The sequence below is a fragment of the Ranitomeya variabilis genome, chromosome 4, assembly GCF_051348905.1.
Source record: "Ranitomeya variabilis isolate aRanVar5 chromosome 4, aRanVar5.hap1, whole genome shotgun sequence".
Lineage (NCBI taxonomy): Eukaryota > Metazoa > Chordata > Amphibia > Anura > Dendrobatidae > Ranitomeya > Ranitomeya variabilis.
The window spans coordinates 707793696-707856190 of NC_135235.1; the positions used below are offsets into that span (position 1 = coordinate 707793696).

The window sequence follows — 62495 nt, forward strand, 5'->3', positions numbered from 1 at the left end:
GTACTGCACAGGCCCATATAAATTCAAGACCATACTTATAAATAGATATCCAAGGCATGGGCAGTGCAGTACTGCAAACCAATCACCATATTGAAATGTACATACCTAGGCTGCAAGACCGGTGCACGAGCAGGACAGCTGGGCCGAACCCAGCTGTCCTGCTCGTGCACCGGTCTTGCAGCCTAGGTATGTACATTTCAATATGGTGATTGGTTTGCAGTACTGCACTGCCCATGCCTTGGATATCTATTTATAAGTATGGTCTTGAATTTATATGGGCCTGTGCAGTACATAATTTGGCATAATGTTGTACCTTTGCTGTTGACCTGGTTCATGAGTGGACACCTGGTCCTGTGTTTTGGCCTAGCCATGGTTTTATGGGTGCCCCCCTCCCCTATGCTTTTCCACCTGTTCATTTTTGGTATTTATAATGTTGTTTAAATAAAATCATTTCATATAGGATCCTTATGGCTGTTGTTTCTTGGTTGTTTTGCGACATACCCATCCACGCTGTTTAGGAGGGAGATTTTAACCCCGAAACATCCCATACATTTCCCTACACGTTTCGTTGTACATAACTCATCAGGGGAAAATATAGTATAGTCCCTCCACAACAGTGGGGGATCCGCAAAATGGGGGGATATAGGATTGCCTATATCCCCCCATTTTGCGGGTCCCCCACTGTTGTGGAGGGACTATATTTTCCCCTGATGAGTTATGTACAACGAAACGCGTTGGTTATACCAACTTTTTAACTAAAAATTCATTAAAGGTTATTTTTTAGTCTTATTAGTCACACCCTGCTTTGATACGTATCTTTGACTGGTGTTATTCACTTTTGATTTATGCACAGCCTGTCGTAGCTGAATCCCCAGCAAAAGACACTGCAAGAATCCTGCTTTACACAGATATTCCCTGTCTAAAGCCCAGGCACTCCCCCTGTGGTGACATTACTTAGGGGCTGAAACCTCCCCTTTTCTTACAATATGAAAACTATTTTTTAAGCATAATTTGCTGTGTGCTATTTTTTAAGCCTAATTTGCTGTGTGAACCTCACATAAGTACGACACGATGCTCATGATGTTCCCCACATCAGGGGCATTCTGTTAAGTGTAAAAACGGAGCCATTACATGAACTGCTTAAGGAGAAATCCGGAATTTGCACTCGTTGCATCTAGTTGCTCGTTCTTTCTTGTGGCCTATATATTCCGGTCGTCCATTGGTAGACATGTTATTCGTAGTGTTCCAGCCCAAATCGGTGCCTTGATATGTAACTTTAATAGCACAAAGAAACTTATGTCTTACACCAGTTCCAACTAGTACTAGATAGGAGGAGTGAGCAGCCTTCGCAGAAACTGCTATTTGCCGGGGGCAATAAAAATTCTTCACACACACACAGGCAACTAGCAGAGAAAAGAGGGGGGGGGTTGGAATAATCCGCAGCCTGTGTCTTATAAAGCTGTGCAGACTCAAACATGGCATATTCACATTATCGTGACAATCTATATCAGGATGTGGATGAGAGGACCATATACCAGGATAGGAAATATTAAGTACAAAATTTACCACATTTTTTGCTTCAGCTTTTATTTCCCTAATTTCCTCCTTTAAAACCTAGGTGAGTCTTATGGTCCGGTGCGTCTTATAGTACGAAAAATACGTTATTTCATGCAATAAAATGCAATTTAATTATGCAAAAATCATACAATGTTATTTCCTGGCTTTTATTTTTAGATTCTGTCTCTTACAGTTGAAGTGTACCTACAAATAAAAAATAAAAATTACAGACTTAATTCTTTGTAGCTGGAAAAACTTGCAAAAATCGGTATAGTATCCAATAGTTATTTTCCCAATTGTATATATTTTCTCCAGGTCAGAGCTAGTTTTGACAGTCAACAAAATACAATTTTCAAGTAATTCATTCTTTACACTCTAGGTATGATAATGACTTCTCACAGTGTGGGATTTTTTTTATGTTTAAAAGGGTTGTTCTCTACTGGGACAATCCCTTCTCAAGCCTTATGTTTGATGCTGTTAAAATAAAAATAATTATTCAAACCTTCCATGCCGATGCAGTTCCAGCAGTGTCAGCACTTGTGTTCATGAAGCTCATGTGAGTTTGTCACGTCATGTGAGCCCTGCGGCCAATCAGCGCTGATGTCACTGTCCCCAACTTCAAATCAAACAATAGGAGGAAGTAGAGAGCAGCCGCAGCTCTGGTTTCCTGTTTATGTTCAATACTTCCGAAGGCAGGGACAGTGAAGCCGGCACAGATTGGGCGCAGGGATTGTGTACTGTAACAACCTCTCATGAATCCTGACACCGCTGAATTGGCGCTGGCAAGGGAGCGGTGTAGGAGTATTTTTGTTTTAATGAGGCCAAACATAAGGAATGACAAATATATTGTTGAATAGTTAATATTAAACCAGGGTAACCATTAATGTACTAAATCATATAATACTCCATAAAACCACTTTTATTTATAAATTATTAAAATACTCCCAACCCTGTGGTAATACCATGTAAACAAAACACACCGTGAACAAACTGGTATAGGGATAGGTGTTCCTACACTAATTCCTAAACTGGTACCTGCCTGTCTGCGGGGGTTGGTGCCCTAGGGGGAACGTTGTGGTGCCCCCAGGGCCGCCATCAGGGCATTATTACCCTTACTGGTGTAAGGGGCCCGGGAGCTGGTGGGGCCCGCGGTCAGAATTTTCATAAACCAGAGCGGTGAGCGTGAGTCATTGACAGACAGCTGGGAGGGGGAGAGGCAGCCAGTGCTGAGCAACAGGTGGGCGGGACTTTCCAGCATCCAATCCCAGCTGAGCGCGGGCTTAGTGCAGTTCCAGTATTTCCCCCGTCAGGAGTGAGTCACGGAGCAGCCCCCCTCCCCGGTGAAGGCCTGTGCTGTTTAAGTGTATGGACGTTGTGCTGACAAGCCACAGTCCAGTCCCTGCAGCCCACGCATCCTCAGTGAGTCGGCTACTGTGCTCATTGACAGGGTGTCACCGAGGACGCTGCTATGTCCTGAGTCTGACCCCTGTCTGTCTGTAGCATGAAAAGAGCTGAGTGCCCCTTCACCTCCTGCATAAGACTGCTGAGCCCAACCTGCCCCTCACAGGACACTGCAGCCCCCTCTCAAGATTCCCTGGATGGAGTTGTGGTGTCCTGTCAGGAGGCAGAAGGTGAAGCCTTCTCTTCTCTGTTCTCTGGAGGGGGCTCATCAGGATTTATGGGCTCGCCTTCTAAAGATGTTATGTAACATAACCACACACTACATTAAATCTATCTCACAGACACAGTATATGGTAAAAGTAGGCCACAAATTCCACAGTACTACAGACAAGTAAGTGAAGCCGGCCTCCAGCATGAGAGGCTAATGAGAGAAGATCTGCAGGGGGAATAAGGCTACATGTGCACATAGCCTAAAGGGTCTTAGTCCTCGCTCAAATTGGCGTATAACACAGCTGAGTGCTGGGTGACGTTATATTGGAGAACACTCGGCACAGTGTCATACTATGGCGCAGCGAAGATCTGTGAATTTTTTTCTACAGACTGAATTTGTTGAAAATTATCTGCAGCACGCTGCGAGTGGCTCTGGAATTCGGATCACACGGACCCCTTGAAATCGATGGATGCGTGTGAAACATCAGGCTGCATTCAGCTGTCATCTGAGTGCAGTCCGACATCCATGGCCTCAGACAGTGGAGAAGATGAAGAAATTAAGTTCCCTGTCTTCTCAATGTGCTCCAATTATCTCATGCAAGAGAATCAGATGACACTCAGATGAGAGTTTGGGCCGAGTGTCAGTGGCATAATTGAGTTGATTCTCTCACATGAGAGAATCATGACTCGTGACCCCGTCCTTACACTTTTTTCAGCTGGACAATTATTTTATATACCTTAATTATTCCTAATCTTCCCAAAAAATTTTTAATATATGGTAAGTATCCTTCTTCCCAAACCCACTGACCTAAGGAGGGCTGCCATCAGGGCATTACTGCCCTTACTGGATGAGGCCCGATGAGCAGATGGGGCCCGCACTGGGCCCCCTCTCCTCTGCTCAGCGGGCCCCAGCTAAAGGCTTCTGCCAGCTCAGCAACTGATCGGGTGTCCTCAGACACACAGGCAGTTAAAATTTGTTGCTGTGCGGGACATTGCTACCGCACGGCAACAGTTAACATCCGCCAGCCAATCACAGGCTGGCAGCTGATGACAGCGTGCACTTAGCCGGCATATGACATCACTGTCATACGCCGGAATAAAGGTCCGGGCCTCAGATGCATCGAGTGGAGGACACTGTTGGATCTCAGCCAGGTAAGGAGAAACTTTTTTATTTTTTTGTAAAGCCGTGGTATGGGGCATTTTATACACTATGGGGGTGAATTATACCACTATGGGACAGCATAATACCGCTATGGGGCTGCATTATACTACTATATATGACTATGGGATGTATTATACTATTATGGATGACTATGGGCGCAATATGGAAAGACATGGGGCAGTATGGAGAGATGAGGGATTTTATTACTGTAGGGGCTAATTAAAGGATATTATTTTTGAGGATACTGTCTTTAGTGTGGGGGAGGAGAGCTCCTGTTACTGTGCAGGGTGACATGGTCGCTTTATTCTTCATATGGCGTAGTATAGAGGTTGGGGAAAAATTGGGGAATGTGCACTAGATAACTGTGTTATTTTCTGCAGAGACGAGTCCTGGCTGGAAGAAGTGATGGCGGTCTGAACTGGATAAAGAAGAAATGCGAAGATGAAGGACTTCAGCTAGAGCGTATAAATCAGCCGATGGTATTATCCCAAAATTTTTATATCAAGAGCTTATATAGGATAAAATATAACTTTTACTTATAAATTTAAAAGCCAAGAGCTCACATAAAAAAGTGCAAGGTGCTCACATAAAAAAGTGCAAGGTGCATATTACAGACAAACACACAAATAACTGTGAACCAAAATAGCGCTGAAAAACCCTCTCAGTACGCTGCACCACTATAACCCTTACAAATTATTCAGGAATAGGGTACAATAGCGCAAAAAACCTCTCTGATCTCTAATACCTCATACCATAGGCATAGAGTATCATTATCAGTATAACAATAGGGACCTTAAATATATGGCACCACTAAGAGGTTTTAAAAAACCCAATATCGCAGAAAAACCATTTATATTTATATACTGCAGATCTGGGATACAACTATGGATTCAAACTTTGCCAGAATTATATCAATATTCAGTCCATCCAGGACTGTTCCACATTCTTATTAGGCCCACTAAAAGAATCCATTAGTTGAGGCTGGTTTTTACAGAAATAATAAGGAACGATCTCACCCGCATTATATTATTGCTGATGGTTAATCTAAAGTGTTCGCCCAGCCGACGCTGCCAGTCCATACGCGCATGGACTGGCAGCGTCGGCTGGGCGAGCACTTTAGATTAACCCCGATGATATCCCCTGAGGAGTTATAAACGAAACGCGTCGGGACAGTGGGGGAGAACATCCACCGGCCATCAGCAATAATATAATGCGGGTGAGAGAGCTGTGTATAATGTCACTGGTCATCACTATATTACCTGTACACTATACACTATATACAGAGCTCCTGTGTATAATGTCACCCATGATCACTGTATTACCTGTACACAGACATTGTATACTAAGTACAGATCTCCTGTGTATAATAGCATTAGTATGTTTTTTTTTATATTATTGATCAGTATTGCATCAGTATTGTAGTATTCGGTCACTATGTGGTTGTAATATGTGATCTGGTCACTGTGTGGTGGTATTCGTTCCTTGTATGTGATATTATTCGGTAACTATTTGGTGGTAAAATGTGGTCTGGTCAATGGCGTGATGGTATTTGTTCCTTGTATGTGGTATTATTGTTCACCATGTGGTGTTAATGTGTGTTTCGGTCATGGTGCGGTGGTATTTGTCCCTTGTATGTGGCATTATTGATAATTTTAAAAATAGAAAAATAAATAAAAGTATACCTAAAATTGTATTGGATATTTTAAGAAATGTTTAATAAGTTACAGTAGAGTAGAGTCTGGCCAAGAGTCTACCTTGTTGTGGGGGCGGATTAAAAAATATTTTGGCCAAAACAAAAGCTGCTGGCTATATATATGATCTGGTGATGGGAACTGTTAATGTGTGATTGGTGAGGACATGGTGCAGAACTTGGTTTTTCCAAGAGAGGGTGGTGGGACTTTGGAAGGTTCGAGGGGTAAAGGGGAAAATTTTGCCAGTATGGGGCCCCGAAATTCCTAGTGGCAGCCCTGGATGCCCCCACTCCACGACGGCTGGTTCTAGGGTCCCTGATGAACCCTATTGGATGCCCGGGGTTCCTCTACCCAATTATATAACTGAGGGTACCCCTGACCACTATACACAGAACAATCCTATGTCTAAGGAATCCTAATCACCACACCGTGCCATAAAAACAATGGAGAACATGTAGAAAGGTTTAGGACGGTAATTCGATCAATGCAGCACGCTGGCTCTCATTCCACATTCTAATGGGGCTTTATGCCCTTCAGAGTTGAGACCTCAATATGTACTCAATTGTGTGGTTAATGCCCCTATATGATGTGCTGCACATATGCTGTCAAAAATATAGGTAAGTATACTGGTGAGTAGGGTTGAGCGACTGACTTTTTTAGGGTCGAGTCATGTTTCGCGAAACCCGACTTTTTGAAAAGTCGAGTCGGGCGAAATCGGCCGATCACTGCGAAAAGTCGAGGATCGGCCGGAACACGAGACCCTATGCACGTCAATGGGGAAATATATATATATATATTTTTTCTCTCTCTCTCTCTCCGTCCCAGCACAGAAAATCTCGTGTTACACATTGCAAATCCATACTGCGCACAAGCGATAAAATGATGATAGGCGTGCACGCCCCTAACCCCTATGTCATCACTCTGCCCACTCTTCTTCATTGGCTGAAAAAATGGCGCTAAACGCGTCATACGAAACGCGAATTTGGCTCCAAGATCGCGTACCGCATGGCCGACCCCACACAGGGATCGGGTCGGGTTTCATGAGACGCCGACTGCCAAAAGTCAGCGACTTATGAAAATGACCGATCCGTTTCGCTCAACCCTACTGGTGAGTATACATCCGGATACAAATTGATAAAGTACTCATCCAGCCAAAGCATGCCGTCCGCCTTTCCAAAGTACCACCTCAACGCGTTTCGCCTCTCCGGCTCATCAGGAGGCCCGATTTAAGAACATGTGTCCCGATGGTGTCAGATAGCTATGAACTTTGATGCACTACCTCTGATTTAAAAAGGCCGCCCGGGCTCTATGTCCGTCTCATTTTTGGTTCAGCCAGAGGTCCGCCTCTGCGAGCTTGCGTAGATACAGCATGCTGCTCAGAATCACCGTGGGACGCACTCATGATCTTGCGTTACCCAACCATGTATTGCACATGCTCCTTCCAGAACACACCTACCCTTTCGATTCAGGTGTGTGCCTATTGCGCTTGCGTCTAGATGGGACGCATCGATTGCGTTCCACCCGATAAACACCAACTAGATGCTTCTGCGCAGACTCCTGGTTGTGCATCGCAAATGTTAGCCATCCAGTGCCTAAAGGCAGCATAACGGTGAATGTAAATTGTCGCCGCTTATGATATAGATATGCATATCTTATTCTTTTGAAATATACCATTCTGAATACCGCTTAATGTCAAAAAGATCATACCTATACGTAGCCCTATGTCTTACCCATGATCTAACGGTAGGAGTACAACATATATAAGATTAGCCCGTTTCTTTAACATAGAAGACCCATAAGTCAGAGGATTTCTATTGTATGTTATATTTATCATACTAATCTATGTATCACCCTAACAAAGGATGAATTTTAGAGTAAAAGCATAGCCAGAATTTCTTTATGGAGATATACATCAAGTCCCTCCCAACTAACAAGAAATGGGGAACACTCTATTGACCAGAAAAAGCAATCACTTTACATAAAGCCCCCACGATACAGGAAACAAGCAAAGGACAATTCTTCATTCAGCCCCTTAGGGGTCATTGCATCCATTCTAAAGGTCTATTCACATTCTCTCTGTAAGATTTTTTTTTATCCATATTACCCCCTCTAGCGTTGGGTTTTACCACCTCAATGGCCATAAATCTGACATTCATCATATCACCCAGATGTTGAAGTCTCATGTGTCACGCTAGAGTGGTGTCCCTGTTATTTATGATGTCCCCCATATGTTCACCTATCCTCCTACGAAGCTCCCTCTTAGTTTTGCCAATATAGTCCTTTGGACAAGGACAGGTGGCCATGTATACCACCCCTGAGGACCTGCAGTTAGAAAAATCCCTCTGATAGAAGACCTTTCCTGTGGAGAATCTCACAAAGGCCTTATTGGGTTTCATGCATTTACACATCTGACAGTCTCCACAACGAAAGAAGCCACAGGGTTTTTTATCAAGCCACGCACCCCCACCTCTTGCTCTACTGTAGTGGCTATAAACCAATACATCTTTTAGTGACTTTCCTCTTCTATAGATGATATCTGGGTGAGGACCTAACAGATCCCTGAGGTCCGGATCCATTTTAAGGATGTCCCAGTGTCTATTTATGATTTCCCTCACTTTATGATGTTGATGATCATAGGTCCCTATGATCCTGATCACATCCTTTGTTCTTTCACGTGAGATGTCATGCTTGTGTAGTAGCTGTTGTCTACTTTTAGCTTTTAGCTGTTGCACCCTGATAAGCCGTTTCCAAAACATGCCTAGGGTAGCCTTTTTCCATAACATAAGGAATGACAAGGTGTTGCCCTAGTAGTAAGACAACGGTTTTAAGAAGTTACAATTTTTGTTTAAATTTTTCCCACATTCTGAACATGAAAAAGGCTTCTACCCTGTGTGAGTTCTCTGGTGCTTAACCAAATCTGATTTCTGGTAAAAACATTTCCCACATTCTGAACATAAAAAAGGCTTCTCCCCTGTGTGGCTTTTCTGGTGTCTAGCAAGAACTGATTTCCGAGTAAAACATTTCCCACATTCTGAACATGAAAAAGGCTTCTCACCTGTGTGAGTTATCTGGTGCTCAACCAAAACTGATTTCTGGTAAAAACATTTCCCACATTCTGAACATGAAAAAGGCTTCTCACCTGTGTGAGTTATCTGGTGCTCAACCAAAACTGATTTCTGGTAAAAACATTTCCCACATTCTGAACATGAAAAAGGCTTCTCACCTGTGTGAGTTCTGTGGTGCTTAACCAATTTTGATTTCTGGTAAAAACATTTCCCACATTCTGAGCATGAAAAACGCTTCTCCCCTGTGTGGCTTTTCTGGTGTCTAGCAAGAACTGATTTCCGAGTAAAACATTTCCCACATTCTGAACATGAAAAAGGCTTCTCACCTGTGTGAGTTATCTGGTGCTTAACCAAATCTGATTTCCGAGTAAAACATTTCCCACATTCTGAACATGAAAAAGGCTTCTCACCTGTGTGAGTTATCTGGTGCTTAACCAAATCTGATTTCTGGTAAAAACATTTCCCACATTCTGAACATGAAAAAGGCTTCTCACCTGTGTGAGTTCTGTGGTGCTTAACCAATTTTGATTTCTGGTAAAAACATTTCCCACATTCTGAACAGGAAAAAGGCTTCTCCCCTGTGTGAATTCTCTGGTGGCAATCAAGATGCGCTTTCTTGTTAAAACATTTCCCACATTCTGAGCAGGAAAAAGGCTTCTCCCCTGTGTGGATTCTCTGGTGGCTATCAAGATTCACTTTCTGATTAAAACATTTCCCACATTCTGAACATGAAAAAGGCTTCTCACCTGTGTGAGTTATCTGGTGCTTAACCAAAATTGATTTCTGATTAAAACATTTCCCACATTCTGAACATGAAAAAGGCTTCTCACCTGTGTGAGTTCTCTGGTGCTTAACCAAAACTGATTTCTGATTAAAACATTTCCCACATTCTGAACATGAAAAAGGCTTCTCACCTGTGTGAGTTATCTGGTGCTTAACCAAAATTGATTTCTGATTAAAACATTTCCCACATTCTGAACATGAAAAAGGCTTCTCACCTGTGTGAGTTCTCTGGTGCTTAACCAAATCTGATTTCTGATTAAAACATTTCCCACATTCTGAACATGAAAAAGGCTGCTCAACTGTGTGAGTTCTCTGGTGCTCAACAAAATTTGATTTGTGTGTAAAATATTTATCACATTCTGAACATGAAAAAGGCTTCTCCCCTGTGTGAGTTCTTTGGTATATAACAAGATTCCACATCTGGTTAAAACATCTCCCACACTTGGAACAAGAAAATCTATTCTCTGCTCTGTGAGTTTTTTGATGCTTAAGAAAAGATTCTTGGAGGGGAAAATGATTTCCATATTCTAACAGTGAAAATGGCTTCTTTACTTCAGGACCAATTTGTTTTTTAATGCTTATTTTGTGACTTTGATTTTCCTTAGTAGTTGGTAATGAATCAGAAGACAGGACCTGTTTCAAAAGATCAGACGATAGATCTTTGCTGTGAAGTGATGATGGTATATCTGGAGTAATGGCATTCACTTCAATTGTATCCTGTGGGATCTCAAGATTATCTGATTTAAAAACTGAAGATGTCAGCTGCCCCTCTGATCGCCTGGTGCAGTCATCTGTTAAAAATAAAACCAATTAGTTTTCATAAAAAAATCCTTGAATTTTACATATTTTATCGTTTATATGTAAACTGTCCACAACATGACAAGTTATGTTGAATACGTAATTATTCACTAAGGCTAGTTTCACATTTGCATTAGAATCCGCAGCGTTTAATCTGCAAACGCAAGTACAGGAAAAAACGCATAGAAGCGCGTACAAACGCAGCGGTTTTTAGGCGCATGCGGTTTAAAAACGCTGCCTTTCCATGCTTTTCATGCGTTTTTTCATGCGTTTGCGTTTTTTGTGCACATGGTGGAAAATTTTACAAGAGAAAAATCTAGATAACCAGACACCGCCAATGGGACTACAAAGGGCGTGTATTATGGGATATCAATATACAGACCCTAGGACTGCTGAAATCTTACCAGTGTGCTACTGTATCCTGTGTCATGATGGATTGCATGGATAGATTTACTTTAACCTGGATCTAAGCATCAAGCTTTTTCTTGTGTGCGTTTGCTTGGGAGCAACACCAAAACCGTGAAAGACAGAGAAAAACACAGCATAGGTGTTTTTGGCAACACCTTATTATAGAACTCCGGGAAAGCCGTGGAGCATATCACACGCTGTATGGCGAGCTTAATGCCAACCTGGACAAATTCCCGGAATATACCAGGATTTCGCAAGACTCTTTTTTGGAGTTGCTTGCTCGTGTTCAAGGAGTCATCCGGAGACAGGACACCCAGCTCCGTAGAGCTATTCCAGCAGAGGAACATCTCCTGGTTACCTTAAGGTACGTAATAATTCTAAACAAATGCCAGTCATAATTATTGTTGGTCTGACATGTATTCTTTGTATTTTCCTTTATGTCTTTAGCAGAATAACACCATAAATAGAATTGAATGTAATTTATTATTTTTTCTTTATTTTATTACAGATTTCTGGCAACCGGAGAGAGCTTGTCATTGCTCCACTTCCAATACCGGCTTGGTATTTCCACCCTGTCCGGAATAGTTTTGGACACCTGCTGGGCTTTGTGGAACGTTCTCCGTGAAGAATTTATACCCATACCCACCGAGGACATGTGAATGGGAATTGCTGATAAATTCTGGACTGTGAGTGATTTCCCCAACTGTTTGGGTGCGGTGGATGGAAAGCACATCTGGATTATTAAACCAGCCAGAACAGGATCAGAGTTCTTTAACTATAAAAAATATTTTTCAGTAGTTCTCATGGCAATAGCTGATGCGGACTGTCGCTTCATCGCCGTGGACATTGGTGCTTTTGGCCGTGGCAACGATTCCCAGATTTTCAAAAACTCTGATATGGGCCGACGTGTTTATGGCAAAAATTTTAATTTTCCACAGCCACGACCTATCCACAGCACTCAAGGTCCACCGATGCCATTTGTTATGATTGGGGATGAGGCCTTTCAGATGAGTGAAAATCTACTGAAGCCATATTCAAGTCGGGACTTGAACCGCACAAAACGGATCTTTAACTTCAGACTAACCAGGGCCCGCAGAACAGTAGAGTGTGCCTTTGGGATTATGGTCTCAAAATGGCACATTCTTGCAACAGACATAAATCTAAAAATGGAGACAGTAGATGAGGTGGTCGAAGCCTGTGTGGTGCTCCACAATTACATTCTGGCTAAGGAGCGACCCACCATTGAACTTGATGAACAAGTTGCAAACCCTTTGCCTGATTACCGGCACCACACGCTGCGGTCAACTGTTGAAGTTGGCCACATGCGGGACCAATTTGCTGCCTTTTTTGATTCTGAGATTGGACGTGTGGCATGGCAGGACAATATTGTGTAAAATGTCCTGTTGGCTTTGGGTCTGTACCAGTTATGTTTTAAATGTTACTAATGTTTGTTGTTAATAAAATACGTGTTTTATTATCTTGACCATGTCTCCTATGTATTTCCTATACAAACCACTTTGCTTTTTTGGGCTTAGGTTGTTGACATCATTGTGTCCTGACTCGGTTCACCAGTATCTATTTGACGCAGCCTGAAGAGACGATGGCTGTTTGGTGCCGTCACATTAGCAGTATTTGTTCAGTACTTTACATCAGTATTTGTAAGCCAAAACCAGGAGAGGGTGATCAATGCAGAAGTGGTGCATCTGTTTCGATTATACTTTTCTTCACATTGTTCCACACCTGGTTTTGGCTTACCAATAGTGATGTAAAATACTGAGCAAATACTGACAGCGTGACGACAGCCAACAAAACAGATCTATACTCATCAAGTCAGGTGTCAGAAATAATTAATTCATGATGCACAAATAAATGCCTCATGAATTCACTATTTCTGACACATGTCCTGGTGAGTATAGATATGCCTTGTATGACCTCCATCGTCCCTTCACTTTGTGTGAACTAGATTCTATGTACACAGAAGATAAAATGAAGGTAATACAAGGCATTTCTCTACTCACCAGGTCAGGTGTAATAACTAATGATTTTTTGAACACATGACCTGTTGAGTATAGTTCTGCTGTGTGTTCTGCGGTGTATTCCCGCCATTTTCTCTTCAGTCTGCGACACAAAGTCACAGAGTAAACAGAAAGAAGAGATTATGGTGAAAATACAAGTATTATTTTTTTGGACCACCTCATATCTCTATACCAAACACACACAAAGCTGCAGTGTTGTACTAACTAACTACTGAAGCTAGGAGGTGGAAAAAAAAAATAAAGTGTGCGGCGCATTTTTTTATTTGGCGCACGGTGTGTGTTGCCGGCGGCGAAATACACAATTAACCAAACCTTATTGGGGGCAAAAAACATTATTATTTATTTTAACAAAACCAAAAAAAAAAAAAATAACTGCACCTGCTTGGGGTTGATTGACGGAAATGGGGGTGTGGAGCTGTGAGGCTGGCTAACTGTGGACAACGCACGGGTGGCTGGAGAAGGTGCAATAAAATTACTGGGGTCTGGAAATTCGGGGATTGGGCTAGACACATGAGAGGGCAGAGACACACTGGAAGGGTGAGACAAACCAGACATTACAGACACATTGGGAGGTGAGGGGGGAGGGATAGCTATCTTCTTTAGTTATTTTTTTGCCTTTCCCTTTCTGGGATCGGTGCTGCGGTCCGGGGAGCCTTGTTGGGCTCATTGGTATCGGCCTGGCCATGGTGGCCAACCTGTCAGGGTCCGTGTGCTGTTGCAGCGGCATTGTTGTGGTGGCGGGGAACACCAGGCCAGGGTCTGGCAGCGACATTGTTGTGGTGGCGGGTAACGCCAGGCCAGGGTCCGGCAGTGGCATTGTTGTGGTGTCGGGGAAGGCCAGGCCAGGGTCCGGCAGCGGAATTGTTGTGGTGGCGGGGAAGGGCAGGCCAGGGTCCGGCAGTGGCATTGTTGTGGTGGCAGGGAAGGCCAGGGTTCGGCAGCTGCTGCATGGTGGTGGCAGTGGAGGAGGTTCAAGCAGGAGCAGCAGTTGTCATGGTGGTGGCGGTGGGCTGTCCAACAGCACTCGGCATGGTGGTGGTGCTATAGTGGTGTCTGGCAATGCTTGGAATGGAGGTGGCCGTGCAGTGGTATGCAGCAGAGGTCGGCATTGAGGTAAAGCGTGACAGTGTGGGCACAGGTGGAAATGCCCCCACTGTCTGCTGAAAATACTGACTCTGCTGCATAGCCTGCACGTAAGCAGCATTGCAGGCCTGCATAACACTAATCTGGAGATCGGGAGTAAGGTGTTCCGACATGCCCTGTTCAAATTGATTAAAAAAAAATGATGTGCTGGCCTCTGGAGGTCGGCTTTCACTTGGGCAAGGGCTGTTGTAACATCCTGGGTACGTGTACTCATATGGCTAATGGCAGTATCCAGTCGGTCACCCATCGCCTTGAGTCTCTCGTGAAAATCCGAGCTCAAGTGCAAAAACTCGGGCATGAGTGACTTGTCCGCGGCCCTCTGCCGCTGCCGGGAGGAGACGCAAAAAAAAAAAATCGGCAGAGGCAGAGGACTGGGAAAGGGGATCACCTGATGGACCAGCTTCCTGGTCTCCAGTTAGTGTGGCAGGCCCACTTGCTGCAGAGCTGGAGGATGGATGGGACGGGTCCATGGCTGTCTGAAGGACCGCTCCAGAACCTGGGCCAACAGTGCTGCTCCATGTGCTGTGAAAAAATAAGAAAAAATATTAATACCAAATATTTACAAAACACCAACTCCTGTGGAATATAAACATACAAATTAAGGCTGAGGTCACACTAGCAGTATTTGGTCCGAGTTTTACATCAGACTTTGGAAGCCAAAACCAGGAGCACAACAGTCCGAGGAAAAGTATAATCGAAACAGATGCATTTATCACCCACTCCTGGTTTTGGATTCCAAATACTGATGTAAAATAGTGACCAAAAAATGCTAGTGTGACGGCAGCCTAATGCAATACAAAACATCTTTTTTTTTTTCACCAAAAATATACTTACGTTCTCTGGGCAAGACCGGTCTCAAAAATGCAAGAATGCGGTGATATTTGTATTTTCTGATCCTTGCTCCAGAACCACTAGGAAGCCGGCTCTCTTGACGCAGGTCCTTGTTGAAGCGGTCCTTCATCGAATGCCAACGTGTTTTGACTCTGCCCACTGTTGAAAAAACAAAACATAATGGTTAGACAATGGTCTTTTGGCCGTGCTCACACAACTGTGTGTGATGAGAGAAACTCTCAGGAGTTTCTCTCATCACACACAGTTGTGTGAGCAATGCAAGGTCTCTGCTGCTTCACACTGCATTGCAATACTTACCATATGCAGTTCGGACCCGAGTCGGGGCGTTGTCCCAGCCATCCCACATCGCTATGGCCACCTCATTCCATAGCAGCTGGATCGTCCCCACAACGGGACTCGCTCATGGACCAGGGAGATGAGGTGGTCATTTTCTATGAGGTCCTCATCCCGTTCTGGACATTAATGTTGGAGACATTAATATAAGGAAGAAAGAAAACAGAAGCAGAGAAATGGCATGAATATTGAAAGTCCCCCCCCAAAAAAAAGGAGTGCAGAAGAAAAATGTAAAGTAAGAGAAAAAGTAAAGAAATGAAGATTCAAGAATTGTAAAGTGAGCATACAATAAACAGCCAGCCTCGTATACGTACACGCTGCCGCTGTGCCACCCGACCGTCACCCCGCTCAGCCTCTGCCGCAGTGGAAGAAGTGCTCTAAAAAAACAAACAAAAAAATTGTCATATGTGTTGATGTGACAGTGAATACTTACCAATCTGAGGAGGTGAGTACTCACTTCGCTGACATTTTCCGCTTGTGCAGGCCCAGGCGTTTGATCTTCATCAGAAGAAGATGACATTCTGATGCATGCAGAAAGAAAGAAATGGCATAAATTAGGATATGTAGAGACAGAAAATAGAAAATATAGGCATTGGCTAGGATATGCTCACATTGTTCAGTGTCTTGTTTTCCTCCAAGGTTGTAGTCTGCGTCTCGTCTGGTTCTCTGTCTGCTGAGTAGTGACCTGCAAATGTCCACTCCCTCCATTTATCACCTTTGTATGTGGGGGGTGGCTAATCAGTGTCTAGACACATTTTCCTGGGAAACAACGCATGCGTTCACAAACGCAAGCAAACGCATGTGCTTGTGAACGCATGCGTTCACATAGCCAGCAATGCGTTTTTTTGGCGCATTCCTTCCGCAATCAACCGCATATGTTTTTAGGCAGCAAATTGACGCCTCTAAAATTACTACATGTAGCATTTACCGCGCCAAACCGCAGACGACGAAACGACGCATGCGTCGTCAAACGCGGCAAAAAGCAACCGATCGCAGACACATGCGTCCCTAATGTTAAATATAGGAATACACAACGCATGTGGATATTTGCGGAAGAAACGCTGCAGACACAACCGCAAATGTGAAACCGGCCTAAGACAATGACAGCTCACAGTCTAATAGAAAACCTCATAGGATGAACCAGTAGAGTGTGGTGTTCAACTGTTTGTCCATTCTGCCTCCGAAATATAGAGTAAAAAGTCACCAAACAATGTTATGTTGAGGAAAATTATACCAATAAACCTTCTACTCATCTCCCAAAAAAACAAGTCCCCACTCAGGTCCATCATCTGTCAGTGGAAAACAGGTTTCTACATTACAAGTGGCTCAAATGCTCTTGAAAAGCACCATCGCTTCCATACACCAATCCAGCAATATCCGCTCTCCCAAAGTCAAATTTTCCCCTCGCTTCTGAGCCTTGCAGTGTGCCCAAACCACATATAGCATCCACGTATAAAGCATGTGTAAAGCGCCATGGAATAAATGGCGCTATAAAAATGAATAATGATAATAAATAGTAATGTATTTGGCATTACTATAGTGATGAGAACCCACTTAATTTACAATGTGTGTGTCTCCTGGAGCACAATCTGGGCACTGTGTGTTGGGTAATAAAATGGCATATTTGCAATTTTCACTCTCCAACATCCACTGCGTGCTAATTTCTGGAAAGTGGCTCTGGGGTGAACATAGTCACTACTACAATAAATTAATCCCCTGAGGGTTATGATTTCCAAAATTAAGTCAATTTATGGGGATTTCTACTGCTCTGGTTTTCTGCCATTTTCTCATATTAGGGCTTCTGCATATGGTATGTCCTATCTCTTCTGGGATCTGCTCCTGTGATGTTTGGTTCTGTTACCAGGCACGACCTTATTCATTCTACAGGCGGCACTGGTAAATGGAGGAGACATCGAAACCAGAAGCTCTGGGCGATGCAGGCTCTGCCCTGCCACTGAGATTAGGGTGCCTGGGATTTGTAGTACCATCCAGTCTGGCAGTATGGATATGTGTTGTCCAGCTCCCTGCTCCAGCCAGTTGGAAAGCACCACACCCTCCTAAAGCTGGAAGCATATTGCTGGGAGCTGTCAGATACAGCCTTCTTCTCTGGTTAATTCCTCTGTGCTCCTCTCCCGGCTTGTTTATTTGTTTCCTGTTGTGACCTCGGCTCGCTTACTGACTACTCTTGTGTCTTCTGATTTTGTATTTTCTCTGCTCTCCTGGTACTGACCCGGTTACCTGACTATTCTTGCTACATCTCGCATCACATAACAGAAGGTAACACCATGGCCAAGGCCTAGGGCTCTCTGTCTAAGATCAGACCCAAGAAGAAGGGTTAAAGTAAGTGAACAAGGCAATCCCTGGGATCTGTAAAATGGAACATTAGCTAATAGCTAATTCTGCCGACCTTAGAGCGTTTCTTTTAACCCCTTCTTTTTTGTATTTTCATAGTTGTTGCTATATTCTTTTGCACCATGTATTCTCCAATAAAATTTATACCTTTTATATACATTTTGGACTGCTTCTTATCGTGAGGTGTTCAGCCTCTGTTTTTGTATATCTGTAAAATGGAGTAGATAGCGCCAAGTCTGCTCATGGTGGCCATCTTTTGAGCTGCCAGGTGACCACGAACAGTGCCCCCAATGCATTGCATCTGCAAACTATTTCTGCAAGATCTGCACTCAAATAGATTCTTAACCCTGCCATGTGCCCAGACAGTAGTGTACCATTGTATATAGGGTACTGTCAGATTCAAGAGAAGTTGGAAAATAATTTGTAAGGTCCATTTGTTTCCTATTATCCTTTGTGAAGAATTCCAAAGTTATCACTACAAAGTGACACACATGAGGTTCGAAAAATCGGGTCCTGATTAGGAACAAAAAAGGACTGCGGGAAGTGGTTAAGTCAAAGGATTTGAGCAGTAACTACTGTAGTCAAAAACTGTGACCCAAGATAATAACACATCTACTTAAATGATCAAACTTAACAGTCTTCATCTACTGTATAATTGTCTAAGGGTCACTTCCGTCTGTCTGTCCAGGTAATTCCGCGTCGCTGACTGGTCGCGAACAATCAGCGATGGGCACAGTCCGGCCGAGAATTAGTCCCTCCCTACTCCCCAGCCGTCAGTGCCGGCTCCATACTCCCCTCCAGTCAGTGCTCACACAGGGTTAATGGCAGCGTCACACCGCGTTATGCCGCGGTGTAACGCACTCCGTTAACGCTGCTATTAACCCTGTGTGACCAACTTTTTACTATTGATGCTGCCTATGCAGCATCAATAGCAAAAAGATCTAATGTTAAAAATAATTAAAAAAAATAAAAATCATTATATACTCACATTCCGGCGCCTTTCCCGCTCCTCGGGATGCTCCGGTGACCGGTCCATGCATTGCGGTCTGCGATGACCGCTACGTCATCATCTCGTGACTCTCTTGGGACCAGAGCGTCGCGAGGAGCATCGGTAAAGGCCTCGCCTGGATCCGGGGGCCAACGGAAGGTGAGTATATAACTATTTTTTATTTTAATTATTTTTTTAACAGGGATATGGTGCCCACATTGTTATATACTGTGTGGGCTGTGTTATATACTACATCTCTGTGCTATATACTACGTGGCTGTGGTATATATTATGTGGCTGGGCAATATACTACATCGCTGTGCTCTATACTACGTGGCATGTGTTATGTACTGCGTGGGCAGTGTTATATACTACGTCTCTGTGCTATATACTACGTGGCTGTGCTATATAGTATGTGGCTGTGCAATATATTACGTGGCTGTGCTATATACTACGTGGGCTGTGTTATATACTATGTTGGCTGTGTTATACGCTAATTGGCTGTGCTATATTTCTCTGCTGTATCTGTGCATCATGAATTGTGGTATGTGTTAAAGAGGGGGCTCCACTTAGACTTCTTTCACCCGGGGCCCTCAAAAACCTGGAGCCTGCCCTGGCTTCACTGATTGGTTGCGACCGGTCGGCTGAATCCTGTGTATAAATTGCATTATTCTGAAAACTTCATAAATAAACTACATACATATTCTAGAATACCCAATGCGTTAGAATCGGGCCACCATCTAGTCAGTAATAAATGAGTAACTAGTGGTGAAACCTCTCTGGGTTAATTAAAGTATGGGGCTCAGTGGCTCTTTCAAGCTAAACTATTATAAGGACCAATGGTAGATGTCAGATCAGTTTCAAGAAGAAATATTAGACATTCAAATACTTTTTTTATAACAGTTTAGAGCTGATGTGTCAAAGTTTGGATGGAGGAGAATTTTGAGGTCTAGAGGCAAAATGGTGAACACCCGATTGTGATACGACCGGGCTATACAACCGATAAAGCAGCCATAGCCGGTGACTAAGAAGAATCTGTGACTTCTCTGCATTTAGTGGATACTACTTACCTGGGTAGTCATATGTTGGAATCTCCTCTTTACACCACTCATCACCCCTCACATATGTCTCTGTAGTATTAATATGGGTCAGATCTTCACCCTGAAACAAATATTGTAAAAGTCACAGACAGATGAATAGAAAAGATAGTCACATCTATGATCAGCTCTAATCCTGCCATCAGTTCTGCCATCAGAGCATTACAGTCCTTACTGGCGAATAGGGCCTGGCGAGCAGAGGGCCCACAGCAGGCCGCCTCTCCTCTACGTGCCCCAGTGGCTCAACTGATCATGCATTGTCAGATGCACGGCAAGTTAAAATCTGTTGCCTTGCGGGAGATGACAAGCTGGCAGCTGATGTCAGAGGGCACATTGCCGGCGTATAATGACACTCACATATGATGGTACACGCCTCAGATGTATCAGGTGGAGGACACCGCTGGACCTCAGCCAGGTCAGGATAAAAAATTTTTTGTAAAGCTGCAGTATGACGCTGCATTATACTACTATGGGGGTGCATTATACTATTATGGGGCTGCATTATACTATGAAGTGCATCATACCACTATGGGAGGACATTATACTATGAGGTGCATTATACTACTATGGGGGTGCATTATACTACTATGGGGGTGCATTTTACTCCTAAGGGGATGCATTATTTAACTATATATGACTATGGGATGCATTAGGCTGGATTCACATTTGCGTTTTTAGCGCAAAAAAAGCATGCGTTTTTTTTCCTATATTTAACATTAAAAACGCATGCGTTTTTTTTGCATGCATTTTGCCGCGTTTGACAATGCATGCGTCGTTTCTATGCTTGCGTTTGGTTGCAGAAATGCAACATGTAGTAATTTCTAGAGGCGTTTTTTTGCGGCAAAAAAATGTATTGCTGTCTATGTAAACGCATGCGTTTTTAAGCACATGCGTTTGGTTGCGTTTTAAACGCATGCGTTTCAATAGAAAAAAACAAGAATACACACTGATAAGCCACCCCCCACCATCAAGGTGATAAAGGAATCCAAACCCTAACCCTACCCCTAACCCTAACCCAAACCCACCACGATCAAGGTGATAAAGGGATCCTAACCCTAACCCTAACCCTAGGGATCCTAACCCTAACCCTAGGGATCCTAACTAGGGTTGAGCGACTTTTCCTTTTTTGAGGTCGAGTCGGGTTTAGCGAAACCCGACTTTCTCAAAAGTCGAGTCGAGTGAAATTGGTCGATCTTCTTGAAAAGTCGGGGTCGTGGGATCGGCCGAAACACGAAACCCAGTGTAAGTCATTGGGAAATCTATATATTTTTATATTTACTTCAGTGCGATATAGCAGAAAACCCAGTAATTCAATTGCCGGCTTTTCATTTCTCCTTCACAAACCTGACAGGATATGAGACATGGTTTACATACAGTAAACCATCTCATATCCCTTTTTTTTGCATATTCCACACTACTAATGTTAGTAGTGTGTATGTGCAAAATTTCGGCGCTAAAGCTATTAAATTTAAGGGTTAAATCGCGGAAAAAATTGGCGTTGGCTCCCGTGCAATTTTCTCTGCCAGAGTGGTAAAGCCAGTGACTGAGGGCAGATATTAATAGCCTGGAGAGGGTCCACGGTTATTGGCACCCCCTGGCTACAAACATCTGCCCCCAGCCACCCCAGAAAAGGCACATCTGGAAGATGCGCCTATTCTGGCACTTGGCCACTCTCTTCCCACTCCCGTGTAGCGGTGGGATATGGGGTAATGAAGGGTTAATGTCACCTTGCTATTGTAAGGTGACATTAAGCCTGATTAATAATGGAGAGGCGTCAATTATGACACCTATCCATTATTAATCCAATTGTATGAAATGGTTAAAAAAAACACACACACAATATTGCATTATTAATCTGGCTTAATGTCACCTTACAATAGCAAGGTGACATTAACCCTTCATTACCCCATATCCCACCGCTACACGGGAGTGGGAAGAGAGTGGCCAAGTGCCAGAATAGGCGCATCTTCCAGATGTGCCTTTTCTGGGGTGGCTGGGGGCAGATGTTTTTAGCCAGGGGGGGCCAATAACCGTGGACCCTCTCCAGGCTATTAATATCTGCCCTCAGTCACTGGCTTTACCACTCTGGCAGAGAAAATTGCGCGGGAGCCAACGCCAATTTTTTCCGCGTTTTAACCCTTAAATTTAATAGCTACAGCGCCGAAATTTTGCACATACACACTACTAACATTAGTAGTGTGGAATATGCAAAAAAAGGGAAATATGACATGGTTTACTGTATGTAAACCATGTCTCATATCATGTCGGGTTTAGGCAGGAGAAATGAAAAGCCGGCAATTGAATTACCGGCTTTTCTGCTGTATCGCGCTGAAGGAAATAATATTATAATATATATATATATATATATATATATATATATATATATATATATATATATATATATATATAAAAAGACGAAACCCGACTTTGCCAAAAGTCGTCGACTTTTGAAATTGGCCGATCTGTTTCGCTCAACCCTAACCCTAACCCCAACCCTAGCTATTTCTATTTATTGTGGGTTTTCTAGATCATTTTGATGATTGGCAGCTGTCACACACTTCTCAGCATGCGTTTCAAAAACGCAAACGCAGGAAAAAACGCATGTAAACGCGTCAAAACGCCGCTTTTTTTAACCGCATGAGAAAACGCATGCGTCTAAAAAAGCAGCGTTTGCATGCATTTACATGCGTTTTTTCAACACCTGCGTTTGCGTTTAAAAGTTTGTTTTTAAACGCAAATGTGAAACTAGCCCTATACAGATACAGATGCAGAGTTTTTCTATGAGTGGGCAGTGGTAGGTTCGAGAGTTGGAGACGGACCTGGGGGGGGGGGGGGGGGGGGGGGGTAGCATGGGCAGAGTCCCATGTGGGCCAGAAAGTTTTGCCAGTCTGGGACACCGAAATTCCTGGTAGCAGCCCTGCCTGCCATCTGCACCATTCTCATTACACAAGTATAAAACATATAATACTGGTGAATAAAACAAGACTGAGCACAAGTCCTTCACAGCCGTCTACACATCATAGGGAACATCTCATAACACCTTCTTTCCATCTACCTGATGATCCTGAGAGACATTGGGATCTTCTTGTTTACAGTCCTGTGGAAGAAGAGGATGGGGACATCTCTCTGGTGTTGTCCTCCTACTGGATAGAACTGGAGGAAACACATACAGGGACTGAATTCATTCTTTACATACAGATAATTATAGGCCGTATGTATTTAGTCCAGTCCATTACCTGGTGATGTGAGGGGCTGGGGAACCTCCATCATGACTTCCTTGTACACATCTTTGTGTCCTGCTAAATACTCCCACTCCTCCATGGAGAAATAGACGGCGACATCCTGACACCTTATAGGAACCTGACACATACAATGATACCGTCATCCCCCGAAACCTTCACAGTGTTACTGTATAATGTCCCAGCATTCCCAGCAGTGTCACCTCTCCAGTCAGCAGCTCAATCATCTTGTAGGTGAGTTCTAGGATCTTCTGGTCATTGATGTCCTCATGTATCAGGGGGTGAGGTGGAGGTCCAGTGATTGGGCTCAGGGGTCTTCCCCATCCCTCAGACACAGGGTCCTGACAGCGGTCACTAGAGGTAGTTTTCACTAGTATGTAATCCTGGTTATGGAGAGACACATTAATAAATCTCACTACAGACATTTCCAGAGTCCTCACCTCTCCAGTTCTGTCCATCTGTTATTCCCATAGATAAGAATGATGTAATGTGACGTCATCAGAATCTCTCACCTCTCCAGTAAGCCGGAAGAGGATCTCTAGGGTGAGGTGTAATATCTTCTCCGCCATCTTGTATCTGTCCATATCCATCTTTGATGGGTAAATCAGGAAGATGCTCTTATATAGAAGATCTTCACTGAGAGGATCCGATATTGTAGAGACCTGAATGAGAAGATGAGCCAATGTAACATCATAAGAATCCTGTGTAATAATACAATTACTGGAGATAATAAGGGAAACACATGAGTGATTATTTTACAGTATTTAGTTTTCTACTTTACATCTACTAATAAAACCTATATACACTGCTCAAAAAAATAAAGGGAACACAAATACCACATCCTAGATATCACTGAATGAAATATTTCAGTTGCAAATTTTTATTCATTGCATAGTGGAATGTGTTGAGAACAATGAAACATAATTATCAATGTAAATCAAAATGAATATCCCATGGAGGTCTGGATTTGGAATGAAACTCAAAATCAAAGTGGAAAATCAAATTACAGGCTGATCCAACTTCAGTGGAAATGCCTCAAGACAAGGAAATGATGTTCAGTTGTGTGTGTGTGTTGCCTCCTTGTGCCTGTATGACCTCCCTACAAGCCTGGGCATACTCCTGATGAGGCGGCGGATGGTCTCCTGAGGGATCTCCTCCCAGACCTGGACTAAAGCATCCGCCAACTCCTCAACAGTCTGTTGTGCAATGTGACATTGATGGATCATGCGAGACATGATGTCCCAGATGTGTTCAATCGGATTCAGGTCTGGGGAACAGGCAGGCCAGTCCATAGCTTCAATGCCTCCATCTTGCAGGAACTGCTGACACACTCCAGCCACATGAGGTCTGGCATTGTCCTGCATTAGGAGGAACCCAGGGCCAACTGCACCAGCATATGGTCTCACAAGGGGTCTGAGGATCTCATCTCGGTACCTAATGGCAGTCAGGCTACCTCTGGCGAGCACATGGAGGGCTATGTGGCCCTCCAAAGAAATGCCACCCCACACCATTACTGACCCCCTGCCAAACTGGTCATGCTGAAGGATGTTGCAGGCAGCAGATCGCTCTCCACGGCGTCTCTAGACTCTGTCACATGTGCTCAGTGTGAACCTGCTTTCATCTGTGAAGAGCACAGAGCGCAAGTGGCGAATTTGCCAATCCTGGTCTTCTGTGGCAAACGCCAATCGTCCTGCACGGTGTTGGTCTGTGAGCACAACCCATGAGGAAATCACAGCTAGAATAAGATTGTTCCTGTACAGAAAAATTGAACAAAGAAATTCACCGTGTAAAAACTGTATGTAAAAAATTACCTTTAATTACGTCTTAACGAAGTAAGATGATAACAAGGACCACTACCACCATTTAAAAGATACCAGGAGGTGCCTGTACTTATCACTAAACTGAACTGTTCCTGCCTACCAGCGGAGGTTGGCACCCTACACCTGGGCAATGGCGCCCCCGATCACTGTCGACTGTCCCTCCTACCCCTATTTAGCCCTGTGGGATGGGGAAAGGAATAAAAGAGATATTGAAATGAGAGTTTGTTTGGACAGTACACCACAATTACGGTATAGTGATTGAAGAAATTGCAAAGACCGGCACAATAGCAACATGGATGAACATGCACCGTATCATGCAGCACACTATGAAGGGGTATCGTTTCCTTATGTGCTTGCACTCTGAACCCTGCTATTGTGCCGGTCATAGCAATTTCTTCAGCAGCTAAGTAGTCTCTTTATACTATGTATACTTTATTCACTCCTGATGAACCTTGAAAGGGGAAATGAGTGTGTTTCAGAGCTCTGAGGTTTTTTTTTTGGTTTTTTTTTTATATGTTCTTGATTTGATGACATGTACCTGTTCTTTAACATGCAGCTGAGCCTTATCTGGTTTTGAATATTTTTGGGCTTATTGCTTAACCCCTTTCTGCCATCGGACGTACTATCCCGACCATGTGACCTGGGACTTGGATGGGATAGTACGTTATACCCAATCAGCTGCGCTCAGGGGGGGAGGGGGGGTCGGCCGATCGCAGCCGGGTGTAAGCTGATTATCACAGCTGACATCCGGCACTGTGACCGCCCCTGGCACTTTAACCCCGAAACACTGCGATCAAACATGATCTCAGCGTTCCGGTGGCATAGGGAAGCATCGCGCAGGGAGGGGGCTCCCTGTGTGCTTCCCTAAGACCCTCGGAACAACGCGATGTGATCACGTTGTTCCAAGGGTCTCCTTCGTTCTCCTCCCTGCAGACCCCAGATCCAAGATGGCCACGGGGGTCCTTCCGGGTCCTGCAGGGAGGTTGGCTTGCGAGCAAAAATGTCAGATCAGCGATCTGATAATATATAGTGATGTCCCCCCCCGGGACAAAGTAAAAAATAAAAAAAATTTAAAAAAATTACACTGTGTAAAAATATTTAAAAAAAAATCCTAAATAAAGAAAAAAAAAAAATATATATATATATATTGTTCCAATAAATACATTCCTTTATGTAAATTAAAAAAAATAAAAGTACACATATCTAGTATCGCCGACTGTAACGACCCGACCTATAAAACTGTCCAACTAGTTAACCCCTTCAGTGAATACCGTAAAAAAAAAAAAAATCATGAGGCACAACACAATGTTTTATCATCATACCGCCGAACAAAAAGTGGAATAACACGCGATCAAAGACGGATATAAATAAACATGGTACCGCTATAAAACGTCATCTTGTCCCGCAAAAAAGCGAGCCGCCATACAGTGTCATTAGCGAAAAAAATAAAAAAAGTTATAGTCCTCAGAATAAAGCGATGCAAAAATTATTTTTTATATGAAAGTTTTTATTGTATAAATGCGCCAAAACATAAAAAAAGATATAAATGATGTATCGCTGTAATCGTACTGACCCGAAGAATAAAACTGCTTTATCAATTTTTCAAATGCGGAACGGTATTAACGCCCCCCCAAAAAAGGAATTCATGAACTGCTGGTTTTTGTTCATGTTGCCTCACAATAATCGGAATAAAAAGCGATCAAAAAATGTCACGTGCTCGAAAATTGGTACCAATAAACTCAACTCGTCCAGCAAAAAACAGGAACTCTCGTGACTGTGGACCAAGATTTGGAAAAATTATAGCTTCCAAAATGTGGTGACACAAAAACTATTTTTTGCAATAAAAAGCGTCTTAGTGTGTGACAGCTGCCAAATATAAAAACCCGCTATAAATAGTAAATCAAACCCCCCTTTATCACCACCTTAGTTAGGGAAAAATAATAAAATTAAAAAAAATGTATTTATTTTCCCATTAGGGTTAGGGCTAAAGTAAGGGTTGGGGCTAAAGTTAGGGTTAGGATTACTTTTACGGTTGGGATTAGGGCTAGGGGTGTGTCAGGGTTAGGTGTTCTTAGGATTATGGTTGAGATTAGGATTAGGGGTGTGTTGGAGTTAGGGGTGTGGTTAGAGTTGGGATTACGGTTAGGGGTGTGTTGGGGTTAAGTGTGTGTTGGGGTAAGCGTTGGGATTAGGGTTAGGGGTGTGTTCGGGTTAGGGTTGGAGTTAGAATTAGGAGGTTTCCTCTGTTTAGACACATCAGGGGCTCTCCAAACGCAACATGGCATCCGATCTCAATTCCAGCCAATTCTGCATTGAAAAAGTAAAACAATGCTCCTTCCCTTCCGAGCTCTCTTGTACGCCCAAACAGGGGTTTATCCCAACATACAGGGTAGCAGCCTATTCAGGACAAATTGTAAAACAACTATTGGGATCCTATTTCTCTTGTTACCCTTAGGAAAATAAAAATTTGGGGGCTAAAAATCATTTTTGTGGGAAAAAATATTTTTTATTTTCACGGCTCCGCATTATAAACTGTAGTGAAAAACTTGGGGGTTCAAAGTTCTCAAAACACATCTACATAAGTTCCTTTGGGGGTCTAGCTTCCAATATGGGGTCACTTGTGGGGGGTTTCTACTGTTTAGGTACATCAGGGGCTCTGCAAACGCAACATGACGCCCCCGGCCATGCCATCAAAGTCTGCATTCCAAATGACGCTCCTTCCCTTCCGAGTTCTGCCATGCGCCCAACAGTAGTTTACCCCCACACATGGGGTATCAGCGTACTCAGGACAAATTGTACAACAACTTTTGGGGTCCAATTTCTGCTGTTACCCTTGGTAAAATAAAACAAATTGGATCTGAAGTACATTTTTTGTGAACAAAAGTGAAATGTTCATTTTATTTTTTTAAACATTCCAAAAATTCCTGTGAAACACCTGAAGGGTTAATAAACTTCTTGAATGTAGTTTTGAGCATCTTGAGGGGTGCAGTTTTTTAGAATGGTGTCACACTTGGCTATTTTCTATTACATAGACTCCTCAAAGTGACTTCAAATGTAATGTGGTCCCTAAAAAAAATGATGTTGTAAAAGTGAGAAATTGCTGGTCAAGTTTTAACCCTTATAACTCCCTAACAAAAAAAAAATTTTGGTAACAAAATTGTGCTGATGTACAGTAGACATGTGGGAAATGTTACTTATTTTGTGTGAGACATATCTCTGTGATTTAAGGGCATGAAAATTCAAAGTTGGAAAATTGCAAAAAATTTTAAATTTTCCCTTTTTTTTTTTACAGATAAATGCATGAAAAGTTGAGGAAATGTTACCACTAACATGAAGTACAATACGTCACGAGAAAACACTGTCAGAATCACCGGGATCCGTTGAAGCGTTCCAGAGTAATAACCTCATAAATGGACAGTAGTCAGAATTGTAAAAATTGGCCCGGTCATTAACGTGCACACCACCCTTGGGGTTAAGGGGTGAATGCCCTGGGATCGTGCAATATTTATGCAGGCTATGATATTTATATATGACTTTGGCCATCTGTTTAGTTCCTACTCAGACAGTATAACTATTTGCCCTATATGAGGAAGCGGAACTATATTGATCATTTATTAGTTTGAGCTCACTTGTATGTTAGTTTTGGATAGTAAACTGTTGAGTCTAACATATCATTGCCATCATTGTTAGACTTCACCCCTTCACTGCCCCTCATATGGAAATGATCTTATGGTCTTAGGGTTAGGAGGGACAACCGTCTGGAGCGGGGGCACCAACAAAATCGTAAATATCATATAGGGTGCCAACCTCCGCTGATAGGCAGGAGATAGATAAGGGTAAGGTCCCTTCAATTCATTTTGGCCCCTCACCAAGTCTATATTATCTTTTACAACCCCCTTTATCTTGGGTACTTGAAAATCTAAATATATTTTCACTCACGAGGTTTACTACCCAACATTAAAATTTTGGCAGTAATGATAAAAAAGTAATACATCAATCCCCCACTATAATTGTGGTATACTGTCCAAACAAACTCATTTCATTATCTCTCCTCCTATTTCTTTCCTCATCCCACAGGGCTGGATAGGGGTAGGAGGGACAGTCGATGGTGAGCGGGGGTGCCATTGTGCAAGTGTAGGATGCCAACCTCCGCTGGTAGGTAGGAACAGTTCCGTTTAGTGGGTACAGGCGCCTCCTGGTATCTTAAATGGTGGTAGGGTCATTCCACATCAAGTGGACCAATTTTAAAAATCGTCCCCACTCGACCTTCTCCGATTTTGCTGAAAATTTATAAGGATGTACATGTATGTTTGAAAAGAGATTCTGTAAATTTTTAGGGCCAGATCTCAAATACATTGGGCACTCTTGACCTTTCACTGGAGGTTCCACCAAGCCTGCGGCTTCAGCTAAGAGGATTTTGCAAACATTTGGCACATAGCCATTAGAGTTCTATACTGGCTATGATGCTGAAATTTGGCATACTAGCTCATCTTTTGCTGCTAAACACGATAAAATTATTACCGGCTATGACAAAACAATATTTCGGCCGCAATTTTGTGCCAAAGTAGCTTGAAAAACGCGTTGCATAAAATTTATGCCAAACTTTGCCCATATATAACTCAAGACCAAAAACCAATAGTAACTGGTGCTTTGCCCTGTACACCAAACATCTACATGACTTTGCATTGCTGCAATATCACGGTCAAAGCATATGTATTTGTGGAAATATTCACACACACATATGATGAAAAACTTAAAAAAAACGAATTTTACCTATTTTTAGGTCAAATTTCTCAAAAACGGTACCCCTAAAATATATTAATTCTGATATCATTAGAAAGAGCACATTTTTCTCTACAAGGATCATTGGGTTTTTTTTGGAGTCTCTCTTGCATGGGGCTGCATGTGCATGCTAGACGGCGGGTCTGCCTGGGGAGAAGGGGTGATGTTGCTTGCATGGGGCTGCTTGTGCATGCTGGAGGGGGATCTGCATGGGGAGAAGGGGCTGATGCTTGCATGGGGCTGCATGAGCATGCTGGAGGGGGGGGTCTGCCTGGGGAGAAGGGGGTGATGATACTTGCATGGGGCTGCATGTGCATGCTGGAAGGGGGCTCTGCCGGGGGAGATGTTGCTTGCATGGTACTGCGTGCTGGTGGTCTGCCTGGGGAAGCTGGTGATACTTGCATGGGACTGCGTGCTGGTGGTCTGCCTGGAGAAGGGGGTGACGTTGCTTGCGTGGGACTGTGTGCTGGGGGCGCTACCTAGGGAAGGGGGTGACGTTGCTTGCGTGGGACTGTGTGCTGGGGGGATTCCGTGGGGAAGGGGGTGATGCTTTCGTGAGACTGCGTGCTTTGGGTCTGCCTGAGGAAGGGGGTGATGCTTGCATGGGACTGCACGCTAGAGGGGCCCTGCCTGGGGATGGGGGTGATGCTTGCCTGGGACTGCTTGCTGGAGGGGCCTGCCTGGGGAAGGGGGTGACGTTGCTTGCCTGGGACTGCGTGCTGGAGGGGCCTGCCTGGGGAAGGGTGACTGCATGCTGGGGGTCTCTGTGAGAAGGGGGTCATGTTCCTTGTGAGCAGGGCTGGGTCTGTTGGGAAGGGGGGCTGCGTGCTGGGGGTCTCTGGGGAAGAGAGGCTGTGTGCTGGAGTCTCTGTTGGGAAGGGGGTCATGTTGCATGCATGGGGGATCTGTGTGCAGGGGGGTCTACCTGCAGAGTGGGGCTGATGTTATTCGCATGGGTCTGCATGGTGTGGGGGGCTGATGTTGCGGTGGGGGGGTGTAGGGAAGTATAGTGCTACGTGTGTGGGGGCGAACAGGGGAGGGGATGAATGATGATGGAGATCTGAGGGATTGATATTACTTAACATGATAATCTCTGCCTGATGGTGAGGAGTCGGTCCTGTTTTTTTTTTTTTTTTTTTTTTTTTTTACATAAAACATTTTCTCATTAATATTATTGGGCACACATGACGTCAGGTTGATGACTGACCTATGACCTCTGGGAGCGAAACTGTGTGATAATAATGTCTCCAGATCCTGGGCTTTATTCTCCCCTCGCACGCTGTGCTGGTCAGTATTAGCCCGGTGGCCACTGGTGTCAGCCACTACTTGTATCCAGTTTTCTGCATGATTTTTTTCTGTTTTATTCTATGTATTGCGACTTTTCCCCATCCTGTGCCCCCCAGAGCAGTGACCTCCCTGCAGATGTCATTTCATCACTGGACTTCTCTTCACCAAGTGGAATGGCGGTGCCCCCACAATCCATGCGAGGACCCAAAGTGATGACACTGTGGGCGTCTGATAATGTCAGATAGAGGAGTATAATTCCTACAAAAAAAAACAACAACCTCCCTTTCTCTCCATTTATATTGTCTTGCTAGGGTCTTTTTTCTCGGCCCCATCAGGTCCTCTGCCTCCCCGGCCCCGTCCTGTCCTCTGCCTCCCCGGCCCCATCCGGTCCCCTGCCTCCCTGGCCCCGTCCGGTCCCCTGCCTCCCCGGCCCCGTCCGGTGCTCTGCTTCCATGGCCCCATCCCTCTTTCCCTTATAGTGTATTCAATGAGAGAGGAATTTTGTGTTAAAGGGAACCTGTGACCCCCAAAATCGTCGGTGAGCTAAGCCCACCAGCATCAGGGGCTTATCTACAGCATTCTGTAATGCATTCTGTAATGCTGTAGTTGAGCCCCCAATGTATCCTAAAAGATGAGAAAAAGAGGTTATATTATACTCACGCAGTCGGTCCGATCCAAGTCGCAGTCCGGTCCTGGGCCTCCCATCTTGATAGGATGACTTCCTCTTTTTGTCTTCACGCTGCGGTGCGCCGGGAAAGGTCAGAGAGGCCTGGGGCCTGCACACTGCAGTACTTTGTGCTGGAGCCGCAGCGTGAAGACAAGAAGAGAACGTCATCTGATGAAGATAGGAAGCACTGGACCGAACCGCAATGACCATCGGACCGCGATGCCCATCGGACAGGACCGGGACTGTCCCTGGGTTAGTATAGTATAACCTCTTTTTTTCATCTTTCAGGATACATCGGGGGCTTATCTACAGCATTACAGAATGCATTACAGAATGCTGTAGATAAGCCCCTGATGCTGGTGGGCTTAGCTCACCCTCGATTTTGGGGGTGACAGGTTCCCTTTAAGCACCACAATACAATTTTTGCAGCTAAAGCACAGGTGATTTTGATACAAAATGTGTTTTGCTTTTTTGTCATTAATCTGTCTTTAATGTTTAATTCATTGTTTTGATTTCTAAACCTCTTTATTATTCATTTGTATGTATGCATATATTTATGTTTTTTATTTCTAACTATTTGACTTGTAATAAAATGGTTTGACAGCTATGAGTTGAATTTTCATTTCTATAATTCTTAAGCGCGGGGTGACATTAGTGGAGAGTAACGCGGTTGGATCTGTATCAGGCTGAGTTCACACATTGCAGGTTATTGGGGAAACTATCTGTAGGGACGTCCTCGCCAGCAGACCGGACCCGCACTTCCATGTAGCCCATACAGCTGGACTAGCTGTTTTGTTTTTTTTTTTAAATCCATATATTTTTTTTTTCTTTAAAAGACACAAGCTGGTTTTTGCTGAGGGTTTGACTGCTGCTGCCACCACTGATGGGACAGGCTGTGACATATTTTCCAGAGGAATAATGTATCTCTGTAATGTTAGGCAATATTCACATTTTTATTTTTTTGTACTAATGGTTTACAAAATTCTGACGACCTGTGACAGAGCTGAAATGAATGTGTCGCATGTATTTGTCTTGCTCCATCAATTAAAGGGCCACTGTCAACCCCCTCCAGCCGTTATAAACTAAAAGAGCCACCTTGTGCATCAGTAATGCTGCATTCTAACAAGGTGGCTCTTTTAGTTTTAGGTTCAAGTATACCCCAAATAAAGCGTTTTTATACTTAGCCACAATTCCTGTCTCTAGCCAGGGAGGCGGGTCCTCACTCCCCAGCTTGGCCAGCTCCTCTGCCGTCACTCCAATATTCCTGCGCTTTCGGCGCCGCCCCCTCAGTGCGGTTATCGTTTCAAAACCGGCGCCTGCGCTGTTGTACTGGTGTCCTGCGCAGACGCAGTAAGCTCTGGCCGTCTGATGTCCCAGCCAGGCTTGCACACTGCGCCTGCGCGGGCAGTGCGGCCACCCACCTTTGGAATCCCCGCCCCGCACTGTGCATAATGCATAACACCGTGCGGGGCGGGGATTCCAAAGGTGGCTGGCCGCAATGCCCGCGCAGTGTGCAAGCCTGGCTGGGACGTCAGACGGCTTGGCTGAGCTGTAGACTGTGGGGGCAACCCTGATTGACATAGGGCCAGCAATCCTCAGCGTGGGGAGGATGTGTTCCATCCCAAGGTCCAACTGGGTCCCAGCTTCCACTATGTTAACCCAGTGTGCCGTCATTGAGATGTACCGTCCCTGTCCACAAGCACTTGTCCACGTGTCCGTGGTTAGGTGGACTTTCCCGGCAACAGCATTGTTGAGGGCACGGGTAATGTTGTGGGACACATGCTGGTGTAATGCCGGTACGGCACACCGGGAGAAATAGTGGCGACTGGGGATCGAGTACCTTGGGACGATCGCCCCCATCAGGTTGCGGAATGCTTCAGTCTCAACAAGCCTAAAAGGCAGCATTTCTAGCACAAGCAGAAGAGAAATATGAGAACTGTGGCCTGTGGAGCGTTGGCTGGGTATTTCTGCTTGCGTTCCAAAGACTGGGTTATAGACAACTGAATGCTGTGCTGGGTCAAGGACATGGACGGGCTTGCTGATGGTGCTGCTTGTGGGCCACAACAGGTGCAGGGCTAGAGGCATCTTCACATGCACAGTGTACTGGGGATTGGCTTCTATGCAAAACAGTGGAAGAAGCAGTGGTGTGACCAGCAGGCAGTGGTCCTCGAGCCTGGGGTTCGGCCCACAAAGTCAGGTGCTTTGCTTGCATGTGCCTGATCATGCTGGTGGTCATGCTGGTTGTTTTGCTACCCCTGCTGAAGCAGGCATGGCAGGTGCTGCAAATGGCCTGTTTAGGGTTATCGGCAGAGTCTTTAAAAAATAGCCAGACTCGGGAAGATCTCACAGGTGGAATGGCAACTTCACTCTTCACTAGTCTGTGGCCACCACACTGCTTCTTCCTGCCTGTTGGGGGATATGCCTCCTTCCCCATTTGTGCTGCTGTCCTCGCTACCCATGTCCTCCTGCCAGCTTGGGTCAGTTACTATGTCATCCAGTACCTCGTCTTCCACATCTGCACCCTGCTCCTCCTCCTGATTTCTAGAAATTGTGTCTCATCATGGTCCACCTTTTGTGACACTTTCCCACCATTGCCTTCGTGTGACTGGGGCTGGTCAAAGCTTTGGGCAGCTCTACATCCGATCTCATCTTTCCCCACTTCAAGTTGACTGGGAGAGATTTCTGAATCTTGAAATGGAAAACTGAACAGCTCTTCAGAGTGTCCAAGTGTGGGATCAGTTGTCTCAGGGCACTCAGCATGGTGGGAGGAAGGAGGATCAGGGTGAAGAATATCCTGGCCTCACTCACGGCTATTCAGACTTGACCGTGCGGAAGACAAGGTGGTGGTGGTGGCTAAGTGACTGGAAGCATTATCCGCTATCCAACCAACAACCGTTACACACTGCTCTGGCTTCAATAGTTGTGTGCTGCGGTCCACTAGAAACTGGGACAGGAATGTCGAGCGAGAAGATGTGGGTCTTTGTTGTTGCCCACTTTCACCTTGCCCACGGCCTCATCCTCTGGATGCACCATCAGCATCACGTCCACTTCCCCGTCCCTTGCCCCTTGCCTTAACCATTTTAAATGGACTACTGCACTATTTCAAATGCTCAACACAAATGTCTTTATTAGTAGCAAAATAATATCTGATCAGTATGCCTGCAAATCTATGATTTTTCAAACCCAAACACCAGGCAGGCCTCAGCCTGACCTAACAGACTGTATTCAAATTTTTTTTTTTAAAGTTAATTTATGCAAAATAGTGCTGTATAGAATTTGAGTATCACACAGCCAAAAAATAAGTACACCAGCCTCCAATGCCCAAACTTGGAGCACAGAGATATATGACGGCTGTAACGGAAATACCACACTGGCAAATCTGTGGCCTTTGAATTTTTTTGATACAAAATAGTGCTGTATAGAATATGACTATCACACAGTCAAAAAATAAGTACACCGGCCTCCAATGACCAAACATGGAGCACGCAGATATATGAGGCCTTTTTCAGTGAATTTAAAACACCAAAAAAAAGGGAGCACAAGGGTCGCACAGACAACTATGCTACGTATGCCTGACAAACTATAACTTTTCAACAGGCCTCAGTCTGACAGAACAGACTGGTTTTTTTTTGGGGGGGGGGGGAATTTAAAAAAAAAAAAAAAGAAGGAAAAATAGGTATATAGACAGTAAATAAGCTGCAGCAGCAGGCAGTTATGGAGCTTTGGGAGGGATGCAGTGGGAGCAATGGACGCACATACAGTGCCTGCAGGCCTTGCACTGATGTGGATATGCTGTGCCCTGCCTACCTAGTGCTGCAATATCGGGACCCACAAATTAGCCCTAAAAAGGACTTTTGGTTTCTGAGGAGTTGTGGATGTAAGAGTTGCAGACCTACACTAACTCTAAAACCACGATTCTGACCCTATCTCGGCAGCAGCTCTCCCTATTCTCGCTGAAACAGGAACAGAATGCGGCGAGCAGGGCGGCACCAGGTCTCTTATACTCGGGATGATGCTGTACGGCCCAGCCAATCACTGCACGACACAACAAAGATGGCTGCCGCATTTCATGGCCTGGCAGACAATCTCTGCACCATGATTGGGTCTCTAAAGTCCGCTAAAACTGCTGGGTGGAGACTGCAGTTACCGCCGAATAGTACCGGAAATGCTCGCTGCTCGCCGAGTACCCCGATACTCGGGCGAATAACGAGTAGTGGCAAGCACGTTCACTCATCACTATTTCTGAACTCTTCCTGAGTTAAAAAATTAGTACTGTTGTTTCTAAATGATTATGAACTTGTTTTCTTTGCATTATTTGAGGTCTGAAAGCGCTGGGGTTTTTTTTAATTTTGACCATTTTTCTTTGTTAGAAAAAAATACTAAATTTATTGCTTGAAAATTCTGAGACATGTCAGTAGTTTATAGAATAAAAGAACAATTTACATTTTACTCAAAAATATACCTATAAAGAGAAAAATCAGACAAACTGGACATTTTGCAGTGGTCTCTTAATTTTTGCCAGGGCTGTAAGTATAATTACAACTGTGATTTGTCAAAAATCACAGCTGACATCAAGCCCAGGGTTAGTAATAGAGAGGTGTCTATGAAACACCCGTTTACTAACACTGTAAGTAAAAATAAAGAAACACAGATTAAACACATGTAATTAAAATATAAAAACAGACACCCTCTTTCACCCATTTACCCCCCAAAAAACACCTGCAGGTTCAATGAGATCCACAAGGTCCAGCGTAATCCACATCGAGGTCCCAAGATGATCCCCTGCTCCAATACATACAGAAGCCACAGTGACATCATAAAACGTGACCCCTCCCCGTGTCCGCCGTACACACTAAGGCTGGCATGGAAGCCGCCACCTCTGAGGTCACTGGAGATTACAGTTTGAGGTTATCACAGTACCCTCCGAGCTGTCACTGGAGGTGAACTCAAGAAGCACAGTGACCGGCAATACGCATAACCTGGCGGAAACATTGTAGTAGGTTGGATTGCCGGACTGCCCCCAGCGTGACACAGGGGCACTACAGTACGGAAGTCCGACAGTGAACCAGTGGGATCATTACAGTGCATCAGATTGGTGAATCACTGGTGGACTGCGCTGCCCACTAGACTTTGTTATATACAGCAAGCTAAAGCTAAGTGGGCAGAAGGACCTGGTGTTTTAGCTTATTAAGTCTGGTATTAAACCACTCCAAGGGACCTGGTCCTTTATCCCACTTGGATTTAGCTTTCTCACAGAGAGCAGGCTAAATCCAAGTCGGCAGAAGGACCTGGTCCATTTGGGCAATAATTATAGTATTAACCCCTTCACAACGCATGATGCAGTTACATCATATAACAAAAATATCAGAAAAAGAAATATCGCTTTTGCTCCATTTAAAATAAATAAATTTGGAATGGACGTGATCAGAAAGGTCTGACCAATCAAAATGTAAAATAATCTGATCGGTAAACGGCATAACGAGAAAAAACTAGAAACGCCATAATGACTTTTTTTTGGTCGCCGCAACATTGCAATAAAATGAAATAAGAGGTGATCAAAACATGGTATCCGCGCCAAAGTGGCATCAATAAGAACGTCCCGCCAAAATAAAAAAAATTCCCAAAGGCGATGTGGATGGAAAAATAAATAAGTTATGGGAAGGAAAAAATAAAAAAAAACAAACGGAAAATCGCTTTCTCTATACTGAGCCGGCTATTTCCAAGTCGGCAGAAGGACCAGGTCCATTTGGCCAATAATTATAGTATTAACTAGGGTTGAGCGAAACGGATCGTTCATTTTCATAAGTCGCCGACTTTTGGTAAAGTCGGCGTCTCATGAAGAGAGAGAGAGAGAGAGAGAGAGAGAGAGAGAGAGAGAAAAAAAAAAAACCCCATTGACGTGCATAGGGTTTCGTGTTCCCGCCGATGCTCGACTTTGCGCAGTAATCGGCCGATTTCGCCCGACTCGACTTTTCCAACAGTCGGGTTTCACGAAACATGACTCGACCCTAAAAAAGTCAAGGTCGCTCAACCCTAGTATTAACCCCTTCACAACGCATGATGCAGTTACGTCATATATCATAAAAATATTAGAAAAAAAAATATCGCTTTTGCTCCATTTAAAAAAAATAAATAAATTTGGAATTGACGTATTCAGAAAGGTCTGACCAATCAAAATGTTAAATAATCTGATCAGCAAACGGCATAACGAGAAAAAACTAGAAACGCCATAATTACGTTTTTTTTGGTCGCAGCAACATTGCAATAAAATGAAATAAGAGGTGATCAAAACATGGTATCCGCGCCAAAATGGTATAAATAAGAACGTCCCGCCAAAATAACAAAATCCCAATGGCGATGTGGATGGCAAAATAAGTTATGGGAAGGAAATTTAAAAAAAAACAACTGAAAATCGCCCGAGGGATAAAACACTCCTAGGTGCATGCATGGAAAAAAATCTGTGGTTGTGTGATCTACAAAAATGATCAGCAGTAAATAAAACGGGGCGAGGATGAGATTGGCGCAGAATATTGTACACACTGGGATTAAGGGGAAAATTCATGTGTATAATTGTCACATATAAATAAATATGTAATCAGATGTCATATCCAGGCTGCAGCTCAATATTACTGCAAAAAAATCACATGACAGGATTCATATATATCTGTATACAATAAGGGTCCTTCTATCTGCTGGGATTTAGCATTCTTATATAGAGCAGGCGAAATCCAAGTCGGCTAAAGGACCTGGTCCCTCTGCCAACCGGGAAATAGCCGACTGTGTGAGAAAGCTAAATCCCAGTGCACAGAAGGACCTGGGCCTACAGCCGACTGGGATTTAGCCACTAGGGTTGAGCGAAACGGGTCGATCATTTTCAAAAGTCGCCGACTTTTGGCTAAGTCGGCGTCTCATGAAACCCGATCCGACCCCTGTGCTTGTCGGCCATGCGGTACGCGACTTTCGCGCCAAAGTCGCGTTTCAATGACGCGAAAAGCGCCATTTCTCAGCCAATGAAGGTGAACGCAGAGTGTGGGCAGCGTGATGACATAGATCCTGGTCCCCACCATCTTAGAGAAGGGCATTGCAGTGATTGGCTTGCTGTCTGCGGCGTCACAGGGGCTATAAAGGGGCGTTCCCGCCAACCGCCATCTTACTGCTGCTGATCTGAGCTTAGGGAGAGGTTGCTGCCGCTTCGTCAGAAGCAGGGAGAGCGTTAGGCAGGGTCCACTAACCACCAAACCGCTTGTGCTGTAGCGATTTCCACTGTCCAACACCACCTTCGGTGTGCAGGAACAGTGGAAGCTATTTTTTTTTTTTTTCCTCAGCGCTGTAGCTCATTGGGCTGCCCTAGAAGGCTCCGTGATAGCTGTATTGCTGTGTGTACGCCACTGTGGAAACCAACTGCTTTTTTCAAAGCACATATCCTCTTGTTCCTTTCTGCACAGCTATCTTTTTTGTTTGTCCACACTTTTTATTTAATTTGTGCATCAGTCCACTCCTATTGCTGCCTGCCATACCTGGCTTACATTACTGCAGGGAGATAGTAATTGTAGGACAGTCCCTGTTTTTTTTTGTTTTTTTTTGTGGGAGATTAAGATTGGCATTTCTGCTACAGTGCCATCCCTGTGTGTGCCATCTCTCACTGAGTGGGCCATAGAAAGCCTATTTATTTTTTCCGTGATTTGTGTTCTAAATTCTACCTCAACACAAAAACACTACATCAATCAGTGGTAGAAAAATATTGGCCTCAGTCAGGGCTTGTGTGCCACTGCTGTGTGTGCTATCTCTTATTCAGTGGGCTATAGAAAGCCTATTTATTTATTTATTTTTTTTCTTATTATTTGGTTTCTAAAGTTTCCCTGAAAAAAAAATAAATAAATAAAAAAACAGTGGGAGAGTAATATTGCCCTTTCAGCTTGTGTGCCAGTCTTGACTCCTGGGTGTGCCACCTCTCTCTCTAATTGTGGGCCATAGAAAGCCTTTTTTTTTTTTTTTTTTTAAATATTATTGGGTTTCTAAAGTCTTCCTTAAAAAACAAAAAATACATAAAAAAACAGTGGGAGAGTAATATTGCCCTTTCAGCTTGTGTGCCAGTCTTGACTCCTGGGTGTGCCACCTCTCTCTCTCATTCAGTGGGCCATAGAAAGGCTATTTATTTTTTTGGTTTTTTTAATATTATTTGGTTTCTAAAGTCTCCCTGAAAAAAAAAAAAAAACATAAAAAAACAGTGGGAGAGTAATATTGCCCTTTCAGCTTGTGTGCCAGTCTTGACTCCTGGGTGTGCCACCTCTCTCCCTCTCATTCAGTGGGCCATAGAAAGCCTATTTTTTTAAAAAAAAAATATTATTGGGTTTCTAAAGTCTCCCTTAAAAAACAAAAAATACATAAAAAAACAGTGGGAGAGTAATATTGCCCTTTCAGCTTGTGTGCCAGTCTTGACTCCTGGGTGTGCCACCTCTCTCTCATTCAGTGGGCCATAGAAAGGCTATTTATTTTTTTGGTTTTTTTAATATTATTTGGTTTCTAAAGTCTCCCTGAAAATAAAAGAAAAAAAACTTAAAAAAACAGTGGGAGAGTAATATTGCCCTTTCAGCTTGTGCGCCAGTCTTGACTCCTGGGTGTGCCACCTCTCTCTCTCTAATTGTGGGCCATAGAAAGCCTTTTTTTTTTTCTTTTTTTTTTAATATTATTTGGTTTCTAAAGTCTCCCTTAAAAAACAAAAAATACATAAAAAAACAGTGGGAGAGTAATATTGCCCTTTCAGCTTGTGTGCCAGTCTTGACTCCTGGGTGTGCCACCTCTCTCTCTCATTCAGTGGGCCATAGAAAGGCTATTTATTTTTTTGGTTTTTTTAATATTATTTGGTTTCTAAAGTCTCCTTGAAAAAAAAAAAAAACATAGAAAAACAGTGGGAGAGTAATATTGCCCTTTCAGCTTGTGTGCCAGTCTTGACTCCTGGGTGTGCCACCTCTCTCTCTCATTCAGTGGGCCATAGAAAGGCTATTTATTTTTTTGGTTTTTTTAATATTATTTGGTTTCTAAAGTCTCCCTGAAAATAAAAAAAAAAAAACTTAAAAAAACAGTGGGAGAGTAATATTGCCCTTTCAGCTTGTGCGCCAGTCTTGACTCCTGGGTGTGCCACCTCTCTCTCTCTAATTGTGGGCCATAGAAAGCCTTTTTTTGTTTGTTTGTTTTTTAATATTATTTGGTTTCTAAAGTCTCCCTTAAAAAACAAAAAATACATAAAAAAACAGTGGGAGAGTAATATTGCCCTTTCAGCTTGTGCGCCAGTCTTGACTCCTGGGTGTGCCACCTCTCTCTCTCTAATTGTGGGCCATAGAAAGCCTTTTTTTTTTTTTGTTTTTTTTTAAATATTATTTGGTTTCTAAAGTCTCCCTGAGAAAAAAAAAAAATAAATTAGGTGGGAGATTAATATTGACATTAGTGCTTGAGTGACAGTCCTGCGTGTGTGTCATCTCTGTGATTTTGTGCCACAGAAAACAGAGTGTGTAACATTGTGCCTGATTTTCCTTGTGGTCTCACCAACCTGTTAAGGGATATTGAAATCATACTGAAGTTATAGCTCACCGTGTAAGTTGTTTGACAGCAACAAATAAAGTTACTTTGGTTAAGATTTTAAAACAATGAGGAAGTCTGGTGCAAGAGGTCGTCGTGGGCGTTCATTGTCAGCTGGTAATGATGGTAGTGGTAGTGGAGCATCAGGTGGTCGTGGGGATAAAAATATTCCACCTAAGTCTGGAGCTGTGGAGCCAGTTTCGTCGTCAGGCTACACAAGGCCTCGAACGCTCTCTTTTCTGGGAGTAGGAAAACCGCTTTTAAAGGCGGAGCAGCAACAGCAAGTTTTGGCTTACATTGCAGACTCAGCCTCTAGCTCTTTTGCCTCCTCTTCCGAAACTTGTAAATGTAAAAGCAGCGCGTCGCTTGTGGATGTTCACGGTCAGGGACAAGTCGCTTCCTTGTCCTCCTCAGCAAAAACTACAACAAGAGAGAAGGATGCAGCAGGCGACACAACGGGTCACTCCATGGAGCTCTTTACACATACCGTCCCTGGCTTAGAAAGTGAAACATTTAACAGGCCATGCCCATTACAAGTAGATTCTGACATGGAGTGCACTGATGCACAGCCACAGCACTATGCTGCTCCTTTGACTCAGACCACCACATTGCCCTCTCAGGGTACAGATCCACAATCAGACCCTGATGAGACTATGTTGCCCCGCCACGAACGCTATACCACCGACCGACACAGTGACACAGACGAAGTTGCACACGAGCTCGAAGAGGAGGTAATAGATGACCCAGTTATTGACCCCGATTGGCAGCCATTGGGGGAACAGGGTGCAGGCGGCAGTAGTTCAGAAGCGGAGGTGGAGGAGGGGCCGCAGCAGGCATCAACATCGCAACAGGTTCCATCTGCCGGGCCCGTATCTGGCCCAAAACGCGTGTCAAAGCCAAAACCTGTTGGAGGACAGCGTGGCCATCCGGTTAAAGCTCAGTCTGCAATCCCTGAAAAGGGATCCGAGTCTAGGAAGAGTGCAGTCTGGCATTTTTTTAAACAACATCCAACTGATCAGCGCAAAGTCATCTGTCAAAAATGTTCAACTAGCTTAAGCAGAGGTCAGAATCTGAAAAGTCTAAATACTAGTTGCATGCATAGACACTTAACCACCATGCATTTTCAAGCCTGGACTAACTACCAAACATCCCTTAAGGTTGTAGCACCCTCGGCCAATGAAGCTAGTCAGCAACGCAACTGTTGTGATTTTGCTTTTTGCTCCCTCTAGTGGTCATTAGTGATTTGACTCTGGAGCGTCTGTCTTTTCCTATATCCTCACCTGGGCCGTTAGTTCAGGGGCGTTGCTATATAAGCTCCCTGGACCTTCAGTTCAATGCCTGGCATCGTTGAAATCAGAGCTAATCTGTTGTGCTCTTGTCCTCTGATCCTGGTTCCTGTTTTTCAAGCTAAGTCTGCTTCTTTGCTTTTTGCTTTTGTTTTGTTTGATATTTTTGTCCAGCTTGTTCCTATCTGTATCCTGACCTTTGCTGGAAGCTCTAGGGGGCTGGTGTTCTCCCCCCGGACCGTTAGACGGTTCGGGGGTTCTTGAATCTCCAGCGTGGATTTTTATAGGGTTTTTGTTGACCAGATAAGTTATCTTGCTTTATTCTGCTATTAGTAAGCTGGCCTCTCTTTGCTGAACCTGGTTCATTTCTGTGTTTGTCATTTCCTCTTTCCTCACCGTTATTATTTGTGGGGGGCTTGTATCTTGCTTTGGGGTCCCTTTCTCTGGAGGCAAGAGAGGTCTTTGTTTTCTTCTCCTAGGGGTAGTTAGATTCTCCGGCTGGCGCGAGTCATCTAGCGATCACCGTAGGCATGATCCCCGGCTGCTTCTAGTGTTGGCGTTAGGAGTAGCTATTTGGTCAACCCAGTTACCACAGCCCTATGAGCTGGATTTTTGTATCTTGCAGACTTACACGTTCCTCTGAGACCCTGTCCACTGGGGTCATAACACGCAACATCCCTTCCGTCACTGTAAGGCCACCATTTTCCGCACCACCGGCAGTATCTGTGCAGGTTTCTTTGCCAGCCAAAAGCAGTCAGGGTCAGGGAACCACCAGTTTTGTAGGAGGAAATATTGCATCTAGGGCACCGGCGGAAACAATACCGTCTCCAACCGTCTCTCAGTCTGCCATGTACACCGGCACACCCGAAAGTTCCACGATCTCCAGCTCTCCAGTCCAGCTCACCCTACATGACACTCTGGTTAGAAAAAGGAAGTACTTATCCTCGCATCCGCGTACACAGGGTTTTAACGCCCACATAGCTAGACTAATCTCGCTAGAGATGATGCCCTACCGGTTAGTTGAAAGCGAAGCTTTCAAAGCCCTGATGGAGTACGCTGAACCACGATACGAGCTACCCAGTCGACACTTTTTTTCCAGAAAAGCCATCCCAGCCCTGCACCAGCATGTTAAACAGCGCATCGTCCATGCACTCAGGCAATCTGTGAGTACAAAGGTGCACCTGACTACAGATGCATGGACCAGTAGGCATGGCCAGGGACGTTATGTGTCCATCACGGCACACTGGGTGAATGTGGTGGATGCAGGGTCCACAGGCGACATCAATTTAGGGACAGTTGTGCCTAGCCCACGGTCTAGGAAACAGTTGGCTGTAGGCGTTCGCACCCCCTCCTCCTCCTCCTCCTTGTCCTCCTGCAGAAGCTACAGCTCTTCCACAGAACGCAGTCTGCCAACCACTCCATCGGCAGATGACACTGTTGCACACCAGTTGTCCCATTATGGGCCAGCTACTGCCAAGCGTCAGCAGGCTGTATTGGCTATGAAGTGTTTGGGCGACAACAGACACACCGCGGAAGTTCTGTCCGAGTTCTTGCAACAAGAAACGCAGTCGTGGCTGGGCACAGTAGATCTTGAGGCAGGCAAGGTAGTGAGTGATAACGGAAGGAATTTCATGGCTGCTATCTCCCTTTCCCAACTGAAACACATTCCTTGCCTGGCTCACACCTTAAACCTGGTGGTGCAGTGCTTATTGAAAACTTATCCTGGGTTCTCCGACCTGCTCCTCAAAGTGCGTGCACTTTGCTCACATATCCGATGTTCGCCTGTACACGCCAGCCGTATGCAGACCTATCAGCGGTCTTTGAACCTTCCCCAGCATCGCCTAATCATAGACGTTGCAACAAGGTGGAACTCAACACTGCACATGCTTCAGAGACTGTGCGAACAGAGGCGTGCTGTTATTTATTTGTGGGAGGATACACGGGCAGGCAGTAGGATGGCAGACATGGAGTTGTCAGGTGTGCAGTGGTCTAAGATACAAGACATGTGTCAAGTCCTTCAGTGTTTTGAGGAATGCACACGGCTGGTTAGTGCAGACAACGCCGTAATAAGCATGAGCATCCCCCTAATGCGTCTGCTGATGCAAAGTTTGACGCACATAAAGGAGCAGGCGTCTAAACCAGAGGAAGAGGAAAGCCTTGATGACAGTCAGCCATTGTCTGGTCAGGGCAGTGTACAGGACGAGGTAGCGGGCGAAGAGGAGGTGGAGGACGAGGAGGATGATGGGGATGAGTATATTTTTAATGCCGAACCTTTCCCGGGGGCACAGGAAATTGGTTGCGTGTCACGGCCGGGTTCTGGTTTTTTGAGGGACACAAGTGACGTAGATTTGCCTGCAACTGCCCCTCAACCAATCACAACCGGAGATTAGACAACTGGAACTTTGGCCCACATGGCGGATTATGCCTTACGTATCCTAAAAAGGGACACACGCATTACGAAAATGATGAACGATGACGATTACTGGTTGGCCTGCCTCCTTGATCCACGCTATAAAGGCAAATTGCAAAATATTATGCCACATGAGAACTTGGAACTAATATTAGCAACCAAACAATCAACTCTTGTTGACCGTTTGCTTCAGGCATTCCCAGCACACAGCGCACGTGATCGTTCTCACACGAGCTCCAGGGGGCAGCAGACTAGGAGTGTTAGGGGTGCACACATCAGAAGTGGCGTTGGACAGAGGGGTTTTCTGACCAGGTTGTGGAGTGATTTTGCTATGACCGCAGACAGGACAGGTACTGCTGCATCAATTGAAAGTGACAGGAGACAACATTTGTCCAGTATGGTTACTAACTATTTTTCATCCCTTATCGATGTTCTCCCTCAACCGTCATTCCCATTTGATTACTGGGCCTCCAAATTAGACACCTGGCCAGAATTGGCAGAATATGCATTGCAGGAGCTTGCTTGCCCGGCAGCAAGTGTCCTATCAGAAAGAGTATTCAGTGCTGCAGGTTCAATATTAACCGAAAAAAGGACTCGTCTGGCTACCCAAAATGTTGACGATCTAACATTCATTAAAATGAACCACAACTGGATTTCGAAATCTTTTGCCCCACCTTGCCCGGCCGACACCTAGCTTTCCTATGAAAAGCTCTTGCCTGTGAATTACTTTTCTAATGTCTAATTTGCTGCAGCTGATTGTACAGCATACGACATGTTTACACCTCCCTAAATGGCAAAACTCCCCACACGGGGCCGTGGTATCGCGACTTGGCGCAAGCACCCGTGAGACTGCTGTTTGTCTGAAGAGGTGGGTGTGCTCGCTTTTGGTTGACGGCATTGCTACTGGGTCCCTCATAGTACAATGTAGTGTCTCTGGCGGTGGTGGTGCGCACCCAACGTCAGACACACCGTTGTAACATGAGGGGCCCTGGGGCGGTCCCGCCGGCCTCAAGAGAGTTCCCCCCTACCCCAGCTCAAAATGTGCTCTACCACGTGCAAAATTATGTCGCACAGCTCCACCAATCTTTAGTCTATTCGCTGACATCATTCAATGTCTGGCACTGACAATACAAATTTGTAGACATCTATGATGCAACTTGAAGTAGTCTGTGTCTGTGTCCTATATTGGCACCATTAAATAGTTACTGCCAAATTACTATGTCAGAAACTCAGTAGATGAGCCCACCCCTGTACCTAAGTATGCCACCTTTTTTTTTGTTTTGGTTGTTTTGCGAGACATTAACATCTATTTATATTTTGGGAGTACTGGGACAGACACTCCTTGCACTACTCCTCCACTCACCACCAAGCTGCCTGTGTATCCATGTAACCGCTGTAAAGCTGCCATGAGCCTATTGTTTGTTATTTTAGGCCTTTGATAGCGTGTCTGCGGTCCCTACTTTAAATACTCCTCCACTCATCACCAGCTGCCTGCCCGTGTATCCATGTAACCGCTGTAAAACTGCCATGAGCCTATTGTTTGTTATTTTAGGCCTTTGATAGCCTGTCTGCGGTCCCTACTTTAAATACTCCTCCACTCATCACCAGCTGCCTGCCCGTGTATCCATGTAACCGCTGTAAAACTGCCATGAGCCTATTGTTTGTTATTTTAGGCCTTTGATAGCCTGTCTGCGGTCCCTACTTTAAATACTCCTCCACTCACCACCAAGCTGCCTGTGTATCCATGTAACCGCTGTAAAACTGCCATGAGCCTATTGTTTGTTATTTTAGGCCTTTGATAGCCTGTCTGCGGTCCCTACTTTAAATACTCCTCCACTCACCACCAAGCTGCCTGCCCGTGTATCCATGTAACCGCTGTAAAACTGCCATGAGCCTATTGTTTGTTATTTTAGGCCTTTGATAGCCTGTCTGCGGTCCCTACTTTAAATACTCCTCCACTCACCACCAAGCTGCCTGCCCGTGTATCCATGTAACCGCTGTAAAACTGCCATGAGCCTATTGTTTGTTATTTTAGGCCTTTGATAGCCTGTCTGCGGTCCCTACTTTAAATACTCCTCCACTCACCACCAAGCTGCCTGCCCGTGTATCCATGTAACCGCTGTAAAACTGCCATGAGCCTATTGTTTGTTATTTTAGGCCTTTGATAGCCTGTCTGCGGTCCCTACTTTAAATACTCCTCCACTCATCACCAGCTGCCTGCCCGTGTATCCATGTAACCGCTGTAAAACTGCCATGAGCCTATTGTTTGTTATTTTAGGCCTTTGATAGCCTGTCTGCGGTCCCTACTTTAACCCCTTCATGACCCAGCCTATTTTGGCCTTAATGACCTTGCCGTTTTTTGCAATTCTGACCAGTGTCCCTTTATGAGGTAATAACTCGGGAACGCTTCAACGGATTGTAGCGATTCTGAGATTGTTTTTTCGTGACATATTGGGCTTCATGTTAGTGGTAAATTTAGGTCGATAATTTCTGCGTTTATTTGTGAAAAAAATGGAAATTTGGCGAAAATTTTGAAAATTTTGCAATTTTCACATTTTGAATTTTCATTCTGTTAAACCAGAGAGTTATGTGACACAAAATAGTTAATAAATAACATTTACCACATGTTTACTTTACATCAGCACAATTTTGGAAACAACATTTTTTTTTGCTAGGAAGTTATAAGGGTTAAAATTTCACCAGTGATTTCTCATTTTTACAACAAAATTTACAAAACCATTTTTTTTAGGGACCACCTCACATTTGAAGTCAATTTGAGGGTTCTATATGGCTGAAAATACCCAAAAGTGACACCATTCTAAAAACTGCACCCCTCAAGGTGCTCAAAACCACATTCAAGAAGTTTATTAACCCTTCAGGTGTTTCACAGCAGCAGAAGCAACATGGAAGGAAAAAATGAACATTTAACTTTTTAGTCACAAAAATGATCTTTTAGCAACAATTTTTTTATTTTCCCAAGGGTAAAAGGAGAAACTGGACCAAGAACGTTGTTGTCCAATTTGTTCTGAGTACGCTGATACCTCATATGTGGGGGTAAACCACTGTTTGGGCGCACAGCAGAACTCGGAAGGGAAGGAGCGCCATTTGACTTTTTGAATGAAAAATTGGCTCCAATCTTTAGCGGACACCATGTCGCGTTTGGAGAGCCCCCGTGTGCCTAAACATTGGAGCTCCCCCACAAGTGACCCCATTTTGGAAACTAGACCCCCCAAGGAACTTATCTAGAAGCATAGTGAGCACTTTAAACCCCCAGGTGCTTCACAAATTGATCCGTAAAAATGAAAAAGTACTTTTTTTTCACAAAAAAAATATTTTAGCCTCAATTTTTTAATTTTCACATGGGCAACAGGATAAAATGGATCCTAAAATTTGTTGGGCAATTTCTCCTGAGTACACTGATACCTCACATGTGGGGGTAAACCACTGTTTGGGCACATGGTAAGTCTCGGAAGGGAAGGAGCGCAATTTGACTTTTTGAATGAAAAATTATCTCCATCGTTAGCGGACACCATGTCGCGTTTGGAGAGCCCCTGTGTGACTAAACATTGGAGCTTCCCCACAAGTGACCCCATTTTGGAAAGGAGACCCCCCAAGGAACTTATCTAGATGCATAGTGAGCACTTTAAACCCTCAGGTGCTTCACAAATTGATCCGTAAAAATGAAAAAGTACTTTTTTTTTCACAAAAAAATTCTTTTAGCCTCAATTTTTTAATTTTCACATGGGCAACAGGATAAAATGGATCCTAAAATTTGTTGGGCAATTTCTCCTGAGTACGCCGATACCTCATATGTGGGGGTAAACCACTGTTTGGGCGCATAGCAAGGCTCGGAAGGGAAGGCGCGCCATTTGACTTTTTGAATGGAAAAGTAGCTCCAATCGTTAGCGGACACCATGTCGCGTTTGGAGAGCCCCTGTGTGCCTAAACATTGGAGCTCCCCCACAAGTGACCCCATTTTGGAAACTAGACCCCCCAAGGAACTTATCTAGATGCATAGTGAGCACTTTAAACCAACAAGTGCTTCACAGAAGTTTATAACGCAGAGCCGTGAAAATAAAAAATAATTTTTCTTTCCTCAAAAATGATTTTTAGCCCAGAATTTTTTATTTTCCCAAGGGTAACAGGAGAAATTGGACCCCAAATGTTGTTGTCCAGTTTGTCCTGAGTACGATGATACCCCATATGTGGGGGTAAACCACTGTTTGGGTGCACGGCAGGGCTTGGAAGGGAAGGCACGCCATTTGGCTTTTTGAATGGAAAATTAGCTCCAATCATTAGCAGACACCATGTCGCGTTTGGAGAGCCCCTGTGTGCCTAAACATTGGAGCTTCCCCATAAGTGACCCCATTTTGGAAACTAGACCTCCCAAGGAACTAATCTAGATGTGTGGTGAGCACTTTGAACCCCCAAGTGCTTCACAGAAGTTTATAACGCAGAGCCATGAAAATAAAAAATATTTTTTCTTTTCTCAAAAAAATTTTTTTAGCCCTGAATTTTTTATTTTCCCAAGGGTAACAGGGGAAATTTGACCCCAATAGTTGTTGTCCAGTTTCTCCTGAGTACGCTGATACCCCATATGTGGGGGTAAACCACTGCTTGGGCACACGTCGGGGTTCAGAAGGGAAGTAGTGACGTTTTGAAATGCAGACTTTGATGGAATGCTCTGCGGGCGTCACGTTGCGTTTGCAGAGCCCCTGATGTGCCTAAACAGTAGAAACCCCCCACAAGTGACCCCATTTTGGAAACTAAACCCCCAAGGGAACTTATCTAGATGTGTGGTGAGCACTTTGAACCTCTAAGTGCTTCACAGAAGTTTATAACGCAGAGCCGTGAAAATAATAAATACGTTTTCTTTCCTCAAAAAAATTTTTTTAGCCCTGATTTTTTTTATTTTCTTAAGGGTAACAGGAGAAATTTGACCCCAAGAGTTGTTGTCTAGTTTCTCCTGAGTACGGTGATACCCCATATGTGGGGGTAAACCACTGTTTGGGCACATGCCGGAGCTCGGAAGTGAAGTAGTGACGTTTTGAAATGCAGACTTTGATGGAATGCTCTGCAGGCATCACGTTGCGTTTGCAGAGCCCCTGATGTGCCTAAACAGTAGAAACTCCCCACAAGTGACCCCATTTTGGAAACTAAACCCCCAAGGGAACTTATCTAGATGTGTGGTTAGCACTTTGAACCCCCAAGTGCTTCACAGAAGTTTATAACGCAGAGCCGTGAAAATAAAAAATCATTTTTCTTTCCTCAAAAATAATTTTTTAGCCCGCAATTTTTTATTTTCCCAAGGGTTACAGGAGAAATTGGACCCCAAAAGTTGTTGATCAGTTTCTCCTGAGTACGCTGGTACCCCATATGTGGGGGTAAAGCACTGTTTGGGCACACGTCGGGGCTCGGAAGGGAGAGAGCTCCATTTTACTTTTTCAACGCAAGATTGGCTGGAATCAATGGTGGCGCCGTGTCGCGTTTGGAGACCCCCTGATGTGCCTAAAAAGTGGAAACCCCTCAATTCTAACTCCAACACTAACCCCAACACACCCCTAACTCTAATCCCAACCCTAACCACAACCCTAACCCCAACACACCCCTAACCCTAGTCTTACCCCTAATTCCAACCCTAAGGCTATGTGCTCACGTTGCGGATTTGTGTGGATTTTTCCGCAGTTTTTGAAAAATCTGCAGGTAAAACGCACTGCGCTTTACCTGCGGATTTACAGCGGATTTCCAGTGTTTTTTGTGTGGATTTCACTTGCGGATTCCTATTATGGAGCAGGTGTAAAACGCTGCGGAATTGCACAAAGAATTGACATGCTGCGGAAAATACAACGCAGCGTTTCCGCGCTGTATTTTCTGCACCATGGGCACAGCGGATTTGGTTTTCCATAGGTTTACGTGGTACTGTAAACGTGATGGAAAACTGATACGAATCCGCAGCGACCAATCCGCTGCGGATCCGCAGCCAAATCCGCACCGTGTGCACATAGCCTAATTCTAACCCTAATTCTAACCCTAAGTGCAACCCTAGCCCTAAGTGCAACCCTAGCCCTAAGTGCAACCCTAAGTGCAACCCTAAGTGCAACCCTAGCCCTAAGTGCAACCCTAAGTGCAACCCTAGCCCTAAGTGCAACCCTAAGTGCAACCCTAAGTGCAACCCTAAGTGCAACCCTAGCCCTAAGTGCAACCCTAAGTGCAACCCTAAGTGCAACCCTAGCCCTAAGTGCAACCCTAAGTGCAACCCTAGCCCTAAGTGCAACCCTAGCCCTAAGTGCAACCCTAAGTGCAACCCTAAGTGCAACCCTACCCCTAACCCTAACCCTACCCCTAACCCTAACCGTACCCCTAACCCTACCCCTAACCCTAACCCTAATGGAAAAACTAAAATAATTATATTTTCTGTATTTTATTATTATCCCTACCTATGGGGGTGATAAAGGGGGTGATTTATTTACTATTTTTTTTATTTTGATCGCTGTGATAGAACTTATCACAGAGACCAAAATGTGCAGGAACGAATCTGCCGGCTGTCAGATTCGGCGGGCGTACTGCTCATGCGCCCGCCATTTTCCAAGATGGCGGCGCCCATGAAGCAGACGGCCGGACACCGGGAGGGACATCGGAGCTAGGTAAGTATGGGGGGGTGGGACCGGAACACGGGGGGGGGGGATCGGAGGACCTGGGGAGCGGACAGGAGGACCGGGGGAGCGGACAGGAGGGAGGAGGGGAGCGGAACGGACATCGGGGCAAAAAGGACGACTGGGGGGGCGATCGGTGGGCTGGGGTGGGGGCAGATCGGGGTCTCCAGCCATGGCAGATGCTATTGCAGCATCGGCCATGGCTGGATTGTAATATTTCACCATTTTCATAGGTGAAATATTACAAATCGCTCTGATTGGCAGTTTCACTTTCAGCAGCCAATCAGAGCGATCGTAGCCATGGGGGGGTTAAGCCACCCCCCCCTGGGCTGAAGTACCACTCCCCCTCTCCCTGCAGATCGGGTAAAATAGGAGTTAACCCCTTCACCCGATCTGCAGGGACGCGATCATTCTGTGACACAGCATATGCGTCACAGGTCGGGAAGGCACCGACTTTCATGACGCATACGCTGTGTCACAGGTCGGGAAGGGGTTAAATACTCCTCCACTCACCACCAAGCTGCCTGCCCGTGTATCCATGTAACCGCTGTAAAACTGCCATGAGCCTATTGTTTGTTATTTTAGGCCTTTGATAGCCTGTCTGCGGTCCCTACTTTAAATACTCCTCCACTCATCACCAGCTGCCTGCCCGTGTATCCATGTAACCGCTGTAAAACTGCCATGAGCCTATTGTTTGTTATTTTAGGCCTTTGATAGCCTGTCTGCGGTCCCTACTTTAAATACTCCTCCACTCACCACCAAGCTGCCTGCCCGTGTATCCATGTAACCGCTGTAAAACTGCCATGAGCCTATTGTTTGTTATTTTAGGCCTTTGATAGCCTGTCTGCGGTCCCTACTTTAAATACTCCTCCACTCACCACCAAGCTGCCTGCCCGTGTATCCATGTAACCGCTGTAAAACTGCCATGAGCCTATTGTTTGTTATTTTAGGCCTTCGAAGCCTGTCTGCGGTCCCTCCTTCCACTAGGCCTCCACTGACCAGACCACTGCTGCCCGTGTACCCCTGGAACCAATTTTAAAGTGCCTACAGCCAGCCCATTTTATTGTGTTAGGCCTTCGAAGCCTGTCTGCGGTCCCTCCTTCCACTAGGCCTCCACTGACCAGACCACTGCTGCCCGTGTACCCCTGGAACCAATTTTAAAGTGCCTACAGCCAGCCCATTTTATTGTGTTAGGCCTTCGAAGCCTGTCTGCGGTCCCTCCTTCCAATAGGCCTACACTGACAAAGGTACACCTGACAACAGACACATGGACCTGTAGGCATGGCCACGGAAGGTTACGTGTCCTTTGTGGCTCAATGGGTTAATGTATTGGATGCATGGTCCACACAGGGGACAGCCTGCTAAGTCTGTATGCAGTCCCTAATTCAAGTTGTCCTCAACTGAATAAAGCTGAGCTTCAACCTTCTGGCTCTCATTAAGTGTTTTTTAAAAAACAAAATGGTGGTTAGGGCCTACTAACGGCTTCTGCCCCTCCCTGGTGTTGCCCTCAACTGAATAAAGCTGAGCTTCTACCTTCCGGCTCTGATTAACTGCTGTTTTTAAACACATTGCTGGTTCCGGCCTACTAACGGTGTCTGCCCCTGCCTGGTGTTGCCCTCAACTGAATAAAGCTGAGCTTCAACCTTCTGGCTCTCATTAAGTGTTTTTTAAAAAACAAAATGGTGGTTAGGGCCTACTAACGGCTTCTGCCCCTCCCTGGTGTTGCCCTCAACTGAATAAAGCTGAGCTTCAACCTTCTGGCTCTCATTAAGTGTTTTTTAAACACATTGCTGGTTCCGGCCTACTAACGGTGTCTGCCCCTGCCTGGTGTTGCCCTCAACTGAATAAAGCTGAGCTTCAACCTTCTGGCTCTCATTAAGTGTTTTTTAAAAAACAAAATGGTGGTTCCGGCCTACTAACGGTGTCTGCCCCTGCCTGGTGTTGCCCTCAACTGAATAAAGCTGAGCTTCAACCTTCTGGCTCTCATTAAGTGTTTTTTAAAAAACAAAATGGTGGTTAGGGCCTACTAACGGCTTCTGCCCCTCCCTGGTGTTGCCCTCAACTGAATAAAGCTGAGCTTCTACCTTTCGGCTCTGATTAACTGCTGTTTTTAAACACATTGCTGGTTCCGGCCTACTAACGGTGTCTGCCCCTGCCTGGTGTTGCCCTCAACTGAATAAAGCTGAGCTTCAACCTTCTGGCTCTCATTAAGTGTTTTTTAAAAAACAAAATGGTGTTTAGGGCCTACTAACGGTGTCTGCCCCTCCCTGGTGTTGCCCTCAACTGAATAAAGCTGAGCTTCAACCTTCTGGCTCTCATTAAGTGTTTTTTAAAAAACAAAATGGTGGTTAGGGCCTACTAACGGTGTCTGCCCCTCCCTGGTGTTGTCCTCAACTGAACAAAGCTGAGCTTCCACATTCTGGCTTTCGGCCTATACTATCAGATATTAAACTGCATTTGGCCTACTAGTGTGGTTAGGCCCTTGAAACAGTGTCTGCTGCTCTTGGGTTTGCTACTCCACTGAACAAAGCAATGCCGCCTGTTTAGTCCTGTTACCAATTTTGATCTGCATTTAGCCTACTTTATTCTTTGGCCCTATATCTGTTTCCTCATCATCCTGCCCATTGCCCAGCCACTGCTAGATGAGTCTGCTGGTACATTGACCTAGACCACTACATTCCCCTTGTACTCTACACAGCCAGAATCTGACCCTGCTGAAAGTAAGGTTCCCCTTCCCGCATATTATACCACCTTACACAGGGACAAAGAGGAAGGTGCAGATGAAAGTGCAGGTTCCTTCATCAGGTGGGGGGGCATACTCGTTGGCGACGTCACTGGCACAGGGCCACTCAGAGTACGCAAAAGTGTCGCTGCTGGTGGGAGGCGCCCCCGCCATGCAAACACACCGCCGTACTTTGAGGGGCCCTGTGCCAGTGCCAATGCGAACGAGTGGGCCCCCCTGCTTGCTCAGGATCACAGCACTTGCAACGTTGAAATACTTACCTCTCCCTGCTCCACCGCCATGACGTAGTCCATGTTTCCTGGGCCCACTAAAACCTTGAACCAGCCCTACCCCCACAACTTTTGCCAAATGACCCCCAATTTCCAGTGCCCAACTATTATTATAAAGTTAATTAGGATTGACAAGCTTCAGAAACAAGAATGGATGTTTTTGGCAGTAAAATGTGCACTGTAGGTGTTTTCCTGGCCTCCACTCACTGCCGGCTATGCTTCCCCATTGACTTGCATTGGGTTTCGTGTTTCGGTCGATCCCCGACTTTTAGCGATAATCGACCGACTTCACTCGACTCGACTCTGGACTAAATCGGGTTTCACAAAACCAGACTCGATCTTAAAAAAATGAAAGTCGCTCAACCCTATTAGCCACAACCCCATTGGATTAGAGCTGATACTATGGAGCTAAAGTGACTAAACAGACTTTCTGTCACCTCCATAAAGGGGCACTTTTCCATGTTTGTCAGAACTGTCCGAGGATTATTAGAGGTGATAGTTCCCCCCAATTAGAAGGGACACCTGTGGGTATTGGGGTCTTTACCTGCTACAGTCCTGGTGTGGAACCTCCACCTGCAGAGCCGCACAGGACCTGTGATGAGGTCACAGGAGGGGAGGAGTCAGGGGGTCACATGGTCAGGGGCCTCAGTGTGTGCAGGACTCTGCTGTGCTGGTTGTCATGGTGCTGGATGAGGGGAAGTTTATGTGTGGGGTCAGGAGGGGTTTACAGTGTGGATGTAGCAGAGCCATGTGTACGAGGTGTACGGAGCGGAGCCACATGTGTACGGAGCGGAGCTGTGTGTGTACGAGGTGTACGGAGTGGAGCCGTGTGTGTACGAGGTGTATGTAGCAGAACCGTGTGGTTATGAGGTGTATGTAGTCGGAGCCATGTCATTACGAGGTGTATGTAGCAGAACCGTGTGAGTACGAGGTTTATGGAGCGGAGCCCTGTGTGTACAAGTTGTATGTAGCAGAGCCATGTGGTTACGAGGTGTATGTAGTGGAGCAGTGTGTGTACGGAGCTGAGCCGTGTGTGTACGAGGTGTACAGAGTGGAGCCACATGTGTACGGAGCGGAGCTGTGTGTACGAGGTGTATGTAGCAGAGCCGCATATGTACGGCGCAGAGCCGTGGGTGGACGAGGTGTACGGAGCAGAGCCGTGGGTGGACGAGGTGTACGGAGCAGAGCCGTGTGTCAATGAGATGTACGGAGCACAGCCGTGTGTGTACGATGTGTACGGAGCAGAGCCGTGTGTGTGTGGGGTGTACGAAGAGGAGCCGTGTGTGTATGCGGTATACGGAGAGGAGCCGTGTGTGTATGCGGTATACGGAGAGGAGCCGTGTGTGTACTAGGTGTACGGAGAGAAGTAATGTGTGTGTGGGGTGTATAGAGTGGAGCCGCGTGTGTATGAGATTTATGTAGTCGGTGGTTATGAGGTGTATGTAGCAGAACCGTGTGGTTATGAGGTGTATGTAGCAGAACCGTGTGGTTATGAGGTGTATGTAGCAGAACCGTGTGTGTACGAGGTGTATGTAGTCGGAGCCATGTCGTTACGAGGTTTATGGAGCAGAGCCGTGTGGTTATGAGGTGTATGTAGCAGAACTATGTGAGTACGAGGTGTATAGAGCAGATCCGTGTGGTTACGAGGTGTATGTAGTCGGAGCCATGTCGTTACGAGGTGTATGTAGCAGAACCGTGTGGTTACGAGGTGTATGTAGTGGAGCAGTGTGTGTACGGAGCCGAGCTTTATTCAATGTTTTGGTTCATTTAATAAGTAGATTTTGTATAAAACAGTGATTTGATCCATCTGAATATCACATATTTTGTTCTCCAATATTTCCTCTCTATTTTTCCCATCTGAGTATTATCGTCTTGTGTCTTTTTCCTTCTTCCTAATATTACACTTTGCTCCGCACAAGGGGTCTTGCTAAAGACTATGGACTACAAAGCCCAGGAACAGTCTTGGCTCGGATACGTAAATCCAGTTTCCAATAACAAACCAACAACAACTGGCGGCTCTGGGGCTCAGAGTATGAAGGATTTCAACGTTTTGATAGAACAATCTACTCTTTATACGAACCAAAACCTGGTGGAACAAAGCTTTCCTGGAAATGATCTTCCCCAACAACTAATCCTAAGAGGATTGCGGATACGTGTGAGACCACCTTCTCTTACTGAGGACCAGGAGTTCATCAATAATTGGAAAATATTTGCAATAACAGATCAAAGAAATTCATGGAACTTTCATTAAGTTTTATACCAAGACCCTATTAAATATTGAACACCAACTGGATGAAGCATTTACAGTGACAGGTAAAAGTTTGGGCACCCCTGGTCAAAATTAGTTATTGTGAATAATTAAGCAAGTTGAAGATGGAAGGATCTCTAAATCTCTAAAAGGCCTAAAGTTAAAGATATCACATTTCCTTTGTATTTTAGGCAAAAATTACATTATATATTGTCATTTTTTACATTTTAAAAAATTACAAAAAGGAAAATAGACCAATGCCTATAGGGTGTGGGTACCCTTGAAGATTTGTCTGCTCAGATAACTTTGATCAAGGTTTCAGACCTTAATTAGCCTGTTAGGGTTATGGCTTGTTAACTATCATTGTTAGGATTAGGAAAGGCCAGGTGATGCAAATTTCCCAGCCTTATAAAACCCAGCCTCCTCTTACCTTGTGCCAAAAAACAGCAGCCTAGGGTTCTTCTAAGCAGCTGCCTAGCACTCTGAAAATTAAAATGGTGGAGGCTCACAATACACGAGAAGGCTGTTAGAAGATAGCAAAGCGTTTTCTTCAAGTTGCCATTTCCTCAGCTCGAAATGTAATTAAGAAATGGCATTTAACAGGAACAATGGAGGTCAAGGTACTGTTATGAACTGGTGGTTTAGGAGCAACATGGGATGTGCTCTGGAGGAGGTGGTACCTGTACTGACCGCAGTTCCTGAGCTTAACACAACACTAGGAGTGCCGTGGGATGTTCCTGTCACTCCCTAGACACCTTGTCACAGCCGGAGGACTAACTACCCCTAAAGATAGAAACAGGAAAGCTATCTTGCCTCAGAGAAAATTCCCAAAGGACAGACAGCCCCCCACAAATATTGACTGTGAGTGGAGAGGGAAATGACATACACAGAATGAAAGTAGGATGAAGCAAAGGAGGCCAATCTAGCTAGATAGATAGAACAGGACAGAATGCTGTGCGGTCAGTATAAAAACTAGAAAAATCCACCGCAGAGTTTACAAAAATCTCCACACCTGACTAAAGGTGCGGAGGGTAAATCTGCTTCCCAGAGCTTCCAGCTTAACTGAATAAATCCATACTGACAAGCTGGACTAGAAAAAACATAGAAAGTGCAGAACGATTAAGTCCACAACAAGTGGACTGCAAAAGAACAAAGCAAGGACTTATCTTTGCTGAACTGGTCAGAATATCAGGGAAATCCAAGAGAGATGTGAATCCAAGCAGGAACCATTGACAACTGGCACTGGCTGAAGGATAGAACCAGGTTAAATAGCCGAGCCAGAAAGACAATCAGTGGAAGCAGCTGCTGTCTGCTAAATCCAAGGAGCAGCCGTACCACTTAAAACCAACGGAGGGAGCCCAAGAGCAAAACTCACAAAAGTGCCACTTACAACCACCGGAGGGAGCCCAAGAGCGGAATTCACAACAGTACCCCCCCCTTGAGGAGGGGACACCGAACCCACACCAGAGCCCCCAGGCCGATCAGGACGAGCCAAGTGAAAAGCACGAACCAAATCGGCGGCATGGACATCGGAGGCAACAACCCAAGAATTATCCTCCTGGCCATAACCCTTCCACTTGACAAGATACTGAAGCCTCCGCCTCGAAAAATGAGAATCCAAAATTTTCTCAACCACATATTCCAACTCCCCCTCAACCAACACCGGGGCAGGAGGATCAACCGAGGGAACAAAGGGCACCACATATCTCCGCAACAAAGATCTATGGAAAACATTATGGATGGCAAAAGAGGCTGGAAGGGCCAAACAAAAAGACACCGGATTGATAGTCTCAGAAATCTTATAAGGACCAATAAACCGAGGCTTGAACTTAGGGGAAGAAACCTTCATAGGAACATGACGAGAAGATAACCATACTAAATCCCCCACCCGAAGCCGGGGACCAACACACCGACGGCGGTTAGCAAAATGCTGAGCCTTTTCCTGAGACAACGTCAAATTGTCTACCACATGAGTCCAAATCTGCTGTAACCTGTCCACCACAGAATCCACACCAGGACAATCAGAAGGCTCAACCTGCCCCGAAGAAAAACGAGGATGAAAACCAAAATTACAAAAGAAAGGCGAAACCAAAGTAGCCGAACTAGCCCGATTATTAAGGGCAAACTCGGCCAACGGCAAGAAAGCCACCCAATCATCCTGATCAGCAGACAGAAAGCATCTCAAATAGGTTTCCAAGGTCTGATTAGTTCGCTCAGTTTGGCCATTTGTCTGAGGATGAAACGCCGAAGAAAAAGACAAATCAATGCCCATCCTAGCACAAAAGGCCCGCCAAAACCTAGAAACAAACTGGGAACCTCTGTCAGACACAATATTCTCCGGAATGCCATGCAAACGAACCACATGCTGAAAAAACAATGGAACCAAATCAGAGGAGGAAGGCAATTTAGGCAGAGGTACCAAATGGACCATTTTAGAGAACCGGTCACAAACCACTCAGATAACAGACATCTTCTGGGAAACAGGAAGATCCGAAATAAAATCCATGGAAATGTGCGTCCAGGGCCTCTCAGGGACCGGCAAAGGCAAAAGTAACCCACTAGCGCGGGAACAGCAAGGCTTGGCCCGGGCACAAGTCCCAAAGGACTGCACAAAAGAACGCACATCCCGCGACAAGGAAGGCCACCAAAAGGACCTAGCAACCAAATCTCTGGTACCAAAAATCCCAGGATGACCAGCCAACACTGAACAATGAACCTCAGAAATTACCTTACTAGTCCATCTATCAGGAACAAACAGCTTCCCCACTGGACAGCGGTCAGGTTTATCAGCCTGAAATTCCTGAAGCACCCGCCGTAAATCAGGGGAGATGGCAGAAAGAATCACCCCTTCTTTAAGAATGCCAACCGGCTCAAGGACTCCAGGAGAATCTGGCAAAAAACTCCTAGAGAGGGCATCAGCCTTAACATTCTTAGATCCTGGAAGATACGAGACCACAAAATCAAAACGGGAGAAAAACAGGGACCATCGAGCCTGTCTAGGGTTCAGCCGCTTGGCCGACTCGAGGTAGATCAGATTCTTATGATCGGTCAAGACCATAATGCGGTGCTTGGCTCCCTCAAGCCAATGTCGCCACTCCTCAAATGCCCACTTCATAGCCAACAACTCCCAATTGCTGTTGTGATCCTAGTTGTAGAGGATCGCAGAAGTTCCAGCTAAGTCCGCAAACACAAAATCTAGCTCAAAGGGAGGTGGTAACTTGGCTGACCGTATATCTGATCCTAGCACAACAACTAAAAGTAGCCGAGGAACGTACCTACGTTGATTCTAGACGTCTCGCACCAGCCGGAGAACTAACTAACCCTTCCAGAGGAAATAAGACCTCACTTGCCTCAAGAGAAAGGACCCCAAAGTTATGATACAAGCCCCCAACAAATAATAATGGTGAGGTAAGAAGAAAAGACAAACATAAGTATGAACTAGATTTAGCAAAGTGAGGCCCACTAATTAATAGCAGAAAATAGGAAGAGGACTTATGCGGTCAACAAAAACCCTACAAAAATATCCACGCTGAAAATCCAAGAACCCCCGCACCTACTAACGGTGTGGGGGGAGAATATCAGCCCCCTAGAGCTTCCAGCAAAAATCAGGAATCACATTGTAACAAGCTGGAACAAAATAGCAGTAATGCGAATAAACAAAAATAGGAGAGCAGGACTTAGCTTATCTTGCAAAAAGCAGGAGACCAGGAGAAAGGAGCAAAAAGACATAGACTGACTACATCGATTCCAGGCACTAGACTGAGTTTCCAGGAAGTCTAAATAGGAACACCCAAGGCCTAACGAACCAGGTGGGTACCAACCTGGAGAAAGACAATCCAAGTGTCATACCGCTAGTGATCACAAGAGGGAGCCAAGAAATACAGTTCACAACAGTACCCCCCCTTTAAGGAGGGGTCACCGAACCCTCACCAAGACCACCAGGGCGATCAGGATGAGCAGCGTGAAAAGCACGAACCAAATCGGCCGCATGAACATCAGAGGCGACCACCCAGGAATTATCCTCCTGACCATAGCCCTTCCATTTGACTAGATACTGAAGCCTCCGTCTAGAGAGACGAGAATCCAAGATCTTCTCCACCACGTACTCCAACTCGCCCTCAACCAAGACCGGAGCAGGAGGGTCAACAGCAGGAACCACAGGCACAACGTACCGCCGCAACAAAGACCTATGGAACACATTGTGAATGGCAAATGACACCGGAAGATCCAAACGAAAAGAAACCGGATTAAGGATTTCCAAAATTTTATAAGGACCAATAAAGCGAGGCTTAAACTTAGGAGAGGAAACCTTAAGAGGGACATACCGAGAAGATAACCAAACCAAATCCCCAACACGAAGTCGGGGACCCACACCGCGGCGGCGGTTGGCAAAACGCTGAGCCTTCTCCTGTGACAATTTCAAGTTGCCCACCACATGATTCCAAATCCGCTGCAATCTATCCACCACGGAATCCACCCCAGGACAGTCAGAAGATTCAACATGACCCGAGGAAAAACGAGGATGAAAACCAAAGTTGCAGAAAAATGGCGAAACCAAAGTAGCGGAACTAGCCCGATTATTGAGGGCAAACTCAGCCAATGGCAAGAAGGTCACCCAATCATCCTGATCCGCAGAAACAAAACATCTCAAATAAGCCTCCAGCGTCTGATTAGTTCGCTCCGTTTGGCCATTAGTCTGAGGATGAAAGGCAGATGAGAACGACAAATCAATGCCCATCTTAGCACAAAAAGATCGCCAGAACCTGGACACAAACTGGGATCCTCTGTCAGACACGATATTCTCAGGAATGCCATGCAAACGAACCACATTCTGAAAGAACAAAGGAACCAGATCGGAAGAGGAAGGCAACTTAGGCAAGGGCACCAAATGGACCATCTTGGAAAAGCGATCACACACCACCCAGATGACAGACATTCCTTGAGACACCGGAAGATCTGAAATGAAATCCATGGAAATGTGTGTCCAGGGCCTCTTCGGGACGGGCAAGGGCAAAAGCAACCCGCTGGCACGAGAACAGCAAGGCTTAGCCCGAGCACAAATCCCACAGGACTGCACAAAAGAACGCACATCCCGCGACAAGGAAGGCCACCAAAAGGACCTAGCTACCAAATCTCTGGTACCAAAAATCCCAGGATGCCCTGCCAACACCGAGGAATGAACCTCGGAGGTAACTCTGCTGGTCCATTTATCAGGAACAAACAGTCTATCAGGTGGGCAAGGGTCAGGTCTACCAGCCTGAAATCTCTGCAACACACGTCGCAAATCAGGAGAAATGGCCGACAAGATTACTCCCTCTTTAAGAATACCAGCTGGCTCTGAGACTCCCGTAGAGTCAGGCACAAAACTCCTAGAAAGAGCATCAGCCTTCACATTCTTCGAACCAGGCAGGTATGAGACCACAAAGTCAAAACGGGAGAAAAACAACGACCAACGAGCCTGTCTAGGATTCAGGCGCTTAGCAGACTCGAGATACATCAAATTTTTGTGATCAGTCAAGACCACCACACGATGCTTAGCTCCCTCGAGCCAATGACGCCACTCCTCAAATGCCCACTTCATGGCCAACAACTCCCGATTACCAACATCATAGTTCCGCTCCGCAGGCGAAAATTTCCTA

At 45.1% G+C, this 62495-nt stretch overlaps 1 protein-coding gene across 2 annotated transcripts; it reads right to left on the reverse strand.

Annotated features, from left to right (window-relative positions):
- Positions 1–5467: 5467 nt before the first annotated feature.
- Positions 5468–55211, reverse strand: LOC143766502 (uncharacterized). 2 transcript variants are annotated; one of them, XM_077254238.1, is made up of 8 exons: positions 55153–55193; positions 24634–24867; positions 23628–23777; positions 23319–23498; positions 23113–23236; positions 22932–23029; positions 19850–19940; positions 5468–10660 (listed from the first exon to the last, which is right to left on the reverse strand). In XM_077254238.1, exons 3-8 carry the CDS (start codon positions 23703–23705, stop codon positions 8904–8906), a joined length of 2328 nt encoding a protein of 775 aa, XP_077110353.1. In that variant the 5' UTR covers positions 23706–23777; positions 24634–24867; positions 55153–55193; the 3' UTR covers positions 5468–8903. The 2 variants fall into 2 exon arrangements, with proteins under 2 accessions (XP_077110353.1, XP_077110354.1); XM_077254239.1 differs by lacking the exon at positions 24634–24867 and having other exon boundaries at positions 55153–55211.
- Between the last annotated feature and the right edge of the window lie 7284 nt (positions 55212–62495).

Excerpts from the sequence above, each read along its gene's own strand:
- LOC143766502 (XM_077254239.1), bottom strand. The coding sequence starts at position 23,705 with ATGGATATGGACAGATACAAGATGGCGGAGAAGATATTACACCTCACC. Across the intron at positions 23,030-23,112 it reads CCAGCCCCTCACATCACCAG|TTCTATCCAGTAGGAGGACA; the intron begins GTAATGGACTGG and ends TGTTTCCTCCAG. Across the intron at positions 19,941-22,931 it reads ATGTCTCTCAGGATCATCAG|GGTGAAGATCTGACCCATAT; the intron begins GTAGATGGAAAG and ends TATTTGTTTCAG.